The sequence below is a fragment of the Euphorbia lathyris genome, chromosome 1 (assembly GCF_963576675.1).
Source record: "Euphorbia lathyris chromosome 1, ddEupLath1.1, whole genome shotgun sequence".
Lineage (NCBI taxonomy): Eukaryota > Viridiplantae > Streptophyta > Magnoliopsida > Malpighiales > Euphorbiaceae > Euphorbia > Euphorbia lathyris.
Genome location: NC_088910.1, coordinates 112,795,888 through 112,867,976, shown reverse-complemented (window position 1 = coordinate 112,867,976; position 72,089 = coordinate 112,795,888). Strand labels below are relative to the sequence as shown.

At 37.2% G+C, this 72,089-nt stretch overlaps 3 protein-coding genes and 1 non-coding gene across 11 annotated transcripts; 2 read left to right on the top strand and 2 right to left on the bottom strand.

The window, feature by feature from the left end:
• The first annotated feature begins 9,904 nt into the window (after window positions 1-9,904).
• LOC136210667 (probable enoyl-CoA hydratase 2, mitochondrial) lies at window positions 9,905-15,533 on the top strand. Of its 8 annotated transcripts, none has more exons than XM_066002035.1 (11): window positions 9,911-9,979; window positions 10,056-10,142; window positions 10,237-10,328; window positions 10,427-10,596; window positions 11,438-11,512; window positions 11,891-11,981; window positions 12,067-12,118; window positions 12,532-12,635; window positions 12,731-12,807; window positions 13,374-13,612; window positions 14,394-14,925. In XM_066002035.1, exons 2-10 carry the CDS (start codon window positions 10,099-10,101, stop codon window positions 13,548-13,550), a joined length of 882 nt encoding a protein of 293 aa, XP_065858107.1. In that variant the 5' UTR covers window positions 9,911-9,979; window positions 10,056-10,098; the 3' UTR covers window positions 13,551-13,612; window positions 14,394-14,925. The 8 variants fall into 8 exon arrangements, with proteins under 8 accessions (XP_065858105.1, XP_065858102.1, XP_065858100.1 ...); XM_066002034.1 differs by having other exon boundaries at window positions 9,935-9,979; window positions 10,044-10,142; XM_066002033.1 differs by having other exon boundaries at window positions 9,905-10,142.
• A 41-nt stretch (window positions 15,534-15,574) lies between these two features.
• Window positions 15,575-18,520, bottom strand: LOC136210665 (subtilisin-like protease). Its single transcript, XM_066002025.1, has one exon. It carries the CDS (start codon window positions 18,393-18,395, stop codon window positions 16,140-16,142), a length of 2,256 nt encoding a protein of 751 aa, XP_065858097.1. The 5' UTR covers window positions 18,396-18,520; the 3' UTR covers window positions 15,575-16,139.
• Window positions 18,521-38,169: 19,649 nt separating this feature from the next.
• On the bottom strand, window positions 38,170-40,280 carry LOC136210669 (geraniol 8-hydroxylase-like). Its single transcript, XM_066002036.1, has 2 exons — window positions 39,354-40,280; window positions 38,170-39,038 (listed from the first exon to the last, which is right to left on the bottom strand). Exons 1-2 carry the CDS (start codon window positions 40,233-40,235, stop codon window positions 38,433-38,435), a joined length of 1,488 nt encoding a protein of 495 aa, XP_065858108.1. The 5' UTR covers window positions 40,236-40,280; the 3' UTR covers window positions 38,170-38,432.
• Window positions 40,281-67,316: 27,036 nt separating this feature from the next.
• LOC136216007 (small nucleolar RNA R71) lies at window positions 67,317-67,423 on the top strand. Its single transcript, XR_010683005.1, has one exon. It is a non-coding gene; the product is annotated as a small nucleolar RNA R71 (small nucleolar RNA).
• Window positions 67,424-72,089: the final 4,666 nt, after the last annotated feature.

Genomic DNA, 72,089 nt, shown 5'->3' with positions numbered 1-72,089 from the left:
CTCCTTCGCTCGGGTCTGCGCCTAGCGCATCCTGCAAATCTGGCCCAATGCCTCTCCCCACACCACAAATTCCATCTATCCCCGATTCCTCCTTCCTTCCGATGTCTCCTGAAACTGTCGTCCCTCCCATCGAGTCGTCCATCGTTCATCAGTCCACCCCGCACTCATCTTTTGGTTCATATGACCATTCCGTGTCGTCCTCCCAGTCACCATCTTCCGCTGGTCTACGTCGCAATTCGACGACCTCTCCCGCGTCGCCCTCCGTCACTATGTCAAACAATTCTCCTCTATCATCAACCAGTTCCAAATCGTTACATAGTCCCGTCTCCCCTATTCGACCGCCATTCCCCAATTCACCGTCAGCTTCTTCTACTGTTGATAATTCAAATCCAAACATCACACCCACTCCCCTGCCCAATCCCAACACACATACCATGACCACACGAGCCCAGCACGACATTCACAAGCCGCATCGGATGCTCAACCTGTCTTTGTATGCACCCCCCGCCATCTCCCCAATTCTTAAAACACCAATTCCAGCCTTACGTGATCCAAATTGGACACATGCTATGACTGACAAATTTGAGGCTTTAATTGAAAATAAGACATGGGTACTAGTACCCCTTCCAAAGTTTGCTAATATTATTCATAGTTGGTGGATTTTCAGGCATAAGACTAAAGCAGATGGATCATTTGAGCGCTACAAAGCCAGACTAGTTGGGAATGGATCAAGGCAGATGTCAGGGGTTCACTGTGGTGAAACGTTCAGCCCTGTAGTCAAACCGGTAACTATTCGAGCTGTTCTGAGTATTGCATTATCTAAAAATTGGAATTTACGTCAGCTTGATGTTAAAAATGCATTCCTACATGGGGACTTGAATAAGACAGTATACATGCACCAACAATTAGGCTTTCGTGATCCTCAGCACCCTAATCATGTTTGTTTGCTATAAAAGTCACTGTACGGATTGAAACAGGCACCTCGGGCTTGGTATCATCGATTTGCTACCTTTGTAACTACAGTAGGCTTCAAAAACAGCGTATCCGATAACTCTCTGTTCATTTATCAGCACGGTTCAGACACAGCCTATATCCTACTGTATGTCGGTGACATAGTTCTTGTCACCTCTTCAGATCACCTTCAGTGCTCTATTCTGTCCAAATTGAATTCTGAATTTTCCATGAAGGACTTAGGACCGTTACACTACTTCTTGGGGATCTCAGTCACTCATTCACCGGGTTCACTATTTCTCTCTCAAAGAAAATATGCCAAAGAAATTCTTACCAAAGCCGGTCTAGCAAATTGCAACCCAGCCTTCACCTTAGTCGACACAAAGCAAAAGCTAAACATTTCCTGTGGCTCAGCTTATTCAAACCCCATGGAATACAGATAGTTAGCGGGTGTTCTTCAATACCTCACTCTCACTAGGCCTGATATCTCTTATGCTGTCCTACAGATTTGCCTCTTCATGCATGACCCCAAGACCTCTCATATGGCTGCTCTCAAACGCATACTTCGGTATGTACAAGGTACTCTTGATTTTGGCCTCACTTTACTAGCATCCTCTCCATGCCAATTGACTTCCTACATAGATGCGGACTAGGCCGGATGTCCAGACACTAAGCATTCAACTTTCGGTTACTGTGTGTTTCTCGGAGATAACCTTTTATCTTGGTCAGCGAACCGTCAACCCACCCTCTCTAGATCCAGTGTTGAAGCCGAGTATCGTGGGGTTGCCAATATGGTGTCCGAAACATGCTGGATTCAGAACCTTCTTCTTGAGCTTGACTGTCCAATTCACAAATCTGCTATTGTATACTGTGACAATGTCAGTGCCATATATCTCACAGGTAATCCCGTTCATCATCATCGAACAAAGAATGTCGAGATGGACATTCATTTCGTCCGAGAACGGGTTGCCAAAGGCGACATTCGTGTCCTCCACGTCCCATCCAGATACCAGATAGTAGACATTTTTACAAAGGGGTTGCCTACACCACTATTTGAAGATTTCCGTAATAGTCTCAACGTTCGGCCTCCGAACGCTTCGACTACGGGGGTGTATTAGAGATATAAATTATGTAGTCATTTATCTACTTGTATAAAATAGTTAGTTTCCTAGAATATATCCTAGACTCTAGATTCAGTCATTCAGTTAAACACAAACTGTAATCTGTATTTATATTATCTGATACATCAATGACAATCCCTGAACAATTCAAATTGTTACAAAACTAACGAAACATAAACAATATATATCATGTTAAAGTGGCCCAAAGTGACTAAGATTTGATGAAATTGGATGAAATTGATTGAACTTGACCGAACAAAAAAAACAATTTAAGAGCAATTTGATATAATTAAATAAATAAATAAAAAGCTGACCCAATTTCATTGAATTGAAAAATTTGGTGAAATAAACTGAAGTTTACAGAAATTGGTGGAAACAAAGAGAAGAAAAAATAGGCACAGTAAAAATAAGGAAAAAAATACAAAAATGAATTATATATTTTGAGTCATTTTTAAATATAAATTATGTGTTTTAAAAGTTTGCAAAACCGTACCTGCGGTAATACTAGTAAAAAGTCAAAACAGTTCAAACCACATAGTCTATTTTTATATTTTTCCCTAAAAATAATTTGATAGAACTAAATGATGAAAAAAATGAAAAAAAAAATACAAAAATGCAACAATGGTAATGAAAATGAAATATTAACCCCAATATTTGATAAAATTAAATCTAAACATATTTAAATGCAGTTTGATACCAATTCAGTATCATGTCCAATTGGGTGGAATTGACTGAATAGCTTTTTTTAAGTATTCAGGAATTAATTAGTATTAATTTTGTCATATATATATTCCCCTAGGTGAGAACTCACCTTAGGTGAGAACCACCCAAAACTACGTAGTTTTGGGTGTAAAATTTAATAAAAAAACGTTGATGTTGCTGGGGTTCAAACCCTGACCTCCTCACTTACACTTCATACTGCTTACCACTGAGCCATTTGCTTCCCTTGTGTATTCTGCCGCGCACTCATTAATATACCAATGCCCTTGTAGCTTCTATTGTTTAATATTTGATGCATGCACTTATTAATATTGATTAAATTCGCATAATAATTATTAATAAAAAAAAAACAAATGTGCATAATAATTAATTATTAATAGAAAAAAAACCAAGAACATGCTCTAATTTCTTATTTATTTAATTTCTCTATATTTTTGTAATTTATGTTTTAAATTGTTAAGGACGATGTTCTAAATATTGTTACATATGTTCTAAACTTTATAATTTGTGTTCTAAAAATTAAGATAATGTTTTAAAAAAAATAGTAAATATATGGGCTATTTTTTTGTTAAAAAAAACTCACATTCTAAATAACATAACGTATGTTCTAAAAAACATAACATATGTTCTAAAGTTTATAGTTTGTGTTCCAAAAATTAAGTATAATTTTCTAAAAAAAACAGTAGATATCTGGATCGTTTTTTCACTTGTTCTATAATATAATTTATAACTCATGTTCGAAAAAACATAACACGTGTTCTAAAAAACATAACGTATGTTCTAAAAAATATGTCGTACGTTCTAACTTCATAGTTCGTGTTTTAAAAGTTAAAATATATGTTATAACGTATGTTTTAAAAAATATATAGTTTGTGTTCTAAAAATTAAGTATAATGTTCTAAAAAATCAGTAGATATCTGGATCGTTTTTTCAATTGTTCTATAATATAATTTATAACTCATGTTCGAAAAAACATAACACATGTTCTAAAATACATAACGTATGTTCTAAAAAATATGTCGTACGTTCTAAACTTCATAGTTCGTGTTTTAAAAGTTAAAATATATGTTCTAACGTATGTTTAAAAAAAATATATTTTCTTATATAACATAAATTACAAAAATATAAAGGAATTAAATAAATAAGAAATTGGAGCATGTTTTTGGATTTTTTTCTATTAATAATTCATTATTATGGACATTTTCTTTCTATTAATAATTCATTATTATGCAAAATTTTTTTTTTCTATTAATAATTTATTATTATGCACATTTAATCAATATTAATAAGTGCATGCATCAAATATTAAACAATAGAAGCTACAAGGGTATTGATATATTAAGCAATGCGCAACATAACATATAAGAAAAGCAAATGACTCAGTGGTAGGGAGTGTGGAGTGTAAATGAGGAGGCCAAGGTTCAAACCCCATCAGCATCAGTGTTTTTTATTTAATTTTTACACTCAAAACTACGTAGTTTTGAGCGGTGCTCACCTAAGGAGTGTTCTCACCTAAGAAATGGTTCTCACAAGAGCCCTCTCCTATATATATATATATATATATATGATTATCAATAGACTTGTTTTTACAAGGTTTGGGTTAAAAATGATCTCAATTGCAGTGATTCCTCCACTGAAAGAAAATTGTAATTTAACATAGGTACATGTAGCACATTAAATAATCTGAATTTGGATGTAAAATATATAATCCAGAATGTAGAATTCTTTTGGTTGTTCCATTTGACATAAAAAGTGGATTTACATGTGGGAAGTTTCCCTTGAATCTATAATCCAAGAATCAATGTCATGAGACTGGGAAGAATTTGTTGAGAAAATTGACTATTAATTTAAAATAATAAAAAATAGAATTGTGTGAAGTCTCAATTAATAAGGGACTATTTTTATAATTTATATTAATAAGGGATTGTTTCTATAATTTTTAATTATTTAAAGAAAAAAAAGAAAGAAAAAGGAAAAAAAAAATGGTGTGAAAGTGACCACCAAATTCAATGGTCTAAATTAGACCACCGAAATTTGGTGGTCAAAGTAAACATTGCTAGCTTCAAAGAGGATTCTCTTACTAGATCTACCCAGAGGAAGGCTATTCACCTCTTTGGCTGGTGTAGGCCTAGGGAAGGAGTGGTGAAGTTAAATACTGATGGTTCTTGCCTTAAGGACGATAAAATTGCTGCAGGAGGAGTCTTGAGAGATGATGGCGGTGCTTGGTTGTCTGGGTTTGTTCAGAATGTTGGTGTTGGTTCGTCCTTCACGGCTGAGCTTTGGGGGATTTTTTCTGGCCTTAGTCTTGCTAAGAATCTGGGTGTGGAGAAGTTGCTTGTGGAGTCTAATAATCTTGAGGCTATCAAGATGATCTCCGATAATAATGCTATTTGTTTAAATAGCCAAAATTTAATAAAAGGAATTAGGAGGATTTGTTCTTCCTTTGTCTCCATCAATTTCAGCCACATTTTTAGAAAGCAGAACCGAGTGATGGATCGTCTAGCGGCTGCTGGTCATGAGGGGTTGTGGGGTGTCACTACATTCTCTTCTCCTCCTGAGTACCTTTCTTCGCTCCTTTTGGATGATGTGGTAGGGGTTAGCTTCCTTAGGCCAATCCTGGGTTAGGTTTTTCTTGGTTGTTTGTTTTTTCTTTCCTATTCTTACCAAAAAAAAAAATTTAATTGCTGGCAATGTTCCCTCCTTGGACTATAAAAGCCAAAGAGGAGATGAAGCATTACAATCTAATTTTTGCAAAAATGTGAGGAGTTGAGAGCATTAAGAGATTAGGGAGCAAGGCAAAATGAATTAAGAGAGTTTTGTAAGAATTAAGTCTCCGGTTTGGAGATCTTAATTTGGAGAGGGTAGTTTAAATATTTTAGGGAGAGATAAAAATAGTAAGATAATTATTTGGGGTATTTTCGGGAAACACCTCGGTGCTACTATTTTTGTTTTATCTCATTGTAATTCTAGAAAGTTTCTAGAGAACACCCTCTTGTATACATCCACCTCATAAATTCAATAAAATTGAGATTTATTGCTTCCGCTAAATTGTCATAATCCAGAAAAATTCCCAACAGTGGTATCAGAGTCATGGTTCAATATTGGCGCTCACGCTGATATTAACGTCACACACCAAAGAATTGGGCGTGAGGAAATGGAGAAATGAGCAAGCAGTTGAGGGAGTTTTCCTTGCTCAAGGTTCAAAAAAAAATTGAAATTCTTCAATGTGGTCATTGCAAAAAGCATGGTCATGATGAGAAATACTGCTGGCACAAGGGGAAGCCTAAATGTTTCAAGTGTAAGAAGTTTAGGCACGTGCAACAGAATTGCAGGAATAAGAGAGAAGAAAGTGTCAATTTGGCACATCATGTTGAGAAAGAAGAATTTGTTTAATTTGGAGAGAAGTGCTCCAATAGTTGAAGGTTGATGAGAAGTGCATCAACAAATCGATTCGGTGAGAAGTGCTCCGAGAAGTTGTTTGCGGAGAGAAGTGTTTCGTTTACAAGGTGATGATAAAAAAAATGAAAGTTTTAAATTTATAGTTAAGGGAAAGATTATTGAGAGAATTAACTATTAATTTAAAACAATAAAAAATAGAATTGTGTGAAGTCTCAATTAATAAGGGACTATTTTTATAATTTGTATTAATAAGGGATTGTTTCTGTGTGAAAGTGACAACCAAATTCAATGGTCTAAATTAGACCACCGAAATTTGGTGGTCAAAGTAAACATTGCTAGCATTATTAATTGCTGGCAATGTTTCCTCCTTGGACTATAAAAGCCAAGGAGGAGACGAAGCATTACAATCTAATTTTTGAAAAAATGTGAGGAGTTGAGAGCATTAAGAGATTAGGGAGCAAGGCAAAATGAATTAAGAGAGTTTTGTAAAAATTAAGTATCCGGTTAGGAGATCTTAATTTGGAGAGGGTAGTTTAAATATTTTGGGGAGAGATAAAAATAGTAAGGTAATTATTTGGGGTATTTTCGGAAAACACCCCGGTGCTACTATTTTTGTTTTATCTCATTGTAATTCTAGAAAGTTTCTAGAGAACACCCTCTTGTACACCTCCACCTCATAAATTCAATAAAATTGAGATTTATTGCTTCCGCTAAATTGTCGTAATCCAGAAAAATTTCCAACAGAATTAAGTGTAGATATTACCTGCATAACATGTAAAACATATTACCTGCATAACATGTCAAACATATTATTCTTAGAATAAGCATAACAAAATAAAACAGAAAAAGGGAAAAGGAGATGTACTCATAGAAGCAAAATTTTATCTTGAATGTAGTCTTGAGCTTCCAAAAAACTTGAGAAGAACAGCAAAAAAACTGAAAGAAGCAAAAGAAAAAAAGAATACAATTGTTTTTAAATTGAAACAATAGAATTTGGGATTGCCTAATCCGAATAGGATTAAAAAATTCTATAATCTTGTGCAAGATTCGGAATCCATACGGCGCGTCAATCCAAAAGAATAAAAAGAAAAAAGAAAAAAAAAAGAAAAAACGTTACCCTAAAATATTTCTTTTATGTACAAAGTTTCAATTTTATTTCAAAATATTTCTTTTTATGTACAAAGTTTCAATTTTATTTCAATTTTTTTTATCTGTGAGATGGAGCCACCGCCGCCTAGTTGAACTAAAGTGAACACGGATGACCCTGCATCTTTGGGCGCATAAGGAATGGGTGGTATTTTTCGTACCTTTCGCGGCTTTCCCAGGGCACGATTTGCTATTCTATTGGGTAATCATGTTGCCCTCTACGCTGAACTGAAAGCCCTGATATATGCCATCACATCAGCGGTGGAAAGACACTAGTTTCTTCTATGGATCGAATCGGACTCACTGACAACCGTTAATCTCCTGAAGAAAAAAAAACAGAGGTCTCCCGTAAGCTAATGGCGGAATGGCTGCAGTGTCTTCAATTTATCACCTCTAATCAAGTTCATATCACTCATATATACATAGAAGGAAATTCCGTTGCTAGTTGCCTCTCCAAGGCCGGGTTGTCGTCGACATCTACTTGTTGGTGGGATGGTTATCCCGCATTTTGTCCATCTTTTGTGTTTAATGATTTTAATATAGGACCGTGAGACATTGCTAGTCTAGTTTTCTTCTATTCATCACTTTCATTCATTATTCTTGTAATTCTTTATTTATCTTAATAAAGCTTTAGGGTGCTTCTGTTCGGGTTGTTATTCTGGTGCCAACCTAGTTGGAATGAGTTCGGCTTCCCCGGTCTTTGGTTTCTCCGTCTTTACTAAAAAAATACATAAAAGAGGGAGGCAATTATTGGCCATCAAAATAAAATTTTATTTTTTAAATTTATGTAAATAAAAAACATGTAATAAGATTTAAATCAAAGTTAATTTAATTGAAGCTCACACGTCGTGTGGAAAAATTAGATCGTCTCTGCCCAAAATAAATTAATTCGCACGACGTGTGGTTTAGACCACACGTCGTGTTAGTCCAAAAACAACCAAAGAATGGTCGTGTGAAGAAGTCACACGACATGTAACTTACTCCACACGTTGTGCGGTCTGATTTCCAACGGCTTTTGTATACGCGGCTCAACACTTCGAGACAATCAGGACACACCAACAAGCACTGATTCGGGCCAACCACTCACCACTCTAACCTAGAATTCCATTTATACATGTGCATAATCACTCGACCTAAGAATTAAGGAGAGTGAGATGAAGTGGCAAGAAAGTGGAGTAAAAAAAGAAGTAGAGTGAGTGAAAATATGAGATGAAGCATGAGAGAAATTCAAGGCAAGTGGGTGAAATGTGCAGCCAATAAACCACCTCAAAGCACTATAAATAGGACTTTAGGTCTTCATCCCAAACCCCAACCAATCAATCCAAAAACACACCTACACTATGTCAAACTTTTCCTAGAATTGTAGGTTCTTCTCTTCAATACTTTTTAGCATCAATTTAGCTTTTCAAAGTTGTTTCACTTTATTTCAAGTATCTAGCAACCCATTTTTAATTCTGTTATGCTCAATTGTTGAATTCTGAATCAGAAAGTTATCAATTTCATAGATCAAAGTTCATCTGAAATCAATTTTGATTAATTTTATAGTTTTTGTCCAATATTTTTTCGTGCTCATTTCAGACCATTTAAAGTCCACTTTTGTTCTCAACTTCTTCTAAACTTTTGTTCCCGACATTCTGAATCTTAATTTAGCCTTTTGTTTTGTCCAATTCCGTGTTCAGGAACCCATTTTATGAACTGATCTTGACGCTCCAAATTATTTTACGTATTCTGCACAGTTTTTACATATCCTGCTCGATATTATCTTGTTCCCGTTTCATACCATTTCATATCCGTTTATGTCTCCGATTTTTATACAAACTCATTATTAACTTCCTAAACTTAATTCTAGCTTTTCGTTTCACTCGATTCCGTCATAAACTCTCATGTGAGTCATCAAAAGTTTGATCCAAATTTGTCCCTGACTATTTTTAGTTACCTAAATACCGTTCAAATCAGAAGTCCGTAATCGAAATTAGACATGTGGATCATAACATTTAGGGAGCCGAAGTCGACATCAATTCAACATCTCACCGAGATAGCTAATTGCAGCTCCGAGTTTGTTGTTCGAATTTTTATTTTTATTTTTATTATTGTATTTACTGAAATTTAATTACATATTATTAAATTGTTCATGCTATATGTTGCAATTATCCGGTATACACTCAGACCTTTATTGATTAATATATATATATATATATGTATATATATATTATCAAATCCAGTATGAATATAGCACCTTCAATTTACTTTATTTATCTTTTACTTATCAGCAATAACTTAAATAAAATTAAGGAAAAATTACATAGAAATTTAATTTTTAAAAACTATTTATAACTATGTTAAGTCATAATTTTGGATTATATCAAACTAATAAATTTGGTGATATGATTTAGTTATAATTTTGCACAGTATTTGACCCTAAAATTAATAATCTAGTAACGTTACGGGGTAGAGATTTTTATTATTATTATTATTATTATTATTATTATTTTTTTTTTTTTATTTTTTTTTTTTTCAATTGCATACCACGCCAACTGATTCCTTTAGATTTCAGTTTAGACGTGCAATCCATAATCTTCACCGGAACTATTTTATCCGGCACTCCCGCACCAAAGTTGAAGTTGGCATATTCAGGCTAACAGGTTGTTTTTTTTATCATAATCATTAGTGGGTTATTATAACGACCCTAAATAAATCTCTGGTTAGTCCCTTCAACAGATTTAAGAACCTCTCTTCACTTCCTGGGAGCTCTGCAGCTTGGATGCTCGTAAATGGCAACTTTCACGGCGCTAACCAGATCTCTGGGTCAGCACTGCCTCAAAAACTCAAACTTTCAGTCTTTTTATTTGGGTAAATTCATACTTCCTTCAAACATTCCCAATTACAATTTCGATCGCAGTTTTCACCAATTCCAAAGCCGCAGAACCCTCATCTTACAGACCGTCTCCTCTGAGTCCGTGAAGGTACAAAGGCTTTCTGAGTCAGATTCCGGTATGTTTCTCTGAAAGCTATAGTATTGTAACGTTGGTGGTGCTTGCTGTTGAGAGATACAAGAACTTAAAGTTCCATTTTGGGGATTTGACTAACAGGAATTGTGGAGGTGAATTTGGATAGGCCAGCAGCCAAAAATTCCATTGGGAAGGAAATGCTGAGAGGGTTACGGCAGACCTTTGAATTAATCAGTTCTGATGACTCGGCTAAAGTTGTTATGATATGCAGCTCAGTTCCTAAAGTCTTCTGTGCAGGAGCTGATTTGAAGGTATTACTTGCATTTTCATTTTTCTTTCATTTTCAACCATATCAGGATATTTGTCTTGCCTCTCAACCTTCTTGCTCTCTGCCTTTACTTAAAAAAAAAACCATATCAGGATATTTAGAATAACGATACTTAATCGTTTTGATTGTCTAAAGCTCAATTTAAACATTAATTTGGTTTGTCAGCCTTCCTACAGATTATTTCACTAAGGATTTTATCAACCTAGTAACAGTGTTGTTTGCAAATTTCAAATTGCGCCTGAGTTTGTAAGCGAAGTTCAGTTTACCCAAAATTAAGTTCATTGCCAGATGTTGGCTATTTTGGCGGTAAAGTTAATTTTGGGCTATATGGAACTTACCTAATGCTGACAAGTTCAGGGGAATGAATCTATTATATCATTCGTTCCGTAATTTTTTTTATTGATCCAACAAAGTTGTTATCTGATTTGAGCCTTTTTGAATGTGAGTTTCATTGTCTATTGGATCTTTAGAACTAGAAAGTTCGCTACTAGTGGAGCTGATACTACTAAAAATGTCCTATGAATCCATGCTTTTATGCACCTTTTTTTTACGAGCTTTAGGAAACTTAAATGTTCAACTGCAGTCTAGCTTCAGCATTGTGATAGTTCACAATGTAATCCTGATAACTGGACTTTTCGCTGTTTTGAAGGCTTTTGAGAAGTTCAATAAATTCTTCTGTTAATAGGCTTCTTATAACTTTTGTTTTTTCCTGTTAGGAATTGTTGTTGTGTTCAGAAATCATAAGAGCATCAATAATTCACCTCTATGTACAAACGGTGGCTAATCATATGCTTTATATAGTACTGCTTTGATTTGATCTGCAGGAGCGTAAGTTGATGACTCCATCTGAAGTGCAATCTTTTGTTAACTCATTGAGATCCACATTCTCGTATATAGAGGTGCGTTTTCAAATCCATCTAAGCTCTAATGTCTGTAGTTGCACAGTTTATCAGTTGAATAGTAGAACAGATGGGTTACATATGTTTTAAAAATGTTAATAGTTTAGGGTTTTATATTGAATCTGATGTATATAATATGCACCCATGAACATAAGAATGTATATGACTTATCATAATATTTGTTCTCCAAGTAGGCACGAAACTGGAAGCTTTTTAAATACTTGGATGTAACTCAACTAATCCAAATCTTAACATTTGAAAGATGGTTCATGGTCATGGATTTCTCCTTCTATTTATTTTTGCAGTATTTTGTTTTCAATCAGGTCTATATAGCTGTCTATGTTAATGTTCTTATATCAATACATTTTCTTCACTTAGGAACTTCATATTCCTACAATTGCTGTTATTGAAGGAGCAGCATTGGGTGGTGGACTGGAAATGGCTTTATCATGCGATCTTCGGATATGTGGTACCTCCAGATTCCATTAATAATCAATGATATTGCTTTATTTTGAGTTTGTTGGTTAACTTTGTATCACAACTATATAATTCAGGAGAAGATGCAGTATTGGGTTTGCCAGAAACAGGGCTAGCTATTATTCCTGGGTATGTATGTGTAGTTGATTATTTGGTATTGTTGATACTTTGCATCTTTATGTGATAGAAATGCATTTTTTCTCTAATTATGCTTGCACAAATGTGTTCAACAGTTTTCCAGACTTAACCTGCCAACTATTTGCTTATTGTTCTTTCTGCTCGAAAATCTTTTGTTCTTCCTTTTGTTTTATGGTTTTCTGTCTGTTAGAACTTATTTAGCCAAGATCATCGGACCACTTCTGAATTTGGTACTAACAGGGCAGGTGGAACACAAAGACTTTCTAGATTGGTCGGAAAATCTAGAAACTTATTTAGCCAAGATCATCGAACCATGTGTTTGATTTCCATGTGTTTGACTTCTGTATGTGTTAGAACTTATTTAGCCAAGATCATCGAACCACTTCTGAATTTGGTACTAACAGGGCAGGTGGAACACAAAGACTTTCTAGATTGGTTGGAAAATCTGTGGCAAAGGAACTTATATTTACTGGTCGCAAGGTTGGTGGAAGAGAGGCCATGTCAATGGGTATGTTTACTGGGAGCTGCTTAACATTTTCCATGTGTTTGATTTCTTTCTCTTATCAATTCAATATGTATTAATTAATGTGTACGATGCTTCAGGCCTTGTTAATTATTCTGTACCTGCGGGTGAAGCTCGTTTAAAGGCTCTTGAAGTAGCTCGAGAAATTAATCAGAAGGTACAATTCTTTATTCCTTGAGGATTCGTTAAAAATTTATGTGGTGTAGAAGAGTGGTTTAATTAAAGCAAAAACATTTCTGTGCCGACCAAATTATAAACCCATTTCTAAGACCTTTAGTCATCGTGATATGATTAGATTTGTTGCTCGTAGATTTAGTATCTGCAGTTACAATCATATCATAAATATTTTCAGAATGATCTAGTGAATACTGAGGATTGAAGGTACATTATAAACTTACAAAACAATTTTAACTCCAATTATCTATTCATTCACCAGTCCTTCATTACAGTTTCAGAGTATAAACCATGTTACTGACCTCGATCACCTCTTTAAGCCCGGCTCACACAACAAAGGAAATAACTCTTTGCATTTTTCCTTGCCGTTTTTTGATGGAATAAATCTAATGACCCTATAATTTCTAGATCAGCTGAATATTTGAAATCGACCAGATGTCATAACTTATCATCAGTAACTAAATGCTACCTGAAAGTCATATTGCACTTTGGATCGAACATTATTTTGCACGTAATTTCTGCTTTTTTAATTGAACGTGGTCTTGGCAGGGTCCAATAGCAATAAGGATAGCAAAAAGGGCTATTAATGAGGGAATACAGATGGATTTGGCATCAGCTTTGGAACTAGAGGAAGAGTGCTATCAACAAATCTTGAACACAAAAGATCGCTTAGAAGGCTTAGCAGCATTTGCCGAAAAGCGGAAACCGGTATATACAGGGAAATAAACAGAACAAAAATGATTCTAACTAGCAGCCTTTCATGAAGTTGCAGCAGAGCAGATAGAAAGGTACATGGAATATTATGATGCTAAGAAGTATATCAACCTCATCAACTAATGCTCTTTCCTGTTAGAAGTAATTTAATATTTATTTGTTGGATTACCATCTATCTTTTTAAAATTATAAACAATTTAATAGAATTTTTTTCTTTGGTTTTGTTGGGAAATCAATCCACAAAGTTGCAGGAAGTGTTGATAAGTTTATTCAATGTTTAAACCGTAAAATTCCTCGCACTTCCTATTTACCTCAATAATATGAGAATATTGAAACATCTTGAGCTATTGATGTTTCAGAGATTCTGCCAGGGATTTCCCAAGTACCTTTGCCTACTTTGCCAAAAGAACAGAATGCCTAACTTTAAAAATCTCATAAAAAAAGAAAAAAAACGAAAAAAAGACCACTTTCATGGTAACAGTAAATTTGAAAACTGTAAGAATCCATAAATTTGGGTACTTTCGTGTGGTTTCCTTCATCTTGTTTTATGGATACACGGTAAGAATCCTGTGGCACCTTCCAAAAATGACTACTCCCCAGCTGCAATGTGAAAACTGTCATTTTATAGTTGACAGTTACCATAACCACGTCTTAGAGTGCTGTAACTTTAATATTTATCCAACTATATTTAGTGCTTTCTGCTTATAAATGCCTAGTAAGTTTAGTTTCTTCTCCACGTTTGTCTTCCTTTGTCTCCTATTGTTCTTTTCACAAGTTTGTGTGAAAAGTTGGGAAGGCAATGGAGTTGGATTTGAGGCTCAACATGTCAATTGATAGTTCAAACTTGAATATCAGCGACGGTAGTGGATCATCTTACAAAAGGGTGGAGACACTTCCTGAGGATGAACAGCTTGAAGCCGAAAGATTCGGTCTTCTTCTACATATGGAAGCATCAAAGGGACAATCAGGGAAAAAAATATTACATGATAGATGTGCAGCTCGCTGGAACAGAAAGTTATGGCTTGCATTGGAATATAAACATGGAAAATGATTTATTAAAAAATATAAACAAGGGTATAGAGATTGAAGAAATGGAAGAGGAAGAGGAGACTGTTAATGAAGTGAAGCTTTTTGGTGTTCAGATTGGAAGAAGAGTGAAATATAAGCGGAAAAGGACCGATGAATAAGAACAACTTTGCTGGTTCTGTTTCTTTTATTGAATTTGCAGTTTATTTTATTAAATTTAATGAATTTTAGAATTTAGCCATTTCAAATTTTCATTTGCAATCAGTGAACTTTTTAGGTTCATTAGCAGGTGATTTCAGTTTACCCACTTGATTTGAGTTTATTACAGAAGATCTATGTTGTGTTTCTACGCTTTATGAGATGAGTTTATGTAACTTTATAACTTTCAATATGTAGTATTCCGGAAAAGATGAATTGGTATTATTTTATTTTATTTTCATCCAAATTTATCTTACCCAGAAAAGATGCAATTAGCAGATTTGTCAAGGCTAGGGAAAATTGTATTATGGTTCCGTACTGTTGGATCTTATTAATAAAAATGTGATAATTATACAATTCAAACATTTTTTAATGAAATGATAAATATTTTATCACTAGTCCCATAAAGTTTGTCCATTTTGGTCACTTTGCACTCCAAATTGTACCTTTTGACTCTTAGTATAGAATTGTGAAGATTTTCAAAATCGTAGCGAACCTTATACCAACCCTTGCATACCATGGCAGATTTGAAAAAGCACCAAGAATTTTTTTTAACGCATCACTGATATCCCTTGGCTGAGACATTGGAGAAAGGGCGAACTTTTTCTTCTGTTTCTTCTCCTCTTCGGCTATTAGTAAGCAGTTTTCAAGTAAGTATTATTACTATGGTTTTTTTTCGGTTTTAACAGTGTTTCCGAATCTGGTTTACTTTTGTTTTTTAATTTTTTTACTGACTTTTTATTTTAGTTCTGAGTTTATTGCCACAAAATCATAAAAAATCAATGCAACAATGGTAGCTTTCGGATTGCTTTTTATTTTGTTTTAGTTCCACTGGTTTTGATTTTGGTTTCTTTTTTCTTTCTAGTTTTGATTCATCACATTCCAGTTATAATTGTTTATTTTTTCTTATTAAACGTTGCTTATGTTAGATTATTGGTTTATAGACTTTGCCTCTGGGTTATGAGTTACTGTCTCTCTTCCGGAATTCAGGTAGATAGTTCCTAAAGTTCAGTAATTACAGATTTCATTTACGTAGTTTCTGAAGCTCGGTGAGGTTTGTGTTATTCAATTGTTAGCAATATTATTTATTAAGATAATTGACATCATAGTTTATGGATTCTGCAAAGTTTAATAGAATGAAGATTTTGAGTTAAATTAGAACTGTAAACGTATTTCATTACTTTAGTAGCTAGCTAAGTGTCAGCCTTTGATGCCTTACGAATAAAAATTTCAATTCAATAAAAGTTAAGAACATTTCATTCAGAAAGAGCTGGAAATAAATGATTACAACAAATAATTGACACTAGTCAAAGCAACTGGAACATTCAGCTCTTCAAAACGTTATTCTTGCATGTGTAGGTTCGTCTAGCTAACTGTTTATTCAAATATGACCGCGATTGGGCTACTAACATAATACCCATCAGCCAACCAATTCAAATATCCTTGACCAAAAGATCCATTTGCACCCTGTTGCTTGCTAAATGTTACTACATATGTAGCCTTCTGGTTCACCTCACTGAAACTAAGTTTATCAGGGGTAACCTTCACATCTACACCTTTTGGTGCAATAGTCTGAAGAGTGTAATTTGAGTTAGCCTTGCCAACATTTGTTACCGTTCTTGTGTATGTTTGTGCAGTGGAACCCAATTTGATTGAAAATGAGGGATAATTTAGCTGAGCTTCAGGTATGCTTGTACCATTTGAGCAACTCACTTTGCTTTGCACAATGAGTCCCACATTTTGATCGGAATAACCCAAACCGCATAAGTAAGAAATGTAATCTTCAGGCTGGATATCGTATATGAGCCCGGGTTTACTTGCTGCTGATGGATTCACATGGCCTGCACCCATGTCAAAAACAGTAGCTGGAGTGAACTCTTGATCAGAAATGGGTGTCTCTCCAAGATTATGCAAATTAGCAGTGGTTATGATAGCAGATTTTATGGCAGCAGGTGACCAATCAGGATACACGCTTTTGAGTAAAGCTGCAATTCCAGCTAGATGAGGGCAAGACATTGAGGTGCCTGAGATCATAGCAAATCTGTGGTTACTATTGTCAACCGAAACTGGCCAAGCTGCTAAAACTCTTACACCAGGTCCTATAATGTCCGGTTTCAAAATCCCGGGACTAGCCATGCTAGGACCTCTTGATGAAAAATCAGCAAGCTGTGGAGCCTCTGGTATACCGGTAACAGTTCCTTTAAATGAGATAGTAGCTGTGGGGGAGGATGTTGAGTTTAAGTATGCTTTGATTGCTGATCCCGCCACGTAACTTAGTTGTGATGCAGGGAGCACATGAAATTGGGGTTCAATATCATTGCCGTAGTATTCATCATTCATTACAATCATTGCAGCCCCACCGTTGGCTTTCACTTCTTGGCCTTTGTAGATATCGTCGTAGCCTCCTCCCTCACATAATACTATTTTTCCTTTCACATCAACATCTCCCAGTGATCCTTGCTCGCAAGTTGCAGAGGCTGAAGTACCATTTGCACCTGCATAAACAAGTGGCATCAATGTTGAAGGAAAATCATTTGGCTGGAAAAGAGATTCGCCATTAAACTCTGCATTGTCTCCAAGTAAAACTGTTGCTCTTATAGCTCTGTCAACAGTGCTTGCTCCGACTGTTAGAATCCATGGTGCCTCATTCGATAATGAACTATTATCAGGTCCAGAATTTCCTGCTGAGCAACTTACGAAGATTCCCCTTTTAATAGCTGCATATGCTCCTAATGCAATTACATCATCATAAAATGGATGGGAACCAATTCCGAGAGAAAGCGACATCACATCAACATCATCCTCAATTGCTGCATCCATTGCAGCCAGTATTTCACTGTCACCAGCCTCGCCACCTCTGCCAGAAACTTTGTACATTGCCAAATGAGCTAATGGTGCCATGCCAATTGCTGTGCCATTGGCCTGGCCATAGTAGTTAGCACCTTGGACTGGACTTCCGGCTGCTGTGCTAGCCGTGTGAGTCCCATGCATGTAGTCATCTGAAGTGTCATTACTCGTAGTATCAAAGTTTCGTGCGCCGATAAGTTTGTTGTTGCATAAGGTTGCATTGTCACATTTCCCTTTCCATTTGGCTGGCGGAGGCGGCATCCCATCACCGCTAAATGAAGGATGATCCGCCGCTATCCCGCTGTCAATAAGTGCAATAATAACACCTTTTCCATAGTTTGACATGTTCCAAAGTCCTACGTCTAAGCCCAAAAAGGCAGGCGTATGAGTTGTGTGTAGGGGCACCATCCTTCTAGGCCGTGCTGAAATGAACCCGTCCTTTTGTTTGATTGTCATTACATCATCGGCTGTAAGTTTTGCAGCAAACCCTGTGGCGACATGATGGTAGGAATGGACAATACCCGATTCGCTTGAGCTAAACTTACTATCAGGCAAAAAGGATTGGTACCAGCTATCTAAATCTTCGAAATCTGCAAACTCTTTGCCATCAGGTTTTTGTAAAAGGACAATGTACGTCTCTAAGTTGCTTTCCTCTTTTGAATCTATGTTGATGGTAGAAGCAGGAATTGGTGTCCTAACTGCTTGGGATGAGCTAAAAATGGCAGATAGACTGAGGAACACTATAAGCAAGATAGTTTGGGAAGCTTTGCTGCTTATGTTTGCCATTTCTATGTTAATGGAAGCAGTGGATATTGTTGCTACAGATTTACTAAACCATATTATTTATATAGCATCTTTGTCAGTGTAAAATGACAATTGCCGGCATTAGATTAGAGAACTTGATGCTGCATTTGAGGTTTCCTTTTGTCTCACTAATTTAAACTTTTTTGAATGGATAATAAAAAACTTAATAATTAATTTGCCTATGTTCATAAACTTCACAAATTGCCTTGGTTATGCCGTTTGTTCACATGATACAAGACTGCGATAAACCTTATGCAGGAAGTTGTTTTGTAAAATTTTAAGTTTGGACTTTGATGTAAAGTCAAATGAGTTGGCTTTCTTGTAGGTTCCAAATTAACAAGAAAGACTTCAGCTTCCACCCAATTTCCATTAACTTGACCTTTTGCAGTGAACATTAATTAAAAAAAAAAAAAAACTAATTGGGTATAACTCTTAAAAATTTGTCAAAAGAAAAGAAAAAAACCTTAATTTTCTTCTATTTTCTAGAAGTTGACATTCTGTTTGTTTGTTTTTTTTTTTTTTTTTTTTTTTTTTCTTTTCTGTTTCTGTCTCATATATCTTCTTTCATGTTTTTTTTTTTGCTGAGTTTTCAAGGAGCTGGAAAATTTTGTTCAATTGATGCGACTTTTAATTTTTTGATTAGTGGATTGCCATGTATTCTTCTTCAAGTTTCTGGTCCACTAAAGTTAGCAGAAGTTTTTTGCACTTGTATATGTAATCTGATGGTTTGTGTATTCAATATGTTTTGATATATGTTGCGCGGAAACTGATACGGAAACGGATAGTGGAAACCTTATATCTAAATTATAGTCTGAAAAGCATAGCCACCAAATTTTTCTAGAGTAGAGATTCAGTGTTTCTTTGTCCGTTGCCGTTATGACACAACCAAGACTATTTTTATGCATAAAAATTAGTATTTCAATCTCTACTCTAGATAGTCTTGGTTGTGTCATATTTCTTTTGTGATCATTACAAAGCCCGGAAAATGTAGCTTTGTGTGACCCTTGACTTTGTTGGGCTTATGGAGACTAATATATATAGGCCCAACTGAAGCGATGAGCCCAACTGCAGTGATCCAACTGGTTAGGGTTTCAGACGGTTAGGGTTTCAGGAGTATAAATGTAACTTCTTTCTGTGTAATCCGGATCTAATTCATTATAGTAAATATCCTGGCTTGGTAGTGCCCCCAAACGTAGTCATTCATATTGAGTGGCGAACTGGGTAAACAATTTTTGTGTTTGCTTATTTTTCGTTTATCGTAATTTCAATTATTCCTAACAACTGGTATCAGAGCGAGGTTAATTACGATGGGAGACGGAAAAACCCCTGTGGAGAAATTCGATGGTTCGGATTTCGGTTTCTGGAAGATGCAGATCGAGGATTACCTGTACGGTAAAGATTTGTACCAGCCTTTGGGTGAGCAGCCGGAGGATATGTATGATGAAGAGTGGAAGCTGTTGGACAGAAAAGCGATGAGTGTGATTCGCCTGTCGCTGTCCAGAAACGTGGCGCATCACACGGTGAAGGCAAAGACCACGAAGGAGATGTTGGAGATCTTGAGTTCGTTGTACGAGAAGCCTTCCGCGGAAAACAAAGTTCATCTGATGCGGCGACTGTTTAATCTGCAGATGACGGAGAATATAGCAGTGGCGACGCACCTGAATGATTTTAATATGACAATCACTCAATTAAGTTCTGTAGATATTGATTTCGACGAAGAGGTATTAGCCCTAATTCTGTTATCTTCTTTACTAGAGAGTTGGAGCGGCACGGTTACTGCCCTAAGTGCTTCAGCAGGGAAAGAAAAACTTAGGTTTGATGATGTCAGAGACTTGATTATAAGCGAGGAGATTCGCAGGAAAGAGTCAGGTTCCACATCAGGATCAGCCTTGAATGCAGAGAATCGGGGCATGTCAGATCGCAGGTCAAAGCAGAATCGTGGCAGGTCTAAGTCCAAAGGGAGAGGGAAACCTGTGAAGGACAAGAGCCACATCAAGTGCTGGAATTGTAATGAGAATGGTCATTACAAGAGTGAATGTAAGGCACCGCAGAAGGAGAAGTCAGTGAATTCAACCAGCGAGGATTTTGGTGCTGCGTTGATTCTGAGTAATTCAACTGCAGAAACAGCAGCAGAAGCCCTGGTATTGAGTGTAAGAAGTCCTCTAGAGTCTTGGGTATTAGACTTAGGAGCTTCATTTCATTCATGTAGTAGTGCAGATTTGATGGAAAACTATACCCCTGGGAAATTCGGAAAGGTTTATCTTGCTGATGATGAGCCTTTGGAGATTGTAGGGAAGGGAGATGTTTCGATCAAATCCCCGAATGGATCTGTGATAAAGCTGTATGGAGTAAAGCATGTTCCTGGCCTAAAGAGAAATCTGTTGTCAATTGGGCAAATGGATGATGAAGGTTATTGTGTAATCATTGCAGGTGGTGCTTAGAAAATGACCAAATGAGCCATGGTGGTTGCCCGTGGTGAGAAGGTTGGATCGTTGTACTTAACAAACAACGTTTTCAATAGCATTGATGTCGTGAGGGAGAATGTCAATGCAGATTTGTGGCACTGTCGTCTTGGTCACATGATTGAAAAGGGGATGAAAGTGCTATATTCAAAGGGTCTGTTGCCGGGTCTAAAATCTGCTGATCTTGGGCTGTGTGAGGATTGCATCTTTGGGAAGCAGAAAAGGGTCAGTTTCTCTAAGGGTGGCAGAACTTTGAAGAAAGAGAAGTTGGAGTTAGTTCACAGCGATCTATGGAGTCCTGCACCTGTGAAATCTCTTGGTGGAGCTTTGTATTACATGACCCTCATTGACGACTCCACTAGGAAAGTGTGGATCTATTTTCTGAGAAAGAAATCTAATGCTTTTGATTCCTTTCGAAAATGGAAGGCCCTGGTTGAGAATGAGACAAGTTTGAAGGTAAAGTGCTTGAGGTCTGACAATGGTGGGGAGTATGAGCTTAGGGAATTCAAGGAATTCTGTTCTGAGAATGGAATTTGCATGGAGAAGACTCTGAAAGGAACTCCTCAGGAGAACGGAGTTGCATAACGAATGAACAGAACTCTGTGTGAGCGTGCTAGAAGCATGAGGCTGAAGTGCGGACTTCCGAAGATGTTCTGGGCAGAAGCAGTTAACACTGCAACATTCCTGATCAATATAGGGCCATCGAGTCCCCTGTAGAGTGGTATTCCTGAAGAGGCTTGGAGCGGCAAGCAGGTAAATCTGTCCTTTTTACGAGTATTTGGATGTGATTCATATGTTCATATTGCTCCCCTTGAGAGAAGTAAGTTAGATGCGAAGTCTGTTAAGTGTACTTTTATTGGTTATGGTGGTGATGATTTCAGATATCGATTCTGGGATAGTCAGAACAGGAAGATTATTCGCAGTCGGGACGTCGTTTTCAATGAGCAGATGATGTACAAGGATAGTCTGGGAGCATCTAACACTGTTAATTCAGAACCAGAGGTCGTGGAGCTAGACATCACGAATTCTGGTGGGAGCAAGGAGGTAGTTGCTGAGGAGGTAGTTGTTGAGGAGGAAGAAGACGAACCCCAAACTCCAGCGGTAACACTACGCAGATCCACCAGAGAGCGTAGAGCACCTGACAGGTACACGCCTACAAGCAACTACATGCTACTGACAGATAGTGGTGAACCAGAAAGCTACTTGGAGGCATCTCGTGGAGAGGATGCGAGCAAGTGGAGGCTTGCAATAGATGATGAGATGGATTCCTTGATGACGAATGGCACATGGGAACTTGTTGAGCTTCCAAAGGGTAAGAAGGCTCTACAAAACAGGTGGATTTTCAGAATCAAAGAAGAGGCTGATGGTAGCAAGCGCTACAAGGCAAGGCTGGTCGTGAAAGGCTTTCAGCAGAGGTATGACATAGATTATACTGGCGTTTTTACTCTAGTGGTGAAGCTGACTACTATTCGTTTAGTGTTGAGTATGGTAGCTGCAGAAGATTTGGAGCTACAGCAAATGGATGTAAAAACGACATTTCTTCATGGGGACTTAGATGAAGACATCTATATGAAGCAACCTCAGGGCTATGAGTCAGATAATGTTGAACTGGTGTGCAAGTTGAACAAGAGCTTGTATGGTCTGAAACAAGCTCCAAGACAGTGGTACAAGAAATTTGACGGATTCATGCATGAAATTGAGTTCGTGAGGAGTGAAACCGATCATTGTTGTTACTTCAGGAAATTGGATGAAGGCAACATAATTTTACTGTTATATGTTGATGATATGTTGATTGCAGGGTCGAGTGCTCGAGAAGTGAGAAAACTGAAGAAGCAGTTATCTGAGCGGTTTGCTATGAAAGATCTCGGAGAAGCTAAGCAGGTTCTGGGCATGAGGATTGAAAGAGATAGGAAGGCTGGAAAGTTGTATCCCTCACAAGCTGAGTATATCAAGAAGGTCTTGATTAGATTCGGCATGCAAGATGCCAAGCCAGCTACGGTTCCTTTGGGTAGCCATTTCAAGCTATCTAAACATGACTCACCCAAGAGCAGAGAAGAGCGAGTCCAGATGGAGAGAACTCTGTATGCCTCAGCAATTGGCAGCTTGATGTATGCAATGGTGTGCACAAGGCCGGATATTGCACATGCTGTGGGAGTTGTTAGTCGTTTCATGGGAGACCCTGGTAAGAAGCATTGGGAAGCAGTAAAGTGGATTCTGAGATACCTGAAGGGAATCACTGCACAAGCCTTATGTTTTGAGGGCAAGGAAGTTAAGTTGACAGGATATGTGGATGCAGATTTGGCATCCAGTGACCTTGACAAGAGAAGAAGTATAACCGGATATGTCTTCACATTGGGTGGTACTGCAGTCTCTTGGGCTTCAAAGCTGCAGAAGGTGGTGGTTTTGTCTACTGCAGAAGCTGAGTACGTTGCAGTGACTGAGGCTAGTAAGGAGATGGTATAGTTGCAGAATTTCTTACGTGAGTTGGGAAAGGAGCAGAAGGATCCTATTATGTACAGCGACAGTCAGAGTGCCATTCATTTGACAAAGAATCCCGCCTTTCACTCAAGAACGAAGCACATAGAGTTGAAGTATCACTATATACGGCATCTCTTGGACAGGAAGATATTGCAGTTGATGAAGATTCCAGGCACAGAGAATCCTGCAGACATGTTGACTAAGGTTGTAACCTTAGAGAAGCTGAAGCTTTGTATGGCTTCAGCTGGCCTTGGTAATTAAGTTAAAGGCATGGCACTACCATCAGATGGCGGATTTAGTCTCCAGGTGGGAGATTGTTGGGCTTATGGAGACTAATATATATAGGCCCAACTGAAGCGATGGGCCCAACTGCAGCGATCCAACTGGTTAGGGTTTCAGACGGTTAGAGTTTCAGGAGTATAAATGTAACCTCTTTCTGTGTAATCCGGATCTAATTCATTATAGTAAATATCCTGGCTTGGTAGTGCCCCCAGACGTAGTCATTCATATTGAGTGGCGAACTGGGTAAACAATTTTTGTGTTTGCTTATTTTTTGTTTATCGTAATTTCAATTATTCCTAACAGACTTTTGCTTATTTGCCAATAAGGTACCTCTAGTTCATATACATAGTTGGTTACTCCTGATTAAAAAATTTCAGATTTCCTGAGGTTTACATTAGATTTTGATACAAGTCCTATTGTCTGTTGAACTTCATAGTGAATGATTAAATAACTCTTAATTTTTGTCATAATAGACTTTTTAGAATATCTGAACTCTAAAAAAGCAATCGAGGTTAGTTTGAGTTGAAAGGGACTCTAGTAATTTAAGCTACGTCTCGAGTTTGATCTGAAATTGCTTTGTTTTAATTCTAATGCTCTGTTGTGATCCTCTTCTGCTAAATATTTAATTATCTGCACAATAAAAAATACATTAAGAAAGATAACTTAAGATAACAGGATCATTAGAATCTCCCCAAGGTAAACCAGACTATTTTTTGGCCTTAAGCACTTAAATTTGATTTTCCTATAATGAGCAGCTTCGATTTTTTTTTGATTAAAGACTAAACATCTGCTTTGTAACTGGTTACTTTAGGAAACGAGATGGCTGGATCTCTTGAGCTTCTGTTCATTATGAATCCCATTATCCAACTTTCATGTTGCTGGTAATCAAGTTCATGATGATGAACAAAAGCTCAAGAGATTTGTCCATCTCGTTTCGCACAGTAACCAGCGTGCTGCAAGAAGAATTGAGAATCAATCAATGGATTGGAAGAAGTCATTATTTAGTGAGTGTTGTTTATTTGCCTCTAAATTGACTGTGTGATTTATAAGCTCTCCTGTTTGCTCGCATGTGGCTGTTGCTCTATATCTTTCATCCCTGTATTCCCCTATTTCAAGAAACATGATTCGTGGTGAGAGATTGACGCCAAACACGTCAAAATTTTCTAGAATTCTCCTATTTACATCAACGGAGACAGATCCCGATGCGAGCTTTGTCATTTTTCCTGATTTTGATCATATTTCCACAATTGCTACTAGAAATGTGTTGGCATCTAGAGGCATCATATCTCATTGCATTCTCCTAAAAAAATTGCTCAATGGATTCCCTAATCCCTTCTCTAGGTGAGGCACTGGAGTCCTTCTAACTTCTGATGTCTTTAACTACTGCATCAATTAGTAGTTTTCCTTTGTTTTTTAATGGGATCTTCATCCTTTCATGCTCGTCTCTAAAGCCGATGTATCTATTTCTTAATCGTAGCTCCAGGCTCACTGCATCACTGATGTATAATAGAAATTAAGTAATGGGTTTGAGTGAAATAGCCTCAACCCTTCCCCTGATCTCCGAGTAATTTGCAAAATAGAGGAGATGTCGGCTCACTGATGTAAGCACTCCAACACTCAACTTAATTAGTACAATACTCAAATCTATAGAGTAAACTAAAAATAAAATGGTAAAGTTTTTTTACATAACCATTTTCTGTTAACACCTTTCCACATGTCAAGCTGTTATTGGAACATTTGTGTTTTCCAAAATTAACTTTTATGCGTGAAGTCCTGTTGATATTTTGAGCAAGGAAGGTGCAACCACCTTTTGCCAAGTCCTTCCTTAATTATGCCGGGGGATGGACTTTTGCCTTTTTAGGACTGTGGTCGACCAGCTCTTCTAGGTGCCACCTAATGAACAACATGATCTTGACCTATCATTTGTTCAATTTGGTCGATCTGATACTTTGTTAACTCTTTTATCTTTATGTTCCCATTGATACCTAATCGATAACGAACCTGAATGGCTTTTTTAGGTCCAATTCCAAAAATTTTGGTTAAGGCAATTCTTACTTGTTCATCGGCAACTAATCTAGCTCTTGAAATATATGACATTCTTGATCCTTCTTTTTCCTTTGACTAGTCTAGTCTTCTCGGCTGGAATCAGAAATGGGTTGTCTCCTCTCTGATGATCTTTTCTATAGGTAGAACTACTGTGAGCGGTCTAAACTTCGACCCTTATTTCTTTCTTCCAATTATGTTCTCGTACCCAAGCCTTGAATTGAAAAAACATTAAGAGTCTTGTGGAGGAATATTAATTTAACACTTATCTCACTAAATCAGTGAGAAAGTGCTCCGCGATGGGTCGCGGTCTCAAAATGGAAATTTTGCGCCTTTCTACTAGCGCAGAAGGTATTTTAGGGTCGCTATGCTCGTATCCCCCGACTCAAAATAAATCGAAGTGGTCTCGTGCGATGCGCGGCCATCATTAAGTCGGGTTTGGGCTGCCTGTGGTTAAAGAATCCCCTGCGGAAGTCCCCTTGACTCTTTCTTTTTCTATAAACTATAAAAATTGAAAGTGGATGAGATCGGTCGAGTGGTATCAGTTGGAGATGGGATTGCACGTGTTTATGGATTAAATGAGATACAAGCTAGGGAAATGGTTGAATTTGCTAGGGGTGTGAAAGGAAATGCCTTGAATATTGAGAATGAGAATATAGGAATTGTTGTCTTTGGTAGTGATACCGCTATTAAAGAAGAAGATCTTATAAAACGCACATGATCTATCGTAGATGTTCCCGTGGGAAAGGCTATGCTAGTAGGGGCTGTATACTTTTCATCAACATCAAATGGATGCTCCTTATTACGTGTATACATAATTTTAGCAATTTTGCACCATAAAAATCGATCAAATAACTTTATCAAATTGGATTATTATGAAGTTTGATTCTTATTGAGTTTATTTGAACTGACTTTTGCTTTTCTCCAAAGCTAAAACCCATTTTTATATAGTTTTACGTTATTGCTTTTGAGTTATAAAACGAATGAGAATGGTTTGAATTAAAAGGGAAGAATTGATAATTAATTTAAGCTAAAAGGAAAGAGAAATGAAAATCCAAGAACGGTATTTCTAGATTTTGAGACGTGAAACGAAGATGAGAAGTCTAACATGAAAATTTTATAATTTTCCATTACTTTTTATGTTTTGACATGTCAATATTGATGTTTATGTGTCAAATTATAGGAATGCTCTATATTTCAATTATGAAGTTTAGAACATACGACATGTTTTTTAGAACATACGTTATGTTTTTTCGAACATACGTTATGTTTTTTCGAACATGAGTTACAAATCATATTATAGAACAAATGCAAAAATGGTCAAGATATCTACTGATGTTTTAGAACATTATACTTAATTTTTAGAACACAAACTATAAACTTTAGAACACACGTTATGTTTTTTAGAACATACGTTATGTTATTTAGAATATGAGTTATAAATTATGTTGGTCCCTTGTAAGGTTGCAAATATAGTTCCAAGGGGAGGTTAGGAACTATTTTACCTTTTTTAAATGATTAGGGCAAATTTCTTTTTCTTAAGAAACGATTATATGACAGCGGCGTTGATCAATCGACAAGACACTGGCTTAGTCAACTAGTGACTAGGTCAGTTTCGTTGCTTAGGTAAGGAAATAGCACTTAGAGTCTATTCCTGAACTAATTCGTTGGCAGCGCACAACTCAGCTTGACCCCTTTTACTTGGTAGTTTTAGTTTGTTTTAAGCAAGCAATATAAATACGGAGTTAAGGTTTAGAAATACTTCACTCAGCAGATTTATCCAAGTTCGGCTTCTTCTAAGCCTACGTCCTGTCCCCGGAACACTTTCGAGATTTTGAATCCTCTACTGAGCTCTTTAAAGGTAGAGCCTCAAACCTTTTACAATATCAGCAATTGAGTATGACAAGAGTACCTTCCTCTATACTTCTACTCAATCCTAATCTCTCCGCTGAGTACTTAAAACCGAGTACTCAGCCTCTCCTTTTTATTCCTAGAAATGATTAAGATTTGTCCTAAACAACAATTGCTAGAACACTTTAGATGATTGAGGATCAATCACTCTAGACTTTTACACAAATGAATAAGCTTGTAGTGTAAGAATTTGCTTTGCTTTTGATGGAGAACTTTTGTACACGTTTGGTCAGCGTAACGGCTTTTTCTCAAAGTTCTCTGTTGAATGTGGATTCTGAATGCTCTATTTATAGAGAGCTGTGAGAGCTTCTGGTTATTTCGAATTTCGAAATAACCGTTGGAGGGAAACGGCTTCATGTCGCTTTCACTCAGTCTGTTCAGCAGTTTTCTTAGCCAATCAGATTCCAGCATCTTCTGTTCTTCGGTCAGTGTGGCAGTATGTTCCTCCATTATAGGTAACGTCAACCAGACAGCTTGCTGCGTCTTCTGATCTTTACTAAAAGAGGAAATACTTTGTCTGGAAGCTGCCTTGAGGTCAGCGGCTGTCTTGTACGTTTTGTCGAGACAGCTCAGCAGCTTCATGCCGAAGTTGTCTACGTGGATCTTCTCGATCCTTCATTGGTGAGCTGCGTTTCAATACTCAACGGCAGCGTTTTGAAATACGCGGGCGGAGTGATCTTGGGCTTGTTTGACTTGGGCCTTATGATCTTTATGTCTTATAACGATTATAAACTCAACATTGAACAAACACATTAGTAACAATAAATCAAAGCATTTAAACTTAGTGTGTTGTAGAATATTTAATTTCACTTAATTAATTTTGTCAAATCAAAATCCTGTGGAAAGGTGTTTCAACAAACTCCCCCATTTTGATGTTGGCAAAACTAATCAGCAAGGAACTCAGCGTTGAGCTCCCCCATGATAGTTGACCCTTTTGATTAAGTGAACTCCCCCGTCAGGGCTGAGCTACTGACTTAGTTTTATTCTAAACATTCTAAGGTTTAATTGAATAAGTCTAAGGTCAGTTTTCAGGTATAGGTCAGCTTATGGGACATATTCTATTTTACTCAGTATTCAGCGGAAGTAATGTATAGTGACAGAGCGCTGAGTAAATTATTTGTTCAATGGTTTATTTTAGACAAGTTCAAACATTAATTTTTAAACGCAGCATGCATTCAGATAATACTTGGCATTTGAAGGATAAATAACCAGGATAAATAACAAAAGAAGTTAGGCATATTGAATTGCTTTAAAAAGGATAAGGACAGACAACAAACAGACATAAGGAATTCTTAACTACTTCTAAATTCTTAACTTCTAAATTCCTTCCTAACTTCTTCCCTAACTTCTAACGTCTAACGTTGAGTTCCTTCTCCTGAATTGCCACTTTTCTCCCCCGTTTTGCCAGCAGCAGTAGGCAAATTAACGGATGGGGCAGTGGGCTTGGTGAGTTCTTGCAGCAGACGAATTTTACCCTCCAAAGAATTCATGTGATTAACCATAGTCAACATGAATTCGGTCATTTTGGTCATTTGAGCTTGGGTTGGTTGCTGCGTCTGAACCGAAGAGAAGTGGTTGATCAAGTCATGGATTTCACGCAGAATTTGGTGAGTTACAGATGGATGAGAGGACTGATCTTGAGTGGACTAGTTATGGTTTGGTGGAGAATGAACTTGTTCTTGAAGCAGAGTGTTAACTGAGGCAATGACACGCCGTCCTGATTCAGTAGCACCTAGGTGTGCAAATTTGGTAGGAGTGGGCTCGCACTGAGTGCCTTGAGTAGCATCAGGACTATGGGGTGTGTTGACTTCAGGTGCTGAGTTGCTCTAGTATTGAGTTGGAGGTGGGATTTGAGCTTCTTTTGGACTAGCAGGGGTTTTGGCTTGTTTCTCACTTTGAGGAACAAAGGCTTGTTTTTGTGGAGAACCCTCTTCGGTAATGTGGGGCTCAAGAACAATTTCTTCTTCTGTTCTCATTTTCTTCTGAGCTGACTCAGCTATGTCCTGATCAGCTTTCTTTTTGTTTCTTTCCATTAGCCTTACCTTTCTTGGGACAGTACGAATATCCTTCGAGCAGGTTCCCTTTTTCTTCTTCTTCTCAGCTTGAGCAATCTCAGATGGCACAGTAGAAGTATACTCAGTTTGAGGTTCATTTGTTGGTTCTGTACCCTCATCAGATTGAGCAGTTTCAGCCATAACATTAGCTATAATATCCTCCAGATCTGTTAGGTTTTCCATTTCTCCAATGGGTTGCTCAATCTCAGCCATAATATCCTCCTTCTCAGTGCTTCCATTTCCGTCATATCCTTTCAGGGGTTGACTATGTGATAGTCCATTCAGCAGACCTGCAGTGATAACATTTCCTGATGAACTTATTTCACCTACAGTCTTTATATTCTTGTCCTGTATTATCTTTGTGATGAGAGAACCCAAACGGAGCTTCCTTCCACTTCGTTGAAAAGCTCCGACCAAAAAGATAGGAAGATTGAATGGAGTGTTGGTCAGCATGTGCCAGATGAAGCATTGTTCAAAGTTGGAGGCGGATGAGGGTGAGCTGAGTTTAGGAAAGATGAAGTTGGTCAGCATGAAGTGGACCATCTTCTGATTTTTGCCCATGCAGGTGCTGGGTACTTCTCCTTTGTAGTCTCTGGGTTTACAGAACCCCTTCATCTTTTCTGCGATGGCTTTTGGTATTGGCTCCTTTGTTGTCCTGAACTGGATCCCTGTATTTGGTATATCTAGCAGTGTTGCTAGATATTCAGGAGTTATCACTATCTTTTGACCTTTAACTGTGGTCTCTAAGTAGTCAGAGTCATCTGCATCAACGTGCAGGTTGGAGTAGAACTCTCTCACTATCGTGGGATAGGTTTGTCCGGAAAGAGAGAAGAGACCTTTCCATTTGTTCTTTTTGATCCATTCACAGAATGGTTTCTCAAAAGAGACGAAACCAGAATGAAAGTATCGGCTCCTTAGTACTTCTTGATTCTTGGCCCAAGAGTGTACCTTGATCATCCTTCTTACCATGCTAGTTGAAGGACCAGCCTGATCAGTGGATTTGAGGGTTAGAGAGAAGGTACTTTTGTTGAAGGACATTTTTGAAGTTCTGAAGCTCTTAAGTGCTTAAGAAAAAAAATTCTGAAGCTTTCTAAAGTTCAGTGCGCATGAAGAGAAGGTAGTGGGTTAATATCCACTATTTATAGATTTTTAACTTAGGTTTCCGTTGGAATTTTGGTCGGTTTTGCCCTTGGGTTGTCCAATCGGCAGAAAATCCTGACATTTATGACACTTTAAGACGTATTCGGCGCATGCGCAGTACAGGTGTCATTACGCGTGTGGTGGCATTAAATGTTAATAATTACTTTTACTCAGCATTTGTTGGTATAAACGTTTCATATTCTGAGTAGTCAGTTTTGTGCAACGGATAGTGATAGAGGTTAGTTACTCGACATGAGATAACTCACTCAGTGTGCATTTATTTCTGGGCATGTGATTTTGAATAAAATCTTTAGACACTCAGCATGGTATCACTCATTCAGCATGCATCATATCACATTTTTACTTAGGAATTTAAGACAGTGGATTAAACATACCAATGGCTTCTCTCAGTATGCTGAATTGCTCTCGTGCTAGAGGCTTTGTAAAGATATCAGCGAGCTGCTCATCTGTTGGTACATAAGTCAGCTTGATTTCTTCCTTGAGTACATGATCTCTGATGAAGTGATGTCTTATGCTGACATGCTTCATCCTGCTGTGCTGGATTGGGTTCTTTGAGAGGTCAATTGCACTTTTGTTGTCGCATTTAACTTCAATTGTCTTTGTTTGAACACCATAATCTTCAAGCTGTTGCTTAATCCATAGGACTTGAGCAACACAGCTTCCAGCAGCAATGTACTCAGCTTCAGTTGTGGACAGGGCTACTGACGCCTGCTTCTTACTGAACCAAGATACAAGACAGCTTCCTAGGAAATGGCATCCTCCAGAGGTGCTTTTTCTTTCCAGCTTGTCTCGGCCATAGTCAGCGTCAATGTATCCAATGAGTGTAAAGTCATGAGTATTTGGATACCACAAACCTACATTAACTGAGCTTTGCAAATATCTAATGATCCTTTTTACAGCTATGTAATGGGATTCCTTAGGGTTAGCCTGATATCTAGCACAATAACATACTGAGAACTGAATGTCCGGTCTACTTGCTGTTAAGTAAAGTAAAGAGCCAATCATACCTCGGTACAACTTGCTATCTACTGACTTACCATTTTCATCAGCACAGAGGACAGTGTCAGTGCCCATAGGAGTGGATATTGGCTTACAATGTTCTAGTTCATATTTCTTCAATATCTCCTTGGCATATTTAGCTTGACTGATGAATATGCCATTCTTTCCTTGTTTAATTTGAAGTCCAAGGAAGAAGTTGAGTTCTCCCATCATTGACATTTCGAATTCAGTCTGCATTTGCTTGCTAAATTCCTTGCACATAGATTCATTAGTAGCACCAAATATGATGTCATCTACATATATTTGTGCCAGCAGGGTATCTTTACCCTTTCTCTTAATGAATAAGGTTGTATCAGCTTGACCCCTGACATAATTTCTAGTCAGTAAGAAGTTGGTCAGCCTCTCATACCAAGCACGTGGTGCTTGCTTGAGGCCATACAGAGCCTTTTTGAGTTTGTAAACGTGGTTTGGGAACTTAGGATCCTCAAACCCTGGAGGCTGATTGACATAGACCTCCTCGTTTATTACTCCATTAAGAAATGAACTTTTAACATCCATTTGAAACAGTTTAAAATTCATATAAGATGCATATGCACATAAAATCCTAATTGCTTCTAGCCTTGCCACTGGGGCAAAGGTCTCACCATAGTCAATACCTTCTTGCTGACTGTAGCCCTGAGCTACAAGTCTTGCCTTGTTTCTGACTACGTTTCCTTGTTCATCCAGCTTGTTCCTGAAGACCCATCTTGTTCCAATGGTCTTTTGGCTCCTTGGATGTGGCACTAGCTCCCATACATTATTCCTCCTGAATTGGTCGAGTTCCTCTTGCATGGCATTCATCCAGAATTCGTCATGCTCAGCTTCGGCAAAGTTCTTCGGCTCCTGAACTGAGACGAAAGCTACATTGCCGAGATACTTCCTTAGTTGATTCCTTGTCATCAGCGTATTTCCAGCTGAGTCAAGAATTGCATTTTCTGAATGCCCTCTTGGGACTCTTATCTCCTTGGGTAGATTCATGTCTTGTTCTACTCGTGTTTCAACATTCTCTGCAGAAGTAGATTGGTCAGTGAAAGTAATTTTAGGTTCACTCTTACTCTTGGTCAGCCGTTTTGTGAAGGAGTCAGTAGCTGGTTCTTGATCAGCAGGTGCTGAGTTTGGTTCATCTTCTATCAGCGGCTGGTATCTTCCTGCAGGGTCAGTTTCATCGAATTGCACATGTATAGATTCTTCTAATACTTGGGTTTTCTTATTAAAAACTCTGTATGCTTTGCTGTTTATTGAGTAGCCTAGAAAGATAGCCTCATCAGCTTTTGAATCAAATTTGGCTAAGCTATCTTTGGTATTTAAAATAAAACATCTACAGCCAAAGGCACGAAAGTATCCAATGTTGGGCTTTCGTCCTTTCCAAAGTTCATAAGGGGTTTTCTTAAGTATAGGTCTGACTAGAGCCCTATTTAGAATATAGCATGCTGTGTTAACAGCTTCTCCCCAAAAATACTTTGGAAGCCTATGCTCATCCAGCATTGTCCTGGCTATTTCAACCAAAGTCCTGTTCTTCCTTTCAACAACTCCATTTTGTTGAGGCGTTCTAGGAGCAGAGAAATTGTGGTCAATGCCGCTGGCTTCACAGAATTCAACAAACTTTTGGTTTTTGAATTCTCCACCGTTATCACTACGGATATGAGCTAATTTTAGGTCTTTTTCATTTTCAATTTTTCTAACCAAGTTTGAAAATGTCTCAAAGGTCTCATCCTTGCTAGTCAGCAAGCTAACCCACGTATACCGAGAGAAGTCATCTACAATGACCAAGGAAAATCTTCTTCCACCCAGACTCAGCGGCTGGACTGGACCAAAGAGATCAAAGTGTAGTAATTCTAACAGACATTTAGTTGAGACAATGTTTTTACTGTGAAAAGATTGTTTGGTTTGTTTTCCAGCTTGGCAAGCGTGGCATAATTGATCTTTTTGAAATTTAAGTTCAGGCAGGCCCTCAACCAATTGCTTTCTTGCTAGTTTGGCCAGGAGGTCCATGCTTACATGACCAAGTCTCCTGTGCCATAGCCATGAATTTTCTTCCTTTGTTACTAAGCACACAGTTTTTGAAAACTTTTTCTCTATGTCTAGCATAAAGACATTATCTATCCGAGGGGCAGTTAAAATTAACTCATTAGTTTTACCCTCGTATATTTTACATCCAGTAGCATCAAATATAACTTTTCTCCCATTGTCACATAGCTGAGCTACGCTGAGTAAGTTATATTTGAGTCCGCTGACTAGGGAGACAGATTCAATAGTAGGGTTACCTCCGATGATTCATGAGCCTACTATCTTACCCTTCTTGTTGTCTCCAAAACTTACACTTCCTCCTCGTTTACGTTCAAACGTGATGAACTGAGTTTCATCACCCGTCATATGCCTTGAGCATGCGCTGTCAATATACCACATCTTTGACTTCTCGGCACATCTCAGGCTTATCTGCATTGTAACTAGTTACTTTTAGGTACCCAATTCTTTTTGGGTCCTGACTTGTTAGGTGCAACAGGTATAACATCATATTTTATTTTATGGCGACATATATGGACAGTATGGCCATTCTTTCCACAGAAGTCACAACTGACCTTCTGTTTAGGATTTTTTTACTGACTTGTCAGCACCCCAGTGCTGAGCGTGCCAGCACACTTTAGTAGTGTGTCCTAACTTCCCACAAAAGTCACATTGGACTCTTTGCTGGGGATTTCGTCTCTGCTGAGTACCTTGGTACTGTGTACCTTGATACTGAGTTCTCAGCGGAAAATTGTTTTTGTTTGGAACCTTTAATTGGTTCTGAATGGTCGTGACATCCTTCCTCAGTTTCTTTGAAACTGACTGGACTTCAGAGACAGACTCATGAATGGTTTTCATATTTTCATGCAAAACTGAGTTGTCCTGAAGAAGATATCTGAGGTCACTCAGTTTGACCTCTTCTACTTCATCACAGCGCCGGCTGAGTGCTTTAATCTTTCTGTTACACTTTTTAACAAGTGTATAGAGATCACTCAGGGCGTTACCCATTTCATTTCTGAGTTGAGAGAGTGAGATTACCTCATTAGATTGCTCTTCATTATCTGACTCATCAGATTGGTCAGCATGCTCAGAAATGCATGGCTCAGCAAGTTCGTCAGCCATAAAGCATATCTTCGCTGACTCGGTGGCCTCAGTTTCTGTTGATGAAGATTCATCACTGTCACTCCAAGTAGCCACCATTGCCTTCTTCCCACTTTTCTTGTCTTTCCTCAGCGTGGGGCAGTTTGACTTAATATGGCCATCTTGATGGCACTCAAAGCATGTAATGGGCTTTGAGCTGTCCTTTCTGTATTTGCTGTCGCTTGAGTCAGCCTTATACTTATCAAAAATTTTGTAAGGCTTTTTAGAATATTTGTCGTTCTTCCTGAACAGCCTCTTCATCTTTCTTGTGAACATAGCCATCTCCTCATCATCAGTTGAACTCCCGTCAGTGGAGTCAGCCTTCATGACAAGTGACTTCTGCTTCTTGTCATCAGATTTTTCCTTCACCTCAAAGTTTTTCATGGATATCTCATGGGTCAGCAATGAACCGATGAGTTCGTCATATTTGTAGGTGGTTAAATCCTGAGCTTCCTCAACTGCTGTCTTCTTTGCTTGCCAGTCTTTTGGAAGACTCCTGAGTATCTTTTTGACTTGTTCTTCCTCAGTGAAGATTTTCCCAAGTCTCTTGAGCTCATTAATGATGTTGGTGAACCTTGCGTTCATGTCTGAAATGCCCTCATCATTGTTCATCTCGAACAGCTCGTACAGTCTCATCTGCTGATTCACCTTGGATTCTTTTACTTTGTTTGTTCCCTCGTAGGTGACTTCCAGCTTCTTCCAGATCTCTTGTGCCGACTCACAACTTGAGATTTTGTTATATTCTGCAGCATCGAGCGCACAGTGAAGCATATTGATAACCGAAGCATGATTTTGTAGCTTCTTAAGATCATCCTCTGTCCATTCAACCTCAGCTTTAACAACTGACTGGCCAGCAACAACTTTCACAGGTACAAACGGGCCTTGGACTATAGATAGCCAGGCACTCATGTTTGTAGCTTGAATGAAGTTCTTCATCCTATTCTTCCAAAAGGTATAGTTTGACCCGAAGAATAGGGGAGGCCTAGTAATGGACAGCCCCTCAGGTAATATCTGAGTTGTCTGGTTTCCAGGGAGAAACCGAGTGTTGTTTTCACCCATGGTATGGATCAACTCAAGGTTGTTATACCTTTAGTAATGAGCTTTTAGGCTCTGATACCACTTGTTGGTCCCTTATAAGGTTGCAAATATAGTTCCAAGGGGGGGGGGGTTAGGAACTATTTTACCTTTTTTAAATGATTAGGGCAAATTTCTTTTTCTTAAGAAACGATTATATGACAGCGGCGCTGATCAATCGACAAGACACTGGCTTAGTCAACTAGTGACTATGTCAGTTTCGTTGCTTAGGTCAGGAAATAGCACTTAGAGTCTATTCCTGAACTAATTCATTGGCAGCGCACAACTCAGCTTGACCCCTTTTACTTGGTCGGTTTTAGTTTGTTTTAAGCAAGCAATATAAATACGGAGTTAAGGTTTAGAAATACTTCACTCAGCAGATTTATCCAGGTTCGGCTTCTTCTAAGCCTACGTCCTGTCCCCGGAACACTTCCGAGATTTCGAATCCTCTATTGAGCTCTTTAAAGGTAGAGCCTCAAACCTTTTACAATATCAGCAATTGAGTATGACAAGAGTACCTTCCTCTATACTTCTACTCAATCCTAATCTCTCCGCTGAGTACTTAAAACCGAGTACTCAGCCTCTCCTTTCTATTCCTAGAAATGATTAAGATTTGTCCTAAACAACAATTGCTAAAACACTTTAGATGATTGAGGATCAATCACTCTAGACTTTTACACAAATGAATAAGCTTGTAGTGTAAGAATTTGCTTTGCTTTTGATGGAGAACTTTTGTACACGTTTGGTCAGCGTAACGACTTTTGCTCAAAGTTCTCTGTTGAATGTGGATTCTGAATGCTCTATTTATAGAGAGCTGTGAGAGCTTCTGGTTATTTCGAATTTCGAAATAACCGTTGGAGGGAAACGGCTTCATGTCGCTTTCACTCAGTCTGTTCAGCAGTTCTCTTAGCCAATCAGATTCCAGCATCTTCTGTTCTTCGGTCAGTGTGGCAGTATGTTCCTCCATTATAGGTAACGTCAACCAGACAGCTTGCTGTGTCTTCTGATCTTTACTAAAAGAGGAAATACTTTGTCTGGACGCTGCCTTGAGGTCAGCGGCTGTCTTGTACGTTTTGTCGAGACAGCTCAGCAGCTTCATGCCGAAGTTGTCTACGTGGATCTTCTCGATCCTTCATTGGTGAGCTGCGTTTCAATACTCAACGGCAGCGTTTTGAAATACGCGGGCTGAGTGATCTTGGGCTTGTTTGACTTGGGCCTTATGATCTTTATGTCTTATAACGATTATAAACTCAACATTGAACAAACACATTAGTAACAATAAATCAAAGCATTTAAACTTAGTGTGTTGTAGAATATTTAATTTCACTTAATTAATTTTGTCAAATCAAAATCCTATGGAAAGGTGTTTCAACAAATTATATTATAGAACAAATACAAAAATGGTCCATATAATATTTTTTAATAAAATTTTATATTAATATTTTGTTTATATAAGAAAATATATTTTTTAAAATATACGTTAGAACATATATTTTAACTTTTAAAACACGAACTATGAAGTTTAGAACATACGATATATTTTTTAGAACAAGTTTATATTTTTTAGAACATGTGTCATGTTTTTTCGAACATAAGTTATAAATTATATTATAGAACACACGCAAAAATGATTCACATATCTACTGATTTTTTTAGAACATTATGCTTAATTTTTAGAACACAAACTATAAACTTTAGAACATACGATATGTTTTTTAGATACGTTATGTTATTTAGAATATGAGTTATAAATTATATTATAGAACAAATGCAAAAATAGTCAATATATTTACTGATTTTTTTAAAACATTATACTTAATTTTTAGAACACAAATTATAAAGTTTAGAACGTATGTAATAATATTTAGAACATCGTCCTTAACATTTTAAAACATAAATTACAAAAATATAGAGGAATTAAATAAATAAGAAATTGGAGCATGTTCTTTGAATTTTTTTTCTATTAACAATTCATTATTATGCACATTTTTTTTTCTATTAATAATTCATTATTATGCACATTTCTTTTTTTTTCTATTAATAATTCATTATTATGCACATTTAGTCGATATTAATAAGTGTATGGGTCAAATATTACACAATAGAAGATACAAGAAAAATAGTATATTAAGCAGCGCACGACATAATATACAAGAAAATCAATTAGCTTTGTAATAAGTAGCATGGATTGTAGGTGGAAATGCCTGGGTTCGAATCCTACCATCAACATACAACAAAGTGTCATCACCTAAAAAAATGGTTCTCACAAGAGCCTCTCCTATATATATAATATGGAATACATATACTTTTCTCTTTATATTAATTTGATTAAGAGATAATAAAAAAAAAAGTACATTCACCAACATAAATATCTAAATTCTTGGGTATGGTATAACTCGAAGAGGATTAGCCTTCTCTACGGTACCCCCAAACTTATCATCCATGTTTAACGTTTTTGTTTCATATCCTTTTTCAATCTTCCAATCAAAGTTGTTAATAAGAGATCCCAAAATAAGATGCAACATTCTTGTAGCCAACGATAATCCAGGACAAATTCTCCGACCGCCGCCAAACGGGATAAGTTCAAAATTTCGGCCTCGTACATCCATATCTAACTCCAAAAATCTTTCAGGAAAAAAAGAGTTAGAGTTTTTCCACATGCTACCATCTCTACCAATAGCCCAAATATTAACTAGAATTTGAGTACCCTTTGGGATTATAAACCCACACATTTCCACATCTGCCCTTACTTTTCGTGGAAGCAAGGGAATCGATGGATGTAATCTCAATGTTTCTTTCACAACTGCTTGTAAGTATGGTAATCGACCTATATCTGCTTCTTCTACCAACCTTCCTTTCCCAATTTCCCTCTCAATCTCTAGTCGAGCTTTAGATAGAGTTTTAGGATTCCGGAGAAATTCTGACATTGCCCATTCTATTGTACTCGAAGTTGTATCCGTTCCAGCAATGAATAAAACCTGTTTCCATCCAAAATGAAATAAAAGAGTAAAGTGATCTACTAACCGTTTATAATTTCTTATAGTAATCTATTCGTTGATCTAACTTTATTAAAAAAGTTTAATAAATCACTTTAAGACCTTTTTAAAAATGGGTAAATTACACTCATGGTCACTCAAGTTTACCCATTTTAACATTGTGGCCACTGAACTTCAATTCTTAACGGTATGACCACTGAACTTTGTACTTTTTAATACCGGTGGCCACTCAATTTTAACTAATTCCTTAAAGTGACCAATAAAGCAAATTATTAAGCAAAGAGATGGACAACGAACCATGAGAAGATGTTTGATGGATTGTCGATCCAACTTCTCTGAGCTACTGCCTTCTTCGTTGTGGTTTAGAAGAATCTCTAACACGTCATTGCATCGGATATATCCTTCCTTCTTTCTTAGCTCAATCCTCTCATCAATCATACTATCCAATATCCCAAGTAACTTCCCGAAATAAACACTCATACGACGCCGTATACCTTGTGGATCAATCTTTCTTAAAAAGGGGAAATAATCTGACAGATTAATCTTTCCAGCTTCCTCCACAATCGACCTAAAAATCTCCTTAAACTCTCGTACTCTATCGGAACTCGAATCGGTCAGATCCAGAGAACATATAGAACTTGACAACGTATTCAGCATTGTTCTGAAAGCTACTTCGCCAATATTTACAGCCTTGCTTTCCCGGCAGCTATCTTGAACGTCAGAGATCAGTTGTTGAATTTTGTTGCGGCGGAATTCTCTGTTGAGATCAAGTTTCTGATTAGCAAAGATGTAAGAATTGCATATCTTTCTAAGATTTCTCCATTCTGCCCCTAAAGGCAACCATACAATAGATAGGTGGTGATCTTGGGCATGGGTAGCATCAGGGACAGGTCGGTCAGATAGATTTAGATCGTGTGTTTGAAAAGTTTCTTTAGCTAAAGTAGCATTGGAAATTACTACTGTGGTAATTTGACCGAGTTTCAAACTCATTATAGGGCCATGAATGTTGGCGAGTTTGGCTAGGGATTTGTGAGGTTGGGTACCGAGTTGGAGGAGATTTCCGATGATCGGAAGCGGAAATGGACCCGGTGGAAGCCTGCCGGAACTTGCAAACAAATGAAGCGCCCAAACCAAAGTGAAAGAAGACAACAGAAAGATCATGAGGAGATGGAGATCCATTTCTCTCTGATTTTCTTGGGTAGGAAAATTGAGTGGCTTGTTCTTATATAGATAATCAAGTACAGGTGTGCATTTTCATGTAGTACACTAACGATTCCTACAAATTCTCAATACAAATTCAATTATTTAGTAAGATTTATTGCCCTAATCATTATTTAATTAATTATGGATCCGCTAAAGTTAGATGTGATATGTATAATATCAGTTGGATTAAATTTGTATCCTGACTCACTAATTCAGAACACAATAATTCGTGCTATTGAAAAGTTGAACTCCACTTACGTAGTCCGCTACATATATTGTCATAATGCCTTGAATTAGTTCCTATTCGGAGTAGTATTGGGTTTCGGATTCCTAGTTGGATTAGGATCATGGGTTCCTAGTGGAATTGGAATCATGGATTCCTAATGGAATTGGGATTATGGGTTCCTAGTTGGATTGAGATCATGGGTTCCTAGTGAGATTAGTTTAGATTGGGTATTATAAATACCCCATTATGTAAACCTAATCATTGTAATCTGATTTTCGCCTCCTAATAATATTATTCTCCTTCTGCCCCGTGGACTAGCCAACACAATGTTGGTGAACCACGTAAATCTGTGTTTTTCGATTGTTTATTATTTTATCTTTCATAATTCCGCACAACAAACTGGTATCAGAGCTTTCGGTTTTCGATCGGGGTTTTGTTTTCTGGAGAGAAAGATGTCTGCGATGAACGTGAAAATCGAAAAGTTTACTGGGAGAAATAGTTTCAGTCTATGGCAGATCAAGATGCGGGCTTTGTTAAAACAACAAGGTCTGTGGACGCCGTTGAAGAAGGCAACGGGAGAAGTCACTGCTGAGATGACGATTCTGGAAGAAAAGGCACATTCAACAATTATGTTGTGTCTCGCAGATGACGTCATCACTGAGGTCTCAGACGAAGAGACTGCTGCTGGTCTGTGGATGAAGTTAGAGAGCTTATACATGACGAAATCTCTAACGAACAAACTTCTTCTGAAACAACGTCTGTTTGGCCTGCGAATGCAAAAAGGTATGCAACTCAAGGATCATTTAGATCAATTGAACACATTATTACTAGAATTACGTAATATTGATGTGAAAATTGAAGATGAAGATGCTGCTTTGATTCTGTTGGTGTTTTTACCGCTTTCATATGAGAATTTTGTTCAATCATTTATTGTTGGTAAAGATTCTGTGACTTTGGAAGAAGTTAGGTCATCTCTTCATAGCAGGGAGTTGCGCCATAAGGCGAGCAATACAGGTGCAGATAATCAGGCCTCTGGACTGTTTGCCAGCGGCAGTAAGAGAAAGGGAAACAGTGGAAAAAAGAAGTCTAAGAAGCCGTTCTCAAAGGGTCCCAAGCTAGACGACACCTGTAATTACTGTAAGGAGAAAGGACATTGGAAAACTGACTGTCCATAAAAGAAGAAGAAATCAGAAAATCAACCAGGTTTTGCTGCTGTAGCAGATGGCGACAACAACTCTGAAAATGATATTGCTCTAGTTGCTGATGGACACACTCATCACTCTGATGTGTGGGTTCTTGATTCTGGAGCATCTTATCATATTTGTCCAAGTAGAGAGTGGTTTTCAACTTATAAGCAGGTAGATGGAGGTAGCCTTTCAATGGCTAATAGTCATGTTTGTAAAGCAGTTGGAATAGGCTCGATCAAGTTGAGGACACATGATGGTAAGTTCTGCACGTTGAACGAAGTCAGGCATGTTCCATTGATGACGAAGAATCTGATATCTCTGAGTCTGTTAGACAGCAGGGGTCTCAACTGGTCAGGAAAAGATGGAGTTCTACATGTCTATAAAGGTTCTGATGTGATTTTGAAAGGTGTGAAGCATGGTACTTTGTATTTCTTGCAAGGTTCCACTGTTACAGGTTCAGCTAATACTGCATCGTCAGAGATTGACCAGGAGGATATGACAAAGATATGGCATATGAGACTTGGTCATATGGGCGAAAGAGGGATGCAGATTCTTTCAAAGGATGATCTTCTTGATGGTCATAAGGTCAAGAGTCTAGAGCTTTGTGAACACTGTGTCTTTGGGAAACTACATCGCAGCAAGTTTCCCAAAGCTATTCACATAACAAAAGACACACTTGATTACATCCACTCTGATTATGGGGGTCTATCTCGAGTTGAGTCTTTGGGAGGTCACATATATTTTATGTCTCTGATTGATGATTATTCAAGGATGACTTGGGTCATCATGATGAAGCATAAAAGTGAAGCTTTCAAGAATTTCAAGCAGTGGAAAGCATTGGTGGAAAACCAAACAGGAAAGAAGATAAAGAGGCTGCGAACTGATAATGGTCTGGAATTCTATTCGTCTGAGTTTGATCAGTTCTATAAGGATGAAGGGATTGCTCGGCATCACACAGTCAGGAATACACTGCAACAGAATGGTGTAGCTGAACGAATGAACCAGACATTACTGGAGAGGGTGAGGTGCATGCTCTCTAACGCTGGGTTAGAAAGAAGATTCTGGGCTGAAGCGGTGAACACAACATGTTATTTGATTAACCGCGGACCACACACCGACATACAACTCAAGACGCCTACAGAAATGTGGTCAAGAAAGGTTGTTGATTACTCAAATTTGAAAGCTTTTGGGTGCACAATTTACTATCATGTTAATGAGGGTAAGCTAGAGCCAAGAGCCAAGAAGGGAGTGTTCATAGGCTATGGAGATGGAGTTAAAGGCTTCAGGATCTGGTCTCCATCAGAGAAAAGGGTCATTTTGAGCAGAAATGTAGTCTTTGACGAAAAATCTGGGCTTAGACCCATTGTGAAGCCTACAACTGCAATAGAAACTGATAGCATTGATAAACAGGTGGAGTTTCAGGTCATACAGAGTGAGAGTGGCTTGAAGGAACAAGAGTTAAAAGCAGAAATAGAGCTACCAGAATCTACACCATCAGTTTCTCAACCATCTGAAGCTACATATCGTAGCTTAGCTCAAGATCGACCAAGGAGGGTTGGAGTTAGGCCACCTAAGAGGTATGAGGACATGGTGGGCTATGAACTACAGGTTGCTGAAGAGGTGGACACTCGTGAACGATCAACTTACCAAAAAGCTGTTTCAGGTGCCGATTTTGAGAAATGGCTTACTGCTATGGGAGATGAGATGGAGTCCCTTCATAAGAATCAAACATGGGATTTAGTCATACCACCTCCAGGGAGAAAGATTATTACTTGCAAATGGGTTCTCAAGATGAAGGAAGGGATATCACCTGTAGAGGGAGTCAAGTATAAGGCTAGAGTTGTTGCTAGAGGTTTCAATCAAAGGGAGGGAGTGGATTATAATGAGATATTCTCACCAGTAGTCAGACACACCTCTATTAGAGTGTTGCTAGCTATAGTTGCACATCAGGATTTGGAGCTTGAGCAACTTGATGTAAAGACAGCCTTTCTGCATGGAGATTTGGAGGAAGAGATCTACATGACCCAACCAGATGGTTTCCAGATTCCTGGAAAGGAGAATTATGTTTGCAAGTTGAAGAAGTCCTTGTATGGACTTAAGCAGTCTCCCAGGCAGTGGTATAAGAGGTTTGACAGTTACATGATGCAGCTGGGCTACACCAGGAGCCCATATGATTGTTGTGTCTATTACAATAAACTAGAAGATGGGTCCTTTATCTATCTGGTGTTATATGTAGATGACATATTGATAGCTGCAAGGAAGAAGCACGACATTCAGAAGTTGAAGGGTCTTCTCAGCGCAGAGTTCGAGATGAAGGATTTGGGTGCAGCTCGGGAAATTCTAGGAATAGAGATTTACAGGGACAGAAGCAAAAGGAAACTTTTTCTGTCACAAAAGGGCTATATTCAGAAGATCTTGTCAAGATTTGGCATGTCTACCGCAAAGCCCATAAATACTTCTAGTGCTGCAAGTGCACATCTGTCTATTGCTTTTGCACCTAAGTCTGTTGAAGAGAAGGAGTACATGTCTCGAGTTCCCTATGCTAGTGCAGTAGGAAGCTTGATGTATGCAATGGTCTGCACTAGACCTGATCTTGCACAGGCTGTTAGTGTTGTTAGCAGGTTTATGGGTGAACCTGGCAAGGAGCATTGGCAAGCTGTGAAGAGGATCTTTCGGTACTTAAAAGGTACATCTGAAGTTGGTCTCATTTATGGAGATGATACAGAGTGTTTGGTGACAGGTTTTTCAGACTCTGATTATGCTAGAGATGTTGACAGTAGAAGATCTATGACTGGTTATGTTTTCACTCTTGGCGGTTCAGTTGTCGGTTGGAAAGCTACTTTGCAGCCTACAGTGACTTTGTCTACTATAGAAGCAGAGTATATGGCACCGACTGAAGCTGCTAAAGAGGGGATATGGCTTAATGGACTGGTTAGTGATCTTAGTCTACATCATGATCAGGCTATAGTATATTGTGACAGCTTGAGTGCAATTTGTTTAGCCAAGGATCAGGTTCATCATGAGAGGACCAAGCATATAGATGTGAGGTATCATTTTCTGAGAAGTGAGAAGAGGGTCAAGGTGAAGAAGGTAGGCACTGCTGACAATCTGGCCGACATGTTTACCAAGCCTGTTCCGTAGAGCAAGTTTCAACACTGTTTGGACTTGCTAAACATCAGAGATTACTAGTTGCCTATGGGCAACTCTGAGGCAGAGGAAGAAGTCTGTTCATCTGGCACTATCATAGGTGCATCTGTTATGTTTTCAGGAGGATCCAAGTCAAGGTGGAGATTTGTCGTAATACCTTGAATTAGTTCCTATTCGGAGTAGTATTGGGTTTCGAATTCCTAGTGGAATTGGAATCATGGGTTCCTAGTGGAATTGGGATCATGGGTTCCTAGTTGGATTGGGATCATGGGTTCCTAGTTGGATTAGTTTAGATTGGGTATTATAAATACCCCATTATGTAAACCTAATCATTGTAATCTGATTTTCGTCTCCTAATAATACTATTCTCCTTCTGCCCGTGGACTAGCCAACACAACGTTGGTGAACCACGTAATCTGTGTTTTTCGATTGCTTGTTTATTTATCTTTCATTAATTCCGCACAACATATATAACATAATATATATGCTTCCGGCTCACTATATATATATATATATATATATATATATATAATTTTATTTTTCAGTCTTCCTATATACTTTATATAAAATTTCAAATCCATGTTAGGAAATAATATAAGCAACAGAAATAATAAAGTTTTCATAATATTTCCTTAACCAGAGGAACGAATATGTATGTTATTGGATTAACGTATTTAATATGTTTCAAGATGATTTATCAAATTATCTCTTAAAGATTATCTACCATTGATGTGGCGTACCAAAACTTGATCGAACGTTGATCATTAGCAACCAATCGTAAAGTGCTTCTAACAAAAATCCACACAAACCTCGAGCCGCATAGCAACATGAAACTACTACGTCCATTTCGGCTTGTATGTGTGTGTTCTGATACATAGAGTTAGCTTAAGTTCATGCATGTAGGGGTATATATAGTGTTTTTCTTTTTATTGTGTAATTGATGTTCTAATCACATTAGATAAAACTAAATCAAAATAGGAATTAGAATAACTATTTAATCTTAACTCTATAATACATAAACATATATAGATAATTCAATAGTGAGCAATTAATATAAATATTTATAGGATAAATATTACCTTTCCTATTTAGATTTTAACTTGTTTAATTAATTTAGGCTTAATACTTCTCCAACCCCCTTAACTTGTCCAAATTGTTCATTTTACCCATCCAACTCATCGAATGTCCTATTTACCCCTTTAACTCCATAAAAATGGTATTTCTCACCCCATTTAACTTATCCAAATTTGTCATTTTACCCCTTCTCAACTCATCGAATATCCTATTTACCCCCCTTAACTCCATAAAAGTGGTATTTCTCACCACTTATGATTCTATTTACCCTCTTAACTCCATAAAAATGGTATTTCTTATCCCTTTATAGTAGTAAAAAAAGTTGAAAAGAGAAAGAACGAATAAAAAATACAAATAACAAGAACATTAATATAAACAAGTTAAATACATTATATGTAGGGATAATGTACCAAAATAGGCCTATGATTTTTGGAGAAGTATCAATTTAGGTTCCACTTACAAAATAGCATAAATATAGGTTTAACGTTTAAAAAAGTTATCAATTTATGCTTTGATACCGGATTGTAAGGAGTGAAAAATACCACTTTTATGGAGTTAAGGGGGTAAATAAAACATTCTATGAGTTGGGAGGATAAATGGACAAGTTGAAGGGGTGAGAAATACCACTTTTATGAAGTTAAAGGGGTAAATAGGACATTCGATGAGTTGAGAGAGTAAAATGGCCAATTTGGACAAGTTAAAGGGGCTGGGGAAGCATTAGGCCATTAATTTATAAATAATTATAAGGGTAAATTCCAAAAACAACCCTTGTGGTTTCATGTTGTTCAAAAAAAACCCCTATGGTTTGATTTTACAAAAAAAAGGACTGTGGTTTACGCCGTTACCCGAAAAACGGAAAACGGCTTAACGGTGTTAAAATTGCTAACGTGGCAAGGGGTAAAGTTGGAAAAATATTTTTTTAATATTTTTTTATTTTTCTTTTTTATTTTTCTTTTTCTTCTTCTTCTTCTTCCTCCCCTCCTCATTTTCTTCTTCTCCTCCTCCTCCTCCTCCTCCTCCTCCTTCTTCTTCTTCTTCTTCTTCTCTCTCTCTCTTCTTCTTCTCCTCTCTCTCTCTCTTCTTCTTCTTTTTTTTTTTTAAATTCTGAAATCTAGACGTTACGTCTGAACTTCAGACGTTCAACGTCTGGATTTCAGACATGTTGAACGTCTGAAATCCAGACGTTCAACGTCTGAAATCCAGACATTAATGTCTGGGTTTCAGACGTCCAGAATTCTGGAATTTTCCAGAATTCTAGAAAATTCCAGAATTCTGGAAAATTCCAAAATTCTGGAATTCTAGAATTCTGGAAATTAAAAAAAAAGAAGAAAAAAAAGATGAAGAAAAAAAGAAGAAGAGAGAGGAGGAGAAGAAGAAGAAGAAGAAGAAGGAGGAGGAGGAGGAGGAGGAGAAGAAGAAGAAGAAGAAGAAGAAAAAAAGTAAAGAAAAATAAAAAAAATAAAAAAATCTGGAATTTCCAATTTTACCCCTCTATTTTAACACTGTTAAGCCGTTTTCCGTTTTTTGGGTAACGGCGTAAACCACGGTCCTTTTTTTTTGTAAAAACAAACCACATGGGTTTTTTTTTAACAACATGAAACCACAGGGGTTGTTTTTGGAATTTACCCTAATTATAATTACTCTAGAAATCAATTAATCAATTAAACCCTAATATGCACCATAATTTTTGGCTAGGGTTTCTCTCTCTCATATTAGAGCAATTCCAAAATTATCATGTTACCCTTTATTATTAATTCTTAGTGCGTGACTCATCATGTTCTTACTACAGCTAGTTGTATATGTTTATTGCAATTCGCTTAATGATAAATTGGGTATCAAATTAACTTTTTAATTTCTATCTATTAATTCAACTTAAATTAATCCAACGAAACGTATAACGGAGTGAGTGTACCGGTTTAAGAAAGAAGTGTCTCACTCCCCTAGAAGCCATAAAAAGTCAAGTTGATTTGATCTTGTACCTTCAGTATATAGTTACAGTGATAATAAGTCTGACATTATCCTTTTAAAAAAAAGTTTGACATTATCCTCTTAATAATTTATCATAAAGTTAAAAATCACCAAAATAATATACAATCATACTGAACCCTACATCTAAAATAGTGTTGGTCTTCCTATTTTTTGACTTCTCAATTATTTTCTAGTAATTTGTCGTTCCTTATATACTATTGGTGTAATGCTGGTTTAAGAGAAAAACTAGTGTTAAAAATTTTGTTTAGAAAGAAAAATCAATGTTAAACTACGATAATATTAAAAATATCACAAAAAACACTAATAGTATAACATGCCCAGTAATTTTTACTTGGTCAGTGACAGATCAAGTGAATTTGATCAGTAACCGTTAGATCTAGACTTATTAAAATCCAACGGTGAAGATTAAAATCATCGTAAGGCTTAGATTATGAGTAGTTGAAGGACCAGGCAAGTGCTCCATCCTCTGACTGAACGGAGCCGAAGAATGAATAACTGGTTGTACAATTTGTGGAGTACCCTGTTGGAGAACATGCTCAACTGAGGGACGAACAACAGAAGAATGAACATAAATCATTCTGCTACGACATTCGTTCCACGATCACCGCACCAATTGATATCGGAATATCAATTACTTTCTGACAACGAACCTTAAGTCACTTGAGAAGGAAGAAAACAGTTAGCCAGGGGCCGAAGACTAGTGAACCATCTGTTGAGCGATTTCCGTAAGTGCACGGTATACGCTTGTAGTAATAAAAGATATCGATCCCACAGGGAACGTTTTTTAACAAAACTTATTTACAATCGGTTAAATTTACTTTTAGGTTTATGATATGGAAAAATCGTTTAATCGGTTTTGGTTTTGAAATTGCTAGAATGAGAATTAGGTTAGATTATGAAAACGTTAGAGAATATTCTGATTTAAGAATGAATTTGCAAGATAGGAACGTTCAGTACTTTTTAGAAAAGTAAACAGATGTATTTGTTTGCATTAAGCAACGAAAACAACTTTAAACTTTGTACGAATTATAAAGATGAAATAAATGACAGAACTTCTAATTAATTGGCTTTGAACATGACAAAACCCTTTCGGGATAGTTGCCCTTAATCAAATTAAAACTCTTTCGAGATAATAATTTGCCTAAGTATTCAACAAAGTTTCCTTGTAAAGTTTTTGGATTAAATACGTTTTAATGAAAACACCAGCAGTCACTTTAGTGGATTGGTTACCATAAGTGCTGCATAAAAATCTATCGAATAGAACAGACTTTATTAGATGAAATATAAATTGATACAAGTTTACAGAGAACATGGAGCATGGAAACATTTGACGACTTGCAAGTGAACGGGTTGTCAATCCTTTCCTTGGGTTTCGTTAGAGTTTGTCAGGCTCAGGGGCGGATCCTCTACTCAATCTTCTCGTTGAATCTTCGTAATAGAGACTGGGTCGGTCTACTACCAAAATGAAAACTAAACTGGAACAATGTCTAAACGCTACTAAACTTGTTATTATTGAATAAACAATGTGTGTACAGCATATTGCTTTTTACAGAATCGAAATCTAACTTCTGAATCACTTGACTCGGAAATTCTGCATAAATTCTATACTAATCTCTTTTTTCTACATATCTTCAACTCTCCATCAACTCTTTATTTATAGATGTTGAAGAGTCTTGATTGAAGTGTCGTGTCCGTTGCGAAAGGACGTCTTTATCCACCCGAACGATCGTGTTTCGTCAAAAACGAAAGTATGTAACTAAGCCTCTACAAACTCCTGCTCGTACCCAGAATATTAAATTCTCTACTGAGAATGGGGGAGCATCAATTGGTCTTCAAACGGAAGGAAGGGGAAACTGAGGAACGCGTGTCGCGACCGTGAATTTGGGGGCCGCGGTCGCGGCACGGAACGTTTTTCGGCTCTTCTGCTTTCGTTCACGTCCTTGATTTGGCGTTATTAATTTCTGTCGTCTTCGACTCCTTTTGTAGGGTTTTTCTTCTGTTTTTGAGCTCTTTTTGTTCCTATTTGGATTTTACCAAATATTTATGTACCTTACAAGAAAGAAACATATTCGAGAGTAAAAGCTTTCTAAACAGTTATAAATAGCATAAATTCGTAGCAATATTGATATAATTATTGATGATATATTAGGTATATTTTGGGCTTAACAAATCTCCACACTTAATCTTTTGCTAGTCCCGAGCAAAATTTTACTAAATTTATTCTTTAACTAACCTCGTTATTGAAAATAAAACATATATCTCTGTATTACCTTTTGAATTAGTTAAGCCGAAAAGACTTACTTCGCATGGCAAATTTATACGCAAAACATCAAACTAACTTAGTATAATATACGATATATCATTCGTCTTGTATTTCCAATTTTGAATTGAAGCATTCGGGACGATATAAGCACGCATGTTATTGAGTCTTTCGTCTCAAGGCATTTCAAAGCACAAAATTTCCTTTCCCAAACCTAAACTAATATATGAAATATATTATATATTTAAATAAGTACTTGGGTTAATTATTTCCTTAGTTACGCCCGAGATAAGGGTGGTCTTGATCGTAACTTTATACATATTTTTATTTTATTGCTTTGTGTTTGCTTAAGAGGTACCGACCATGCCATGGGTGGACGCAATCGTTACTTTAAACTTATACACGCTTATAATTTTTGCTTTAAACGTTCCTTCCATACCTCGATTGTGATAAGGGTGGTCGCAACCGTGGTCAAAAGTAAACGGTACTTAATTTTCTTCCCTTTCATACCTCGATTGTGATAAGGTTGGTCTCAATCGTGGCCAAAAGTTAAGGATTCAACTAATTGATTAATTAATATGAATTATAAAATTAAAATTGGGAAGAAGAAAGATAGCACATTCATCCTATATTGACTTAAAATTCAACATTTATTATGGCTAAAGTTTCCTTAAAAACTTCAATTGGTGTTAATGTAAGACGAAATCAAACCGAGCTAAAAATTGTTAGTTCAATTTAATGCCTATAAACCTAATTGAAAACTTAAAATAAGATTTATTGAATCATGAATTGCATGATATAAAATAGAGATTGAAAATAAAGAATTTTTGAAACTAAAATACATTCAGTCGAGACAATTTTACTTAAAATCGTATCGGAGATTTGTGAAATTTTTTGAAAAATAGTACCCGTATAGAAATATTATTTCTAACAATAATGATAACCTAAACAAATAATCATATTAACTTATGGTTAATTTATGAATATATGAAAAAAAAATAATGTGTTGCAATATATTAGTGTTGAAAAATAAAATGTGTTGCATTTATTCGTTTTGCAAAATAATATTTTCGTAGCATTTATTCGTATATATATAGAAATTGATATATGTATATCTCATCCCACACTTAAATTGGACCATGTCCTCATTGGTGCAAAAAGTGAGAAAACATAAAAATGTAAATACGAAATAAGGCATACGAAACAAAAATTGAAATTGAAGGAAATTAAACATCCAACATAAAATTGAAAATAGAAAATGTACCAAACATATGAAAATTAAAATTGTACCAAATATAACAAGATAAAAATAAAATGAAATGAAACAACCTATGCTCGAGGCGGGGAATCCGGAGGTGTAGGTGAAGTCTCCACATTGCGGCGTCGGAAAAAGGAAAGCATCCGATGCCGAGTCGATCTATGCTCACGCCTCAAAAGGTTGAGGTTGTCATTCATCACCATATTATTTTCTACCAAATCATCAATTCTTAAGTTCATTTGACGATTGTTGGAATTGATTTGGTTCAAAATTCTCCGTAAATCTACCGGATCATCCGCTTGAGGTGCTTGGGGTTGTGGTTGAGCTTGGGGTTCATCTTCCTCTCCTTCCGCCTCTCCGTCGCCTTCGGTACCTGCAAATTGAGAACTTGAAGCGCCACCACCCATAGTGCCACGAAGGTGGGCAATACGGGAGGCATACGAAATAAAGATGGGGGGACCTTGTGGTAGCAATAAATGAGCCCGCTCAAGAGCCGAGATGTCCAAAAGTGGAACATACCCACGGTAGGTGGACATGTCAAAATCAGCCAATTCACCCCGAGCTCCCAACACAATAGCGGTGATAAAATTACAAAGAGGGATTTGAATGGTAGTAGCCCTCGAAGCACGGAACAAATTATCGAACAACATGCCAATGCTATCAATCCTCAAACCTTTAAACAAGCTATCCAAAACATATAAATCCCGAACTTGAACCTTGGAACTCTCCACACGACCAAACAAGGAGAAACTCAAAAATTTGTGAAAGTAGAACACACAATTGTCCTTAATCAACTTGCTTGAAGTGTTTTTGGAATTAAAATAGTCTTGGTCCGAAAGAGTTTGTCAAACAGCATCATTATCAAAATCCTTAGGCTTATCATAAAAATTAGAAGTAGGGAAACCAAACATATTTCCCATTGCTTCATAATCAATGGTGTATGTGATACCATTATTCCTAAAAGAGATTGAGGTTTTCTTCTTGTTCATGGTCAAAGTGACCAAAAATTCCACCACATATTCATTAATACGCGGAAAACGCATATTAACGAATTCTTGCCAACCCAACGCCTCAATAAAAGCATCAATTCGAGTAGAGAAATTCAATGTTCGTACCGAATGGAAGTCTAAGAAGTGCATATCCACAAATTGGCGGTCGGCTTGTGAAAAATGTATGAAACGAACGGCTTCCTCCTCCGAAGCGATGTCGAAATAAGCTCCACATTGAACCCGAAGGCGATTAGCTTCCGTAACAGCGGGCTTGTTACCAACACGCTTAGTCCTAACCATGGTAGTGGTGTTTAGTGTGTTTTAGGGTTTGAGAAGAAGAAGAAGAAGAAAAAGGAATTGAGAGAAAGAGTAAAGCTTGAAGATGAGTTTGGGGGTTTGAATTGGAAGTGATTGAAATAGAAAAGAGGATAGAAATTGGAGTGAATAAATTGGGAAGAGTAAAAGTAGGTTTTTGGGGAAGAGTTTGGAGTAAGGGATTGGGTAAAAATAGAGGTGATGTGAGGTTTGTGTAAGAGGTAGGGTTATATAGGGTGATTAGGTGAATGTATAGGTAGAATAGGAATAGGAAGAGGCAAAAATAGTGGCAAAATCGGAATCAAAAGGGCACATATTACGCGTGTCGCGACCGCGAATAGCAAAGCCACGGCCGCGGCACGCGATTTTCAGGGAATTCTCCTCCTGAAATTCGTCCGTTTTTGCTGCTCATACCGAGAATTATTAATTCTCAGTAGAGAATTGGTCAAAATGGCCTATTTGGGTGCCTATTGACATGGTTTGTGCAATTTTGTTGATGATTTGGTTCCTGAACTTAATATAAAGTGTCTCTACACTTAAAAACTAAAATAAATGACATTAATTGCAAGGAAAACCAAAGGATTAACCTTAATAAATTGAATTAAAGTGTAATAAATTGGTTTATGAATAATTAATGAAACTTAAATGTTCATTTATTCATATAAGTTAAAAGAATCATATTAAGTGCATAATAAGTGCATATAAATATATATTAATTATAGGAACTTAGTCAATTGAATGAATTAATGTTTTAAACTCAATGAATGAAGTTTGTGAAAATTGGATTAAGTGTGAATATATGTTTTAATCAAGAAAACCATGATTGTTCAATATTATAGATTTTATATAGATTTAACCATGATTATATAAGAAATGGAATCAAACATACATCTAACCTTTGTAAAATTAATAAATGAACTAAAATGAAATAGAACTTTATTGAATAAAACAAAAATTAAAAAAACAAAGAATGAAACCAAATAATACAAAAACACACAAAATATGCACAAAAAGAAAAACTATAACCTAACTATTCTATATACTCATCCCTATCAAACGGGATATTTCTGGCCTTAATACGATCAATTTGAAACTGCACGAAAGTTTCACGTTCCGGTGCAGACAGAAAGTGAGGCCCTGCTCGAAAGACACGTTTTACAAGTCCTTCGTGCTCGAGAAATTCATAGTCAATTGTCGAGAAGAATTCATCATCACTCCAGGGAATATCAATGGTACCCTTTGTACCAAGAATTATTCCACAGATTATATTGCCGAACCCAATCTTCTTATCCTTGGATCGAGAAGCGGCGACAAGACCCTCCATCAGAATCTTTGAAGAATCTACTCCATTTCCCTGGAATATATCTCCAAGAACATAAAGATATGTGTCACGAACCACACTACTGAATGTGCGACCGAATAAACTGTGACACAGGAATTTGTGCAGATACAGTATGGTGTTGGAGCGAAAAGAGTGATTATAGGCGAGTTTTGAATTGAATCGCCAGAATCCAGTGAGCATTCTCCAAATGTCCGAGGATGTCATGTCTCGTCCAGGATGACGTTTGATTGTATCCCTCGGGGGAAAACCAAACCATGCATGCAACTCGGGATAACCGAAAGTAAAGATTTCGCCTTCTCGACGAAAACTGAGACGTACTCGGCATTTGTTAGTGAAACGCACGGTACAGAAGAATTCGAGTATCCAGTCGCCTATTATTGGAAATCGCATTTGGGCGAATTTTGTCCACCCTAGGCGTTCCATATAGCGGCTCATGTCATCAGTAATGCCTAATTGGATGTTAAGAAATTCATCCATATACAACATTCCGGTGAAGAATTTGTAACGGAGATTCCAATAACGCCTACCTTCATCGTGATTGAAGATAGGAAAGGGCGCCCCATATCGCTTGGATAAGTCATGGCGTTTGTTGCTTGAGGCAGCATTGTGCCTTGAAGGTTTGTATTTGGTAGGCATGGTGTTGGTTTGAAGGAAACAAAGTTTCTGTTACTAAATGAAAAATGGTGTTTTGAAGAAATCAGAGGTCTGATAAAGATGAAAAGAATTGTAATCAGAACTTGAATCCTCCAGGACTAATTTATAAGAGTTTTAGATGAAAAGAGGTGTTGTTTTAATCATGAAAAGGTATAAAATTACACCTCTCGGGAACGAAAAAACTTAAGGTTTCATTTGTCAAGAGGTTCGTCGAAAGGTTAGGATGTTTCAGACTTAAATGTGCAGGAATTACGCGTGTCGCGACCGAGAATTCTGAATTCGCGGTCGCGACACGCTGATTTCCTTGCGGAAATCAAGCGTCGTAAGCCATGTCCTGATTCACGATAGAGAATTTATTATTCTCGGTAAGTTCAGAGAAAATCTAACCTATTTGGACAAATCTGAAAAATAGAATTCTCGGCAGAGAATTGCCTGAGACTTCAATTTCACTCTAAATTCCTAAAATCAAATCTAAAATTATGAAATAAACATATTTTATGCATATAAATCATAACATAAAGTTATCTAATCACAAAAATTGGCATTTGAAAAAAAATAAAATAAAAAAAATAAAATAAAATAAAATAAAATAAAATGAACAAAAATATAAAAAGAAAATAAAACAAAATAAACTGTGATCGAAAAACTGAGTGATTTATACGTCAGAAAATCTTGTTACGAATGAAATTTCTATTTGTGGAATATTTTCGTAATAGATTTTACATCGATTACCATTAACTTTGAAACGAATTCCGTGGGACGATTACCATTCTTTATTTTTGTTTTTGTTTTGTTTTCTTTTTGCGACGCCCTTGGAATAGGCGTCATTTTAATAACGCGGAGGGACGTGCAACCCCGCACTCTTAGTTTGGTTTGCACTAACAAAAACAAAAATAAAAATAAAATAAACAAAAAAATAATTAAACTAATTTATTAACTCTTCTAATTTTTCCCGACACGCTACACCTCCTTCGGAAATTAACTAAAGTTCTGTTATTTGTCGACAAAAATAAAAGCGTCGGAACATAAAGGAATGATTCAATTAAGAGATTTTAGTCTTGGTTTTGAAGTTAGGGAATTTATGAAAAGTTTAGGCTAGTACTAAACTAAAGCATTGAGTCTTAACCCAAATGTTATCTCCATAATGAACTTTGAAAAGGCAATAAAAATGGGATAGTTGAGAATTTAGCGAAGACTCGATAGTACACAATTTAAACTTGAATCTTTGTGAGGTATTTTTGAGCCTAAACGAGTTCGCACGAGAACTCTATTTCTTTCACAATTTTTCGAGAGCTTTGACTTCACTCGACTCATAGAATTTGCATCTAATACCGAGTTAAGTACACTTATTTTTGATAAAAATGCAATAGATGATAAAATGAACTCACTTAGGCTAATTTCTCTTAATATATTTTTCTCGTTTTCATTACCCTTAGGAAATCCCCTTGATCCTATTAACCAACTTCTTTGCTAACACCCTTGTAACATTTAATCCTTTTTCCTCTTGTTCGAATACCGACAAAATCAATTTGCACTCAAATCACTTGGAAAAAGTCACGGCCTTAACAAACGAGCACCATAAGCCTTCAAAATATTGTTTTTGTGCCTCTATCAAAACAAAGGATACAATAAAAACAAAAAGGCATTCTCAAGCTCCACCCGAGCAATTTTGAAGTATATTTTGTAAAAATCGCCAAGACCGAAATAAATAAAAACACGGTGCAATCACAAAACGGTATTTTGGAACTTGAGTCTTTTTAAACTAACCACTAAAAAGCCACCCACATTACAACCCCCCTCCGGGTTCATTTTTAATGTTGCCTAACCATGTTATAGGAGGAAAAACCCGGATGAAAATGCAAATTCAACATGATCTTGAGTAAGTGCAAAGAAGAGTGCGAAAACACTGACCCACCAAAAATTGAGCGTAAGAGTGAAATTCCTTGGTGAGGTACTACCGAGTTCTCAAAAGATGATCGGCTCCCGTTAATATCGCCTATTAAACTTAATCATGGAGGTCTCAAATAAGTTTTTGTACTCAATTGCTTGCGTAGGTACTTACCGAAACCTTTGCATAAAACCGTAACTTTGAAATCACGCACTTGGTAAAACCAACCTTCGGTTTGTTTCTCAATTATCTCAATCCCTTGTCTTTCGATTTCTTTTACTTGAGGACAAGTAAAACTTTAAAGTCCGAGGAGGTTTGATAGGGGCGTTTCGTCCCTATCTTTTAGCGTGATTTACGGTTTAATTTTAGAAGAAATAAATAAGTTTAATTACAAAAATAAAGCGTTTTGATAAAATAAAGAAATAAAAATAAATTTCGTACTTTCAGTTAATTTTCCATGTTTTTGATTAGTTTAGGAAATAAAAACGTCAAGCTAACTCGGCTCGCAAGATTTTTATTTTAGGTACGAGCAAGGAGCAAAAATCTACTCAAATACGCGGGGCGTATCATCCTTTACGCGGGGCGTATCATCCCTTACGTGGGGCGTAAAACATGGTGTCAGCAATAATTGCCTTATCCGCAGACACCATGTGGAATTGACTCAGCATACGCGGGGCGTATGCCACCATACGCGGGGCGTATGACACATGTCAGAAATAATTGGCCTAATCCTGAAAATCAGACTGCATTGTCTCCCGGAGTCAACTCTCCATACGTGGGGCGTATCATCTTTTACGCGGGGCGTATCATCTGTTACGCGGGGCGTACTTCAGCTACGCACGACGTAAAAGCTCCAATTCAAGCTATAAAATCTCAGAAACTCATTTACGCGGGGCGTACTTCAGCTACGCAGGGCGTGTTTGAGACAACAAGACATAGAATTGGTCCACATGCAGGAGATTTCTAACGGAATGGGCACTTACGCGGGGCGTAGACCACCTTACGCGGGGCGTATCATGGGTTTTCTGCACCAAATAATGTTGCTCCATACTTATACCTTGTGAAGTTACATTTTTGCCCCTAGCTTGATGTATAAATAAGAGTGACTAGCACTCATTTAGACATCTCTTGAAACCTTGTACATAGCTACATTTTACTTCTTTTGATAGAATTCTTGTTGTTTTAGTTTTAGATTCAGTTTTTATGTAATAAAACTCTACCACCTTGAGAGCTTGTTCATTTGATCCGTCATTCGTCAAAGTTCCGTTCCATCCTCATCCACCAAGCTCGAGAGTTCCACCTCCAAGACCTAAGAGACGACCTTGAGTCCGGTTAGCTAGTTCCGAGGGCCGATTCTTCCCTCTTCACTTGCTAACTAGCTTGCACTCTTCCTATGTACTAGGCTTGGTTGTACTCCGCATTTACGCTTTCCATATTTATAATATATGATTTGCAATTTCCGTTTCTATATACGTGTTGATGTTTATTGCTTGTTTTGATACTCATAATTGACTATTGTGTAGGGGAACGCGATTTCCGACGCCATTCGGGCTATCTTTAGGGACTCATATAGGTGTTGCCTTACCGGAAGTGACAAACCGGAAACCGTAGGAATTGACAAGCCACGGAACTTACGGGCCCTAGTTTCTGGTCCCCAGCATTAGACACGCCTTGACTAGGAACCACGTAGTCTAAGTACTTCATGGGTCGGTCGAACTACACATAGTCGTCTTTGCAAGAGTAAATTGTCAACCGAATATATTCGGAGTTATTGCATATTATAGTTATAACTTATCGTCACCCATATCATTCCTTAGAGTTTTCCGTTACATAAATCTGTCTCACCAATAGGTTAGGAGTAGTTTGTAGTTGTGTCTCACACCAACTCAAAGTATTCACCGCTTAAATAACGTATAAAACCGAGTCGTTTAATACTTGCAGTTATAAATCCCGTGGATTCGATACCCGGTCTTAACCGGATTATTACTTGATACGACGGGGTACACTTGCCCCTAAGTAGTCGTAGCGTCTAGTAGAGTTAAGTAATTTATAAAGATCATATCCGTAGACATAGAGTCCGCACTCATCATAATATATATATTTCGTCGTAGAAACTCTACCACTAGGCGAAACACCTACCAAGTTTTTGGCGCCGTTGTCGGGGATTTATAATTTCTTGCAATATTAGTCAAAAACGTTTTATTGTTAGTCTAAGCATTTGTACATATTACTTTCTTTTTGTGAATAATTTATTTTGTTTCATACTAATAATCTTCTCCATGGTATCATAGTTGTCATTTGTGGGACGATCTCATGGATGACGAATGTTCGCACCAACAATCTCCCTCGCAATTTGATGTGGTAATCTCTATCCTTAAAGATATTCAAGTGAGATTATCTAACAATGAGGCATATTGCAGGGATTTGGGAAATCAAATCACTAGATTGACGTCTCGTATTGATTCAACCGCGGACGAATCAATTCGAGACGCCAATCTGGGTGGTCAAATTGTAGGGGTCGAGTTAATTGAGCCCTCTCAAGAGGAGTCCCCAAGTCATGTAGGATGTCTCAACTGCGAGGAGCCGGAAATCCTAATCGATAAGCCGGTTGTGTGCGGGCCCATGGAAATAAATCCAAAGCTAGAAGAGTTTGAGGTTCCTTCTACCTCGGAATATTTCACTCTTTTTGAACTACCAAAGGAGTCAAAAAGGGAGCAAACGAAACTCTTCAATAATTTCTGTAAATATAGTTTTTGGTTTTTGTTAAATTCTTTTGAAGCTAACAATCCGTTTTGTAGGTACGGATTGTTTATTCAAGAATTTGCATTTCTAACGCGAATGGAAGCATACACCTAGGAGGAAATGCTAAGTCGAGCTCACCGACTATAACGTAGCGCTTCTTGGGAGGCAACCCAAGCTCGAATAAGGGAGTTTTCTTTCCCAACTTTTATTTTCCGCATGTCATTTCTTTTAAAAAAAATCCCACTTTATCTAAAGGAGAATAAGCCACGCGGGGCGTACACACCTATACACCCCGCGCACCGTGCTTGTTATTTCTGTTTTTGCGTGAGTTAATAACATTCACGCGGGATGTATCCCTGTTACGCCCCGCGTGCTCCACCTTTTCCATAATAAGATGGCTCAGAGCTCGGAACACGCGGGGCGTCCCTCTACATGCACCCCGCGTATCTGAGTCTCTGGCCCCGGTGCACTTAAAAAGCCTCTTCTACGTGGGGCGCCCCCAGGGATACGCCTCGCGTAGGATCTGACCTTCAGGGTCCCTTTTTCAGCTCATTCTTTATTTTTGTTTTTGTTTTGTTTTCTTTTTGCGACGCCCTTGGAATAGGCGTCATTTTAATAACGCGGAGGGACGTGCAACCCCGCACTTTTAGTTTGGTTTGCACTAACAAAAACAAAAATAAAAATCAAATAATTATCAAAATAATTAAACAAATTTATTAACTCTTGAAATTCTTCCGACACGCTACACCTCCCTCGGAAATTAATTAAAGTTCCGTTATTTATCGTTAAAAATAAAAACATCGGAACACAAAGGATGGTTTAATTGAGAAATTTTAGTCTTGGTTTTGAAGTTAGGGAATTTATGAAAAGCTTAGGCTAGTACTAAACAAAAGCATTGAGTCCTAACTCACATGTCACCTCCATAATGAACTTTAAAAAGGCAATAAAAATGGGATAGTTGAGAATTTAGCGAAGACTTGATAGTACACAATTTAAACCCGAATCTTTGTGAGGTATTTTTGAGCCTAAAAGAGTTCGTACGAGAACTCTATCTCTTTCACATCTTTTCGAGAGCTTTGACTTCTCTTGACTCATAGAGTTTGCACCTAATGCCGGGATTAGTACACTTATTTTGGTTAAAATGGCAATAGATGATGAAACGAACTCACTTAGTCTAATTCTTTTCTTAAATTATTTTTCTCGTTTTCATTAACCTCTAGGAAACCCCCTCGAGCCTATTAACCGACTTTTTATTGTTAATACCCTTTTTAACATTTAACCCTTTTTCGTCTTGTTTAAATACCAACAAGATCAAATCGCACCAAAATTACCCGAAATAAGCCAAAGGCCTTGACAAATAAGCACCAAAAGCTTTCGAAATCGTTTTTGTGCCGCTCTCAAACGAAAAAGAAAAATACAATAAAGAGCAAAAAGGCATTCTCAAGCTCTACCCGAGCAATTTCGAGTTATATCTTATGAACTCGCCAAGGCCAAAATAAAAATACGGTGCGATCATCAAAATGGTATTTAAACGCGGGTTTTCAAAAATTAACCACTAAAAAGCCACCCACATTACAACCCCCTCCGGGTTCATTTTTAATATTGCCGAGACCATAACATAGGAGGAAAAACCCGGATGAAAATGCAAACTCAAAGTGACTTCGAGTAAGTGCAAAGAAGAGTGCTAAAACACCGACCACCAAAAATTGAGCATAAGAGTGAAATTCCTTGGTGAGGTACTACCAAGTTCTCAAAAGATGATCGGCTCCCGTTAATATCGCCTATTAAACTTAATCATGGAGGTCTCAAATAAGTTTTTGTACTCAATTGCTTGCGTAGGTACTTACCGAAATCTTTGCATAAAACTGTAACTTTGAAATCACGCACTTGGTAAAACCAACCTTCGGTTTGTTTCTCAATTATCTCAATCCCTTGTCTTTCGATTTCTTTTACTTGAGGACAAGTAAAACTTTAAAGTCCGAGGAGGTTTGATAGGGGCGTTTCGTCCCTATCTTTTAGCGTGATTTACGGTTTAATTTTAGAAGAAATAAATAAGTTTAATTACAAAAATAGAGTGTTTTAATAAAATAACAAAATAAAAATAAATTCCTTACTTTCGGTTAATTTTTCTTATTTTTTATTAATATTAGAAAATAAAACATCAAGCTAACTCGGCTCTCAAAGATTTGTATTTCAGGTACGAGGAAGGAGTGAAAATCTACTCAAATACGCGGGGCGTATCATTATTTACGCGGGGCGTATCGTCATTTACGTGGGGCGTAAAACATGGTGTCAGAAATAATTGCCTTATCCGCAGGCACCATATGGAAATGACTCAGCATACGCGGGGTGTATGACACATGTCGGAAACGACTGGCCTAATCCTTAAAGTCAGACTGCATTGTCTCCCGGAGTCAACTCTCCATACGCGGGGCGTATCACCATTTATGCGGGCGTAAAAGGTAGTTCTTCAACGTAAAAAGATCAGAGACTCATTTACGCGGGGCGTACTTCAGCTACGCAGGGCGTATTTGAGACAATTAGACATAGAATTGGTCCATATGCAGGAGATTTCTGACGGAATGGGCACTTACGCGGGGCGTGTATCACCTTACGCGGGGTGTATCATGGGATTTCTACACCAAATAATGTTGCTCCATACTTGTACCTTATGAAGTTACAATTCTACCCCTAGCTTGATGTATAAATAAGAGTGACTAGCACTCATTTAGACATCACCTTCTACCATATACACCTTGTACATAGCTACATTTTGCTTCTTTTAGATAGTTGTGTAGTTTTGTAGTATAGATTCAGTTTATGTAATAAAACTCTCCCACCTCGAGAGCTTGTTCGGTTATTCCGGCATTCCATCAACGTTCCGCTCCATCATCTGTCACCAAGCTCGAGAGTTCCACCTCCAAGTCCTAAGAGACGGCCTTGAGTCCGGTTGGCTAGTTTCGAGGGCCGATTCTTCCCTCTTTACTTGCTAATTAGCTTTGATCTCATCCTATGTATTAGGCTTGGTTGTATTCTATATTCTTACTCTCCATATTTATAATATATGATTTGCAATTTCCGTTTCTGTATACGTGTTGATGTTTATTACTTGTTTTGATACTCATAATGGACTATTGTGTAGGGGAACGCGATTTCCGACGCCATTCGGGCTATCTTTAGGGAGTCATATAGGTGTTGCCTTACCGAAAGTGACGCTCCGGAAACCGTAGGAATTGACAAGCCACGGAACTTACGAGCCCTAGTTTCTGATCCCCGGCATTAGACACGCCTTGACTAGGAACCACGTAGTCTAAGTACTTCACGGGTCGGTCGAACTACACATAGTCGTCTTTGCAAGAGTAAATCGTCAACCGAATATATTCGGAGTTATTGCATATTATATTTATAACTTATCGTCACCCATATCACTCCGTGGAGTTTTCCATTAGGACCTTCCAGTTCTAAAGAACCATAATCGAATGTTTTGACGACTAAATATGGTCCTATCCATCTGGACTTAAGTTTTCCTGGAAATAAACGAAGTCGTGAATTAAATAACAACATTTTATCCCCAACATTAAAGTGTTTGACTTTAATTTTGGCATCGTGCCATTTTTTCACTTTTTCTTTATAAATCTTTGCATTTTTGTAAGATAGATGGCGTAACTCATCTAACTCATTTAAATCGAGCAAACGTTTCTTACCTGCTTGTCGTAAATCAAAGTTAAGTTCCCTAATCTCCCAATAGGCTTTATGTTCTAATTCGACTGGCAAATGACATGCCTTCCCATACACTAAGTGGTATGGAGTCATTCCGATTGGTGTTTTAAATACAGTACGGTATGCCCATAACGCATTATTTAGTTTACAAGACCAATCTTTTCTTGAGGATGAAACTGTTTTCTCTAAAATCCATTTGAGTTCTCTATTTGATATCTCTGCCTGACCATTTGACTGAGGATGGTATAGCGTTGATACGCGGTGGCGTACTCCATATTTTTTCATAAGTGTTTCAAAACTTCGGTTTATAAAATGAGCACCACCATCACTAACGATGACTCTCGGACAACCAAAGCTACAAAATATATCGTCAAGAAAATTAATGACAACTTTAGAATCGCTCGTCGGGGTTGCAATTGCTTCAACCCACTTTGAAACATAATCAACGGCAACTAATATGTAAGTTTTACCAAAAGAAGGGGGAAAAGGTCCCATGAAATCTATTCCCCACATATCGAAGACTTCAACTTCTAATATGGTTGTGAGGGGCATCTCATCTTTCCTTCCTAGATTTCCTTTTCTTTGGCACTTATCACAACGAGTAATAAATGAACGGACGTCTTTAAACATCGTAGGCCAAAAGAAACCACATTCAAATATTCTAGCTGCTGTTTTGGTAGCTCCATTATGTCCTCCATAAGAGCTAGAATGACATTCCGACATTATGGATTCATATTCATTTTCACCAACGCATCTCCTAATTATCCCGTCACCACAAGTTTTGAACAAGAAAGGATCTTCCCAAAAATACTGTTTAATGTCGAAGAAAAATTTCTTCTTTTGTTGGAAATTTAATCCTTCCGGAACAATATTGGCTGCAAGATAATTAGCAATATCTGCATACCATGGTGACATGACGCTTTTCATTTGATAGAGATGTTCATCAGGGAAATCATCTCGTATACCGTTAGTTTCACCTATGGGACCGTTCTCATCTTCAAGTCTCGATAGATGATCGGCGACAAGGTTTTCTACTCCCTTTTGTCTTTTATTTCTATATCAAATTCTTGTAACAATAAAACCCATCTAATTAGACGCGGTTTTGCATCCTTTTTAGCAAATAGATATCTTAATGCTGCATGATCAGTGTAGATAATAACTTTCGAACCTAACAAATATGACCTAAACTTATCACATGCAAAAACTACAGCTAACATTTCTTTCTCAGTTGTGGTGTAGTTTAATTGTGCACCGGAAAGTGTGTGACTTACATAATAAATGACATGAAGTTTCTTATCCTTCCTTTGTCCTAAAACACATCCGACAGCTAAATCACTTGCATCACACATAATTTCAAATGGTAAATCCCAATCGGGTTTAGCAATGATAGGTGCACTGACTAAAGCTGTTTTCAATGTTTCGAAAGCTTTAACGCAATCTTCATTAAAATCAAAGGTGGAATATTTCATGAGTAGATTAGTGAGTGGTTTGGAAATTACAGAAAAATTCTTAATAAATCTTCTGTAAAAACCGGCATGTCCTAAAAATGATCTTACTCCCTTAACAGTAGTTGGAGGGGGTAATTTCTCTATTACTGAAGTTTTTGCTCTGTCCACTTCTAATCCTTTTTCAGATATTTTGTGACCTAAAACAATTCCTTCGTCAACCATGAAATGACATTTTTCCCAGTTTAATACCAAATTTGTTTCTTCACACCTAGACAAAACTTTATCCAAGTTTTCTAGGCACGAATCAAAAGAATCTCCATAAACTGAAAAATCGTCCATAAAAACTTCCATGATATCTTCAATGAAATCATAAAAAATCGCAGTCATACAACGTTGAAATGTTGCAGGTGCGTTACATAGACCAAAGGGCATTCTTCTATATGCAAATGTTCCGTAAGGACATGTGAAGGTTGTTTTATCTTGGTCATCCGGGTAAATGTATATTTGAAAGAATCCGGAGTAACCATCTAGAAAACAGTAGAAAGCGTGACCAGCTATCCTTTCGATCATTTGATCAATGAAAGGAAGAGGAAAATGATCTTTCCTAGTTGCTTTATTTAAATTTCTATAATCTATACAAACCCTCCAACCAGTGGTGGTTCGTGTAGGTATTAATTCACCTTCTTCATTCCTTACAACTGTTATGCCTCCCTTTTTAGGTACACAATGGATTGGACTAACCCATTCACTATCCGAGATAGGGTAGATGATTCCATTGTCCAGAAGTTTAGTAATCTCATTTTTTACTACTTCCTTCATATTCGGATTTAGGCGTTTTTGCATATCCGCTTTAGGTGGCTTATCTTCTTTTAAGTGAATTCTGTGCATTACAATGCTCGGATTAATACCTTTTAAATCTGAAATTTGCCAACCCATACTTCCTATCCTATTTCTAACAACTTCTTTCAATTTCTCTTCTTGATCTTGTGTTAATTTGTTAGAGATAATTATAGGTAGAGAATCGCCTTCGCCTAAGAAAGCGTACCTCAAATGACTTGGTAATTCTTTAAGTTCTAATTTAGGTGGAACTATAATTGAAGGCGGAACTGGTCCATCTTCTCGAATCAACGGTTCTGGGTCCTTATCTTCTAGTTCCTCACTCATTATAGGTTCTATTATTTCTTCTTTTTGAACAATGTCATTTACACATTCTTCAATTAAATCAAGTTTCATACAAGCGAAATCCTCCATAGGATATTTCATCGCTTGATTCATATCAAACTCAATCTTATCATCTCCTATTCTTAAAACTACCTTCCCTTCCGACACGTCAACTAGAGCACGTCCCGTGTTCATGAACGGTCTACCAAAGATTAGCGGACAATTTACGTCATAAGCAAAATCTAAAATAACGAAATCGGTAGGAAAAATAAATTTGTCAACTTTAACTAAAACATCCTCAATTATACCGTATGGTCTTTTAGTGGTTTGATCCGCTAATTGCAAAACCATATTGGTACGTTTGATGTCTTCTTCTAAGCCTAACTTATTAAAAATAGATAAAGGCATCAAGTTAATGCTTGCTCCTAAATCACAGAGACAACTGGGAAATTCAATATCTCCCAATTTACACGGAATGGTAAAACATCCGGGATCCTTGAGTTTTGCGGACAAATTGCTTGACACAATCGAACTGCAATCTTCAGTTAGTGAAATGGATGAAATTCCTTCCCAACTGATTTTCTTTGAAATTAAATCTTTAAGGAATTTACCATAATTGGGAATTTGTGTAATCGCATCCATAAACGTCAAATTAATATGCAAATTCTTAAGTTTATCTAAAAATGTTAAAAGTTGTTTGTCATAGTCCTTATTGCGGACTTTGTGTGGAAAAGGTGGTTTGGGTACAAAAGTTTTTGTACTAGAGTCAATTGGTGTATTTTTTTGTTTTAATGTATCTTCTTTGGGCGTCGGTAAATCAGTTCCAGGTAAGGTCGAATTTCCGGGCATTTTCGGGCCTAAGTAATTTTTCCCTGAACGAAGAGTGATAGCCTTAACATGCTCTTTCGGATTTTCTTCCGTATGGCTTGGAAGACTTCCCTCTTTGCGGGATGGAATTGATTTAGCGAGTTATCCAATTTGAATCTCCAAATTATGGATGCTAGATGATTTGTTTTTAATAAGCTGATCGAATTTATTCTCGATCCGTTTAAAACCATCGTCGTGATTACTTATTTTTCCGCTCATAGCATCAATAAATTTGTCGATTTTAGAAGATAAAGTGCTAATCGTATCTCTTGATTGATTTTGATAATTAGTGGTACGATTTTGATTAGCATTAGTATTATTATTATTATCTCTCCAATTAAACTTAGGATGATTTCTCCATCCAGGATTATATGTATTGGAATAAGGGTTATTAGTTTGGTTTTGCCCTTGGACAAAATTTACCTGTTCAATTTCGCTCATCCCTTCATAATCTACATCCGTTTGGATTGGCTTACCATTAAGATCACACGGTGTCATAAACCTATCAATTTTGTGCGATAAGGCAGAAAATTGGGCTTGCAACATCGCTACTGGATCAAGATTCACTATATCTTTAACTGATGAAGTAGTTGAGGATGATGGTTTCGCTAATGGTACGTGTCCACGTTCCGCGGGCCACATACTGCTGTTGATTGCCATTTCCTCCAAAAGCTCTCTTGCTTGGGCAGATGTTTTCTTCATGAATAACCCTCAAGACATAGCGTCCAATGAACCTCTAGTTGTAGGATTTAGTCCATTATAAAATGTTTGCATTAAAAGTTCGGCGGGCAATTGGTGGTGTGGGCATAAACGTTGAAGTTCTTTAAAACGTTCCCAAGCCTCATAAAGAGTTTCATTATCATTTTGAGAAAAAGATGTCAACTCTTTAATGACTCTTACGGTTTTTGCTAAAGGAAAATTTTTTGATAAAAACGCTTGGGCTAATTACTCCCAAGTCTCAAATGTTGCGGCTGGCATAGAAGTTAACCACTCTTTGGCTCGATCCTTCAAAGTAAAAGGAAAAAGGCGAAGATTGATTGCTTCTGCAGTCACATTCGGTATTTTAAAAGTGTCACAAATTTCTAAGAAATTTATCAAATGGGTATTAGGATTTTCGTTAGGTAACCCGTAAAATGTTACGTTATTTTACAACATATTAAGCAACGTAGGCTTAATTTCAAATTGGTTTGCATTAATTTGGGGTCTAACTATACTGTTTGTTACACCGGCCACTCCTGGCCTAGCGTAATCCATAAGTGTGGCCATAACTTCTGGCTCAGTAATTCTAGTTTTTATTGGGGTTTTGTTTTTCTTTTTCTTTTCTTTCTTGTTCTTTTTAAGAGTTCTTTCAATTTCTGGGTCAATAGGATCTGGTGACGTGCCTGAACTTCGAGAACTGCGCATGAACTTGAAATTTCGCACGAACCGAAACTACCTACAAAACAGAATTTGAAAAATAAATATGTTAGTAATTGAAAATAAATACAAAGTTTGAATAAGTTTGAATAAGTATGAATAAACCTAGATTCGTAATAAAACACGAAAAATTTAAAATTTTGTCAAAATTTTTGACATCCCCGGCAACGGCGCCAAAAACTTGTTGAGCGATTTCCGCAAGTGCACGGTATACGCTTGTAGTAATAAAAGATATCGATCCCACAGGGAACGTTTTTTAACAAAACTTATTTACAATCGGTTAAATTTACTTTTAGGATTATGATATGGAAAAATCGTTTAATCGGTTTTGGTTTTGAAATTGCTAGAATGAGAATTAGGTTAGATTATGAAAACATTAGAGAATATTCTGATTTAAGAATGAATTTGCAAGATAGGAACGTTCAGTACTTTTTAGAAAAGTAAACAGATGTATTTGTTTGCATTAAGCAAAGAAAACAACTTTAAACTTTGTACGAATTATAAAGATGAAATAAATGACGGAACCTCTAATTAATTGGCTTTGAACATGACAAAACCCTTTCGGGATAGTTGCCCTTAATCAAATTAAAACTCTTTCGAGATAATAATTTGCCTAAGTGTTCAACAAAGTTTCCTTGTAAAGATTTTGGATTAAATACGTTTTAATGAAAACACCAGCAGTCACTTTAGTGGATTGGTTACCATAAGTGCTGCATAAAAATCTATCGAATAGAACAGACTTTATTAGATGAAATATAAATTGATACAAGTTTACAGAGAACATGGAGCATGGAAACATTCGACGACTTGCAAGTGAACGGGTTGTCAATCCTTTCCTTGGGTTTCGTTAGAGTTTGTCAGGCTCAGGGGCGGATCCTCTACTCAATCTTCTCGTTGAATCTTCGTAATAGAGACTGGGTCGGTCTACTACCAAAATGAAAACTAAACTAGAACAATGTCTAAACGCTACTAAACTTGTTATTATTGAATAAACAATGTGTGTACAGCATATTGCTTTTTACAGAATCGAAATCTAACTTCTGAATCACTTGACTCGGAAATTCTGCATAAATTCTATACTAATCTCTTTTTTCTACATATCTTCAACTCTCCATCAACTCTTTATTTATAGATGTTGAAGAGTCTTGATTGAAGTGTCGTGTCCGTTGTGAAGGATCGTGTCCGTTGCGAAAGGACGTCTTTATCCACCCGAACGATCGTGTTTCGTCGAAAACGAAAGTGTGTAACTAAGCCTCTACAAACTCCTGCTCGTACCGAGAATATTAAATTCTCTACCGAAAATGGGGGAGCATCAATTGGTCTTCAAACGTAAGGAAGGGGAAACTGAGGAACGCGTGTCGCGACCGTGAATTTGGGGGCCACGGTCGCGGCATGGAACGTTTTTCGGCTCTTCTGCTTTCGTTCGCGTCCTCGATTTGGCGTTATTAATTTCTGTCATCTTCGACTCCTTTTGTAGGGTTTTTCTTCTGTTTTTGAGCTCTTTTTGTTCCTATTTGGATTTTACCAAATATTTATGTACCTTACAAGAAAGAAACATATTCGAAAGTAAAAGCTTTCTAAACAGTTATAAATAGCATAAATTCGTAGCAATATTGATGTAATTATTGATGATATATTAGGTATATTTTGGGCTTAACACCATCTCTGATGCCTAAGTTAGTATGAGAAATACGTAACTTGAAAGCTACTTAGTGAAAGTAAGTAGTATATAATTGTGTACCTGATCTCCTGATTTCCATGCTATTTATAGATACTTATTTACAATAGTGTTTGTGCCATTGTACATGTGTCAGCTCGTCATTGGTTCAGAATCTATATTTCTACACTATATTGATTTGAGCGTGTTTCCTAGAGTCCGAAGCTCTTTTCCTATGTTAATTTCGGACATGCCCTTCTTATTTGGATGGACTAGCCGAATATATCAAATATGTCAAATAATGAGTCTGGGCTTATTTGCTTAAGCCCATTACATTATTTGATACCATATCACTTATACTTGCTAATACATTTGAGATGAAACAGATTGTTGAAACACATTTCCACATGATTTTGATTTGACAAAATTATTTAAGTTAATCCATGATTAAGGGACAATTAAATTTAAGTGCTTTGATTTAATTGTACTAATATGTTTGTTTAATGTTGAGTATAAATATAAATACAAATACAAATAAAAAGTAAGATAGGACGAAGTCAGCATAAGATCACAGCACAAGCTGAGTAGAGTGGAACTCAGCATGACAGAAGATAAGTCATCTTCAGAACAGAAGCTTAAAGATCAAGAAGCTGAGTGGAACAGAACTCAGTATCAAAAGTAGAAAAGTCTCCTTGGGAACTATGTCTTGAAGAACGAAGCTGACCATGGAAGCTGAGTAAAAGAGAACTCAGTATATGCATTAGCTAACAATCACAAACAACGGCTATCAAAGACAAGCTGAGTGATCTTCAGGACATCATAAATGATCTGTTTGCTAAAAGACAAGGTCCGACAACTGTCTGCACCAATAATAGAAACCTTGGAATTACGCAAAAGCCAATTTCGAGATGCATGGGTCAACTGTTCTTTTGCTAAAAGACAAACTGGCACAAGAAGATGAAATCTGTGAGAAGAAGACAAATCTGACGACTGTGAATTTCAGACGACAGGATTGGCCTGCAAAACTGAAGCTGACCAGAACTTGTCTCAAAAATAAGCCGTTTGGATTAATGGACAAATCCAAAGTTCAAACCATTTCTGCTTCAGACCTCAACTATATAAGGACATGATCATTCTTGGATCATTAGCCGATCACAACAAGAACAAAAAGAGTATATATACAAAGCACACAAAAGCCAAAAGAGATCTTACACCAAATTTCTATTCTTGTGTAAAAGCTAGATTGATTTTCTGTAATCATCTAAAGTGTTCTTCATTCGAAAAGAACAATTTGTATCAATTGTAAAATTGAGAGTGTTGTGCTGAGTACTCGGTGTTGAGTGCTTAGTGGTAGAGAAATCTAGGTGTTTGGTGATAGCACTTAGTAGGAGTTGAGTAGACGAATAGAGGAAGGTACTCTTGCATATTCAACTGCCTTGTAAACGGTTTGTGCTCTACCTTTAAAGAGCTCAGTATTGGATTTAAAAAGCCCGGAGGGACTCTGGGGACTGGACGTAGGCGGAGAGGCCGAACCAGGATAAGTCGTACTGAGTAATCTCTAACTCTCTCTCAATATATATATAAATCTGTATGTGTTGCTTGTCATATTTACTCAGCATATAAATTGTTTAAATTGACACTGAGTAAATAAGAGTGCTGAGTTGGAAGCTGACCACAATAGTGTCAATTCCCAACTCATACGTAAAATAGTTCTAGTCAACATCAGACTAAAGCTGTCTTACACTATAATCGGCCGTGCTAACCAAAGCTAAGTTAACTAACTCAAGAAAATATATTAAGTGAGCTTAATTAAATTCGAAAATCACACGGGACCAACAAGTGGTATCAGAGCTAAATAGCTCACTATTCAAAGATTTAACAATCTTGAGCTGATCCCGATAAATGGCTGAGAACAGCACTCGTTTCCTTCCCGAGAACCAAACAACACAGATACTCCCAGAGGGATTATCAATTAGTCGGCCTCCCCTATTCTTTGGATCCAATTATACATTTTGCAAGAATAGGATGAAGAACTTTATTCAAGCCACAAATATGAGTGCATGGCTTGCAATAGTTCAAGGCCCATATGTGCCGTATAAAATTGTTGACAATGAGAAAATTGTTAAGAGTGAAACTGAGTGGTCAGAAGATGACCTTAAAAAATTACAAAACAATGCTTCGGCTATCAATATGCTTCACTGTGCGTTAGATGCTGCAGAATACAATAAGATTTCAGGTTGCGAGTCAGCACAGGAGATTTGGAAAAAGCTTGAAGTTACCTACGAAGGTACAAGCAAGGTCAAGGAGTCAAAGGTGAACCAACATATGAGATTATACGAGCTGTTCGAGATGAACGACAATGAGGACATCTCTGGAATGAACGCTAGATTCACCAACATCATAAATGAGCTGAAGAGGCTCGGCAAGAACTTCATTGAAGAAGAGCAGGTGCAGAAAATCCTGAGAAGCTTACCCAAGAGCTGGCAAGCT

Coding starts and splice junctions, on each gene's coding strand:
- LOC136210667 (XM_066002030.1), top strand. CDS start 10,109: ATGGCAACTTTCACGGCGCTAACCAGATCTCTGGGTCAGCACTGCCTC. Junction 10,329..10,426: donor GCTTTCTGAGTCAGATTCCG/GTATGTTTCTCT, acceptor TTTGACTAACAG/GAATTGTGGAGGTGAATTTG. Junction 11,513..11,890: donor CCACATTCTCGTATATAGAG/GTGCGTTTTCAA, acceptor TTCTTCACTTAG/GAACTTCATATTCCTACAAT.
- LOC136210665 (XM_066002025.1), bottom strand. CDS start 18,395: ATGGCAAACATAAGCAGCAAAGCTTCCCAAACTATCTTGCTTATAGTG.
- LOC136210669 (XM_066002036.1), bottom strand. CDS start 40,235: ATGGATCTCCATCTCCTCATGATCTTTCTGTTGTCTTCTTTCACTTTG. Junction 39,039..39,353: donor CCATCAAACATCTTCTCATG/GTTCGTTGTCCA, acceptor GGATGGAAACAG/GTTTTATTCATTGCTGGAAC.